A 72,089-nucleotide genomic window follows, 5' to 3' on the forward strand; every position below is an offset into this window, starting at 1 on the left:
ACCATCTCCTGAATCTAACAGAATTAGACACACGAAATAGGAGCAGGATCAGGCTACACGGCCCCTGGGCCCGCTCCGCTACCCACAGGGCCATGACCATTCCAAACCTAGACTCATGTCCAAATTCCTGCCCGCTCCCCGTAACCCTTAATTCCCTTTACTTCTAGGAAACTGTCTATTTCTGTTTTAAATTTATGTAATGATGTAGCTTCTACAGCTTTTTGGGGCAGCATATTCCATGGAGCTACCACCCTCTGAGTGAAGTAGTTCCTCCTCATCTCAGTTTTGAAAGAGCAGCCCCTTATTCTAAGACTATGCCCCCTAGTTCTAGTTTCACTCATCATCGGGAACATCTTCCCCGCATCCACCCGATCCAACCCCTTCACAATCTTATATGTTTCAATAAGATCGCCTCTCATTCTTCTGAACTCCAATGAGTAGAGTCCCAATCTACTCAACCTCTCCTCATATGTCCATCCCCTCATCCCCGGGATTAACCGAGTGAACCTTCTTTGTACTGACTCGAGAGCAAGTATGTCCTTTCTTAAGTATGGACACCAAAACTGTACGCAGTATTCCAGGTGCGGTCTCACCAATACCTTGTACAACTGAAGCAATACCTCCCTATTTTTATATTCTATCCCCCTAGCAATGAAAGCCTTGCTGTACTCCTTGTTGCTGTACTCAAACCCTCTCGCTACGAAGGCCAACATATCATTTGCCTTCTTAACCGCCTGCTGCACCTGCATGCTTACCTTCAGCGACTGGTGCACAAGGACACCCAGGTCTCGTTGCACTTCCCCTTCTCCCAATCTATTGCCATTCAGATAATAATCTGCCTTCCTGTTTTTGACACCAAAGTGGATAACCTCACATTTATCCACATTATATTGCATCTGCCATGCTTCTGCCTAATCACCCAACCTGTCCAAATCATACTGGAGTTTCTCGGCATCCTCCTCACAGCACACACGCCCACCCAGCTTTGTGTCGTCTGCAAATTTGGAGATATTACATCTAGTTCCCTTGTCTAGATCATTAATATATATTGTGAATAGCTGGTGTCCAAGGACCGATCCCTGCGGTGCCCCACTAGTCACTGCCTGCCACTCGGAAAAATACCCGTTTATTCCAACTCTTTGCTTTCTGTCTGCCAGCCAGTTCTCTATCCAAGTCAATACCTTGCCCCCAATCCCATGTGCCTTAACTTTACACGCTAATCTCTTATGCGGGACCTTATCGAAAGCCTTCTGAAAGTCCAAATACACCACATCCACTGGTTCTCCCTTATCTATTTTACCAGTTACAGCCTCAAAAAATTCCAGTAGATTAGTCAAGCACGATTTACCTTTTGTAAATCCATGTTGACTTTGTCCGATCCTGTCACTGTTTTCCAAGTGCTCTGCTATTACACCTTTTATAATGGACTCTAGCATTTTCCCCACTACCGATGTCAGGCTTACTGGTCTGTAATTCCCCGTTTTTGCTATACCACCTTTTTTGAATAGTGGGGTTACATTAGCTACTCTCCAATCCATGGGTACTGTTCCAGATTCCATCGAATGTTGGAAGATGATCAGCAATGCATCTGCTAATTCTAGGGCCACTTCCTTAAGTACCCTAGGATGTAGATTATCAGACACTGGGGATTTATCGGCCTTCAATCCCATCAATTTCCCGAACACCATTTCCTTACAAATACTGATTTCTTTCAGTTCCTCCCTTTCATCAGACCCTATGTTCTGGGAGGTTATTTGTGTCCTCCTTTGTGAAGACAGAACCAAAATATGTATTTAATTGGTCTGCCATTTCCTTGTTCCCCATTATAAATTTCCCTGATTCTGACTGCAAGGGACCTACGCTTGACTTCACCAATCTTTTTCTCTTCACATATCTATAAAAGCTTTTACAGTCAGTTTTTATGTTCCCTGCAAGCTTACTCTCATATTTAGAAGTGGTTGCAGTTTGTTGGATTTGATCTGGTCCCCCTGTAAGTTAAGGCCCCTGAAGGTCTGCGGCTTCTGCCGGTCTCCTGCTGAGTTATGGCAGGAGAACCGTCATGGAATTTCAAGGCCTAGGTGCTGTAAGGGGTTTTCTCCGACACCGGTCCCCCGTTACACACAGTTCTTGGACGTCAGATTTATAAGAACAAAATACACACGGCCCAGGGTTTTGGCTCAACCTTTGATTCGTTCGTTTATTGAACACACACACACAATTACTTCCCCAGTATAAATCACTACGATTTATATCAGGCTAACAACCCCAAAATACAAACCCCTACACAAGGGTCATTTGCATCGACAGAATATCGACACAGTTAATCCCGTCCGCAATTTGACTGTTACATATAAACTTACTCAGACTCAATCACAAAGCCCCCTGTATGATTTGACTGAAACATACAATCACCACTCCCAATCGGCCGTCTCCTGGAGTTGATTGTAGGCCTGAATCTTTCTGCTCGCTGTTCTTGCGTTAGCTCCCCACACCGACTCTCTTCGAAGTGACTCTTCCTTTAAACCAAACCAACTTGTGATCCCGAAACACATTTCCTGCTCATGATGGCCGTATGAAAATGTGTGAATGTCTCTAGCAGAGAACTCTTGATGGTTAATTGTCCCTCGTATTGTCCATTGATTACTTGGGCACCGACTGACTTGTAATTGAGGTCCTTTCTGACAATGCAACCTTCCCAAGGTGACTGCATATTCTAATTGTTAGTTTCTGTGAGCATTCGTATTCAAATGGTTCAGGGCCCGGCCCATTGTCTAGGCCTGCACTGATACTAGTTATTCTGGGGCCATGGTCTTCTTTAACCCCTTAAGGTAATGAATATGTGAATGTTCTTGTTCAGAAGCATTCGTATTTTCGATTGTCTGTGATCATTGATATCCAGTCTCTTGATGGTTCGTAGCTTCGGCTGCAATGTTTGAATTAACCCTTTATTGCCCATCTCTTTTTGGGGGCTGTCCAGTTCTGGGTTTTTATATTTCATAGTCCAATTTTTACCGTTGGGCGGGAGGAACAGATCCTACAGTGCTTTTCAATGGGATTAGAATGTATTACATAGGATTGCATAGGATATACAGCACAGAAACAGGCCATTCAGCCCATGCCGGTGTTTATGCTCCACACAAGCCTCCTCCCACTCTACTTCATCTCACCCTATCCGCATATCCTTCTATTCCTTTCTCCCTCATGTGCTTATCTAGCTTTCCCTTAAATGCCTCTATTGTTATTCGCCTCAACTACTCCATGTGGTAACAAGTTCTACCGTCTCACCAGTCTCTGGATAAAGAAATTTCTCCTGAATTCCCTATTGGATTCATCAGTGACTATTTTATATTTATGGCCCCTAGTTTGGGTTTTCCCCACAAGTGGAAACGTCTAACCTATCAAACCCCTTCATAAAATGTTTCCGCCCTTTCAGGTCAACCCTGTCAACCTTCTCTATACTCGAGAAACGAGCCCCGGCCTGTTCAGTCTTTCCCGATCAGTGTAACCTCAGTGTTCTGGTTATACCGATCAAAATACACAGTTCAAAGCAGACACTTACATTTTATCAACTACAGTGTTTTGTATTTCAGCCGTGATCAATATCAGCTCCTTGTGAACCATTGACAATACTAAATGAGTTTAGACATGGACTGTCGGGGGCAAGTCTTTGCGTGGATTTGATGACATATTGAAGAAAAAGTGAATGGTTTGTATTACTTTCTGTCACTGTGTTAACTCAGTACCAGTGGCTGATTGTGTTGCTTTTTGTTGTTGTTGCCTGCAGTGCATTAGGACATCACCACCTGCTAGGCCTTCGCTGAGTAACAAAAGGCTCAAATTGCTTTCACTGTTCTAGGTTTTCAGTCCTGGTTTCAATGTTTTCCCTCCTGTTTATTGCCTCGACCGCTGCTGCTGCTTCACTTCCCAGTCTCATGTCACTGTCCCAGCCCACCCCCTCATATTTCTGAGGTTTTCAGTGTTATTGCTTGGAATACAGGACTCATCTTCTACTGTATTTTGACGTTTTGCTGTCTCTGGGTTTCAGTTCCTCAAATGCTGCCGGCCCAATTGAAACCCGTCCAAAACAGCGACAGCTCTTTCAGCTTATGTTAGATTCTCAGTCCTCAGTCCTGCCAAAGCAGTTGTGCTGAAACTTTTGGCATATTGACATATCCTGCAAATCCATTGGCAGGATAGGCACACCAACGTCAGTGTTCTCACTCAGGCCAACATCCCCAGCATCGAAGCTCTGACCATGCTCGATCAGCGCCGATGGACAGGTCACATTGTCCGCATGCCCGATACGAGACTCCCAAAACAAGCGCTCTACTCGGAGCTCCAACACGGCAAGATAGCCCCAGGTGGGCAGAGGAAACGCTTCAAGGACACCCTCAAAGCCTCCTTGAAAAAGTGCAACATCCCCACCGACACCTGGGAATCCCTGGCCCAAGACTGCACAAAGTGGAGGAGAAGCATTCGGTAAGGTGCCGAACACCTCGAGTCTCTTCGCCGGGAGCAAGCGGAAGCCAAGCGCAAACAGCGGAAGGCGCGCACGTCAACCCAAGCACCCCACCCACCCGCCCCTTCAACCACCGTCTGCCCCACCTGTGACAGAGACTGTAGGTCCCACATTGGACTCATCAGTCACCTGAGAACTCATTTTTAATGTGGAAGCAAGTCATCCTCGGTTCCGAGGGACTGCCTAAGAAGAGAAGAGATTGACATAACTGGATTGTTTTTTTCTATCTGAGGAGGAACGCCACAATGACATGTGATGCCAATAATGTACAAGGTGAAGTAACATTTCACAGAAAAATAAAACAAAGCAAATGGTGGCTGGGTGGGCCTAGCTCACTCGTTCATCCCATGGCCTCTTGAATTGTAGAGGAGAGATTGAAAAGAAAGAAGAGCTTGCATTGATACAGCACTCTCCATAACTCGCAAAGTATTCTACCGTGATTTGAAAAGTCCCAAAATGCGTGAACAGTTTAGGGCACCGAGTGGGTGGTGCGGGCGAGGACTGAAATCCTGAGCTTGCGCCGAACGCGAGTGGCTGGAAACTATGCCCATGTGCCCGTTTGCCAGGTGGAAGAGGGAAATCTAAAACAAATTGGTGAATATCGAAAAAAAAACATGTGGATAATACTTCAAAATTAACACTTTCAGGTTAGTGAGTAAATTGCCAAATTTGGAGGAAGAATTTCTCTGGTCACTGTGAAATGCACCACGTGTACAGAATTTGGGTTCGCGAGTTTATACAGAATTACTCCTTGAAACAATTCTAAAAATATATAGTTTTATTTAAGAGCCGACATTCAGTTAACAGCTGTCGAATCAGTCGCAACATTAACAATTCAAAATACAATTAGCTTACATTTCTTATTTCTCAGAGATCCTTATTCTCAAATCTTTACTTTGTTACATTTCCTATTTCTTAATTCTTACTTATTTCTAAATCCAGAACATCCACCAAAATCAATTACTTTGACTTACCGAGACTCATAGTTAAAGACTTACAGAGATGCCTCCGAAGAGTTGAGAAACGCTTTGCCCGTTCAGCGAGTTCTGACTTTCTGTTGAAAAGGTCTATGTTTTATACTCTTTTGGCAATGGTTTCTTCTTTGAAGTTCTCTGCTGATGTCAGCTAATTGTCTTTATTGATAACTCTTTCGAATGCTTTCTATTCTTACTGTCAATTCAACTATTGCATGCATAATTATGTCTCTACCTTTAGGTATTCCAAAAACTATCATAAAAACAATGACAGCAATGGTTTCTGTTTGATACCATTCTTATCGAAGATTTTTCATTCAATTCTTAATATTGGCTTTACTGGTTTTAGCAGACGTTGTGACTCCATACTGCTCCAAGTTCAATACAAACGCAATGTAATTGCTTGGTGTCATCTATTGAAGTCATATCTTCAAAGTGTTCTTGTTGGTATCATATTTACTATGTCTATAAATTAAAGACACTTTGACCAGAGTGTTTCATGCATTTCTAGCTATCTCAATTGGTTGCATATTTAATCGTGTTTCCTGTCATCCAAGTTTAACATAAAAACTATTTGACCAGCAGGTGTTTCTTTACTTGATATCATCTTTTCAAAGGCACTTGCCTCTTTTTATGTTTGTGTTTCTGTTTTACGTGTTAGTTTGTAACACCTTAAACTGGGTCTTCTCATTGTGTTGGTTGCAAACCATAGACCTTTCAGAAGCACCAATGGTTTGCTTCAATCTTTCATTGTTTTAGTATTTTTAACTAATTCCCATTTCAAAGCTTGTTTACAACTTTATCAACTGATCTTTATCTCAGAAGCCTGTATTTCTGTTTACAGCCTGTGTCTCCAAGGTTTTACAGCTCGTGTCTCTGAGGCTTTAGATTTTTAAACCCAGTATCTCATGTATTAATATCAGTATTCTGTTCATATTATGGTGTATCTTTCTGAAACATGGCGTATTCCCTCACAGTCATAGAGTCATAATGGCACAGAAGGAGGCCATTCGGCCCATCGAGTCCGTGCTGGCTCTCTGCAGAGCAACCCAGTCAGTCCCATTGCCCCGCTCTATCCCCGTAGCCCTGCAAGTTTATTTCCCACAAGTGCCTATCCAGTCGCCCCTTGAAAACATTGAGTGTGTCCGCTTCCACCACTTCCGTCAGCAGCAAGTTCCAGGTCCTCGCCACTCACTGCGTAAAAAAGTTTTTCCTCACAACCCCCCCTGAATCTCTTGGCCAAAACTTTAAATCTGTGTCCCCTAGTCCTTGTACCATCAACTAGTGGGAACAGCCTTTCCCTGTCTAGCCTATCCAAACCTGTCATAATCTTGTACACCTCTATCAAATCACCCATCAACCTTCTTTGCTCTAATGAAAACAAATCCAGCTTCTCCAACCTGTCCTTGTAGCTAAGATCCCCCATTCCCGGAACCATTCTGGTAAATCTCCTCTGCACCCTCTCAAGGGCCTTCACATCCTTCCTAAAGTGTGGTGACCAGAACAGGATGCAATACTCCAGTTGTGGCCTAACCAGCGCTTTATAAAGGTTCAGCATAACTTCTCTACTTTTGTACTCAATACCTCTATTTATGAAACCCAAGATCCCATATGCTTTGCTAAGCACTCTCTCAATATGTCCTGCCACCTTCAGGGACCTATGCACATTAACTCCCAGGTCCCTCTGTCCCTGCACACTCTTTAAAACTGTGCCATTAAGTGTATATTGACTTTCCCTGTTCCTTCTGCCAAAATGCATCACCTCACACTTCTCTGTATTAAATTCCATCTGCCACTTGTCTGCCCATTCTGCTAGCCTTTCTATGTCCTGCTGCAGTCGATTCGTATCATCCTCACTGTTTGCCACACCCCCAAGTTTGGTGTCATCGGCAAATTCAGAAATTCTACTTTGTATTCCAATATCCAGGTCACTTATATATATATCAAAAAAAGGCAGGATATATCTAATTACACATTCCAGATGAACTGCTGGGTGTGTCTTGTCCTCCAAGGGGACCAATCAGAAATCTGGTGTTGGAAATAAACGTGACAATGGATTATCAGGGGTGACATTTGATGAGTGTGGGGGTTACGTGTTGGGCAGGAGATAAGGTCTCTGCAATGTGTGTCGGGCATTGTCACGCAGGCTCCAGTTCACTGTTAGTTCACAGTAACATTACTGATTTCAGAGAACATGATACAGGCCTAACCGAGGGGGGAAGAATGTGATCCGTCTTTCCATATGGATCACGTTCTTCCCTCCTCCTCCACCCCCCAATCTCTGTCTTCTATTACCCCCCCATCCCCCTGAGCTCCTGACCTTATCCCCCCCCGCCCCCGCAAGCTCCTCTCCCAGCTGGCAAACGGAAGAAACGTGGTTTAGGCCACAGGCCAGGGTTTGGCGCATTGGCAGCCGGAAAATGGCATGCTGGATCAGCTGGCTTGGCAGGACTGTGTCCAGGCTTGGGCCAGAGGGCTCGGCTCCACCATGATAGAGATGACAGAACGACTCAAACTTCGCCGTGCAAGTAATCACCCATCCGCGGTACCGATGGGAGGAGACTCTGAGGGGAGCACCAGGGATGCCACTGCCCTGCTAGTGATGGAAAGTGTATCATCCACAGCGGCCGCCATCCATTAACCCATTTCCTCCAGGTCGCCACTGCAATCGACCAAACCAAACCAAGCACCACACACAATGCAGTGAACGGATTGGTCGTTCCCGCTTAATCAGCCTACACATGGGTCCCAGCCCCAGGATTCAAGGCACAGGACTCCCTAGCACGGTCCAGGTTAGAGGGCAGCAGCAGATCAGGGCACCACCACCACCCCCACTCTGGAAGGCGGCGCTTCCCCAAACTGATAGGTCCGTGTCTCATTGCAATTTATTTTCCAGATACCTCGCCATGGGCTGCAAGGCCATCATCGCCTTGAAGTTCAACGTGACCAAGAACAGGCTGTGTGTCACCTCGCACCAGCTCGTGCATACCAACCACGTCCTGAGTCCAGAATATTTACCCCTCTATGCCAGGAGACGACAACTCAACCCGGCTGAGCTGCAGAGGCTGAAGGGATGTAACCTGTCACCCCTGATCCTCTCTAACTTTTACCGCTGCACAATAGAGAGCATCCTGACAAACTGTATCACAGTATGGTATAGCAGCTGTAGCTACTATGACCGGAAAGCCCTGCAGCGGGTAGTCAAAACTGCCCAACGCATTACTGGCACCCGGCTACCGACCATAGAGCACATATACCAGAAACGCTGTTTATGGAGGTCACGGTCCATCATCAAAGACCCTACCCACCCCAGCCACAGTCTGTTCGCCCTCCTGCCATCTGGGAGACGCTACAGATGCATTCGCACCCGTACGACCAGATTTAGGAACAGCTTCTTTCCCAGGGCTGTCATCCTACTGAACTCCACAAATAAACTCTAAAGCCTGCACATCTGCCAATGCACTTTATTATGGTTATGTTTATGTTAATGTATTACAAGCCAAATGTATGTTGAATGTTTAAATGTCTTAATACAAATGTACACTCTCGGGAGCCGCAAGCCTACATTTCGTTGTACTGCACTTGTGCACTAACAATGACAATAAAAGTTGAGTTGATTTGATTTGATTTGAAGGTGGAGGAGATGGTCAAGCTGTGACCCGGGAACAAGCAGCTGAAGGTTTACATTCAGCGGGAATTCAACAAGCTAGTAACCCTGCGTGACATTAGAAATATAAAGACACGACTCAAAGCATGTGATGGGAGCATGAATGCACTCTGCAAAACTCCTGGGGTTGTTGCCAAAGCCCCGCCACGGGCCCTCAAGAGCCGTGAGAAGCACCGCGTAGCTGCAGACATCGCACGTCGGCTGCAGCACATCTTGACCAACAGCGGAAACGAGGTTTTCCAGCGACGAGTTGACTGGCTTGAACGACTGATTCACAACTGGGAGCGAGGACTGGGAGATGAGACGGAATGCCTTGAAGAACCCGCTGGGCCAAGCACTTTGTATGAAGTGGTGGTGGATGAAGCAGGCCCCACTGTCCCAGCTGCCTTCGGTGATGCTGCACACTGCACCGAGGGTCGTGAGGACATCAGCATGTCGTCGGCATCCCTGCCTGACGACGATTCGACCCCGTGGTCTCCTGAGCACTTGGACCACACGTACGCCTGCCTGTACACCACTTTCCCTCCCACTAGCCCCCCGCAATATTATCTCTGTCTTCTATTCCCCCCAAGCCTGCTGAGCTCCTGACCTTATCCCCCCCCCGCCGTCCCCACAAGCTCCTCTCCTACGTACGCCTGCCTGCACACCACTCCACCGCCCTCACCCGAGCAGCCCCCTTCTCAACGGCCTGTCAGAGTGGGAGAACCAGACACCTCACGGGCCACACTGGAACGAAACAATGCCGCTTACACACAACCTCCAGCTTCCCCACGAACTCCGACACGCGAGGCAGCGGCACAGATCCTCCTGAAGCTGCATGGTTGTCGGCTGGTGTGCGCCAAACAACGAGGACGCCCGAAGGGATCAAAGGCCCGGGGAACATTTAGCAAGAACAAACAGTGAGGGAAAAGAAGAAAAATAATGACACACTCTGAATCTTCTGCCACATGAGCGACCCTCCCAGCCATCAAAGCACAGAGCCGATAATTTCCTGGGTGGAGTGTCACCGAGGATGCCCATTGCTGGTTCCACCGTTGTTGCCTCCCACCTGGAGTGGATCCCCCACACGTTTCCGTGTGAGTGCCACGTATCGTGACCGAGCTCCCTGCAGCTGCTGCTTCTGCATTCAGCACACGTTAGCCTGCAAACAGACCGATGTTGTGTCGAGGCATTTGGGTTTGTGTCTGGGGTGACTCGCCACCGACAGCCGTTGGTGATCATTTCGGCCACGCGTTGAGGCAGACATCGCTTCTGGAGTTGATGCCGAAGCCCAGCCACGGGCCCTCGAGAGCCGTGCGAAGCACCGTGGAGCCGCAGACATCGCACGTCGGCTGTAGCACATCTTGGAACAAGAGCGGAACCGAGGTTTCCCAGCGACAACTGGACTGGGTAGAACGACAGGTTTACAACTGGCAGCAAGGACTGGGAGGTGAGATGGGAATGGACCACGCTCCCTACAGCTGCTCCTTCTGGATACAGCATCATGAGCAATGGTGCAACTGTGCCTGGATCAATGCCTGGTGCGTCCCAACATGGAAAATGTACCTGAGCCCTTTTCATTCGCAGTCGAAACAAATGCTGAATTTAAATGCTGAAACGGACCCTTGACAGGAGGGCAGGATTGTGTGTTTCGGGGGGGTGGGGGGGCGCGGTGTAGGTCGCTTAAGTGCAGAACGGGTGGGCGGAGGACCCCGGTTGTTACCGCTGTCCAATGCCCAGGCCTGGGTCTCCTTGGGACACTGCCCGCACCAAACCAGCGCTCTGCCCGTTGGTGGTGGTTGAAAATCAGACGGTGCCAGCTGACGGTCAGAGGGGACTCGCACCTGTAGGCAAAGGGCGAGAGCTTTTAATGTTTTTAAAAAGTTGCCTTTGGATCTCTCTGCTTTTCTTGAGCAACCTCCAGTGGCCCTTTTAAAGGCCGCTGCTTAAGCCACTGAAAGAACAGCAACAACAATAACTTTTATTTATATAGCGCCTTTAACGCAGTAAAACATCCCAAGGCACGTCGTAGAAGTGTTATCAAACCAAATTTGACACCGAGCTACTAAGATTATTTTAGGGCAGACTTGGTCAAAGAGGCAGATTTTAAGGAGTGTCTTAAAGGAGGAAGGAGAGGCGGAGAGGTTTAGGGAGGGAATTCCAGAGCTTAGGGCATTGGAGGGCAATGTCCACGCACATGCTTAGGAGCGGGAACTGATAAAATGGTCCCATTATCCCTCCAGTTCTGCCACTACACGACCCAATTCGGGCCAGTATAGCTGAGGAAAATCAAGCCCATAATGTGAGCTCTGTACTGTGACTGCCTACTCTCAGCAACATTTAATGGTTTAACTGCATACAAGGAAAGGTTCAAAGCTAAGCTCTCCCCACCCACCCCCCCAGCAGCACCTAGTGTGAGACTGAGCTATGCTGACCGGGAGCGCCCCATATTCAATCCTTAGTCTCTGCTGATCTCAGTGACTTCCTGCTCCTAACTGGTATCCAGTGGGCTCTGCTGGAAGCTGGGTGTTTCTGGACGGTGTCAGTAATGCTCTTCAGGGTGAACAGCCTGCTGAGATTTGTTATCTAGTCTGTCACATGAGGAATGGCCAGTAAGGAACCAGAGGTCTGAAGCTGTGCCAGTATCCATTGATCTGTATCCAAAGTCAGCCTGTGGCTGTGGGAGAGGAGGAAAGAAAAGTGGGAAAAGTCAGGGTATTAAAAGCTAGGTTCAATTTACATTCTACATTCAATTTACATCTTGTCCATGAGACCCACCTCCTGCTCCCTCGACCCGATTCCCACCAAACTGCTGACCACCCAACTTCCTTTTCTGGCTCCCATGTTAGCTGATATTGTTAACGGTTCGCTCTCCTCAGGTACTGCCCCCCCTCTCCCTCAAATCTACTGTCATCTCCCCTCTTCAAAAAACCAACCCTTGAACCCTCCGTCCTTGCAAACTACCGCCCCATCTCCAACCTCCCTTTCCTCTCCAAAGTCCTTGAACGTGTTGTTGCCTCCCAAATCCGTACCCATCTTTCCCGCAATTCCATGTTTGAATCCCACAAATCAGGTTTCCGCCCCTGCCACAGTACCGATACGGCTCTCATCAAAGTCACAAATGACATCCTTTGTGACTGTGACAAAGGTAAACTATCCCTCCTCATCCTTCTTGACTTGTCTGCAGCCTTTGACACGGTTGACCACTCCATCCTTCTCCAACACCTCTCCACCATCGTCCAGCTGGGTGGGACTGCACTCGCCTGGTTCCATTCTTATCTAATCATAACCAGAGAATCACCTGCAACAGCTTCTCTTCCCGCTCCCGCATCGTTACCTCTGATGTCCCCTGAGGATCTCTCCTTGGTTCTCTCCTATTTCTCATCTACATGTTGCCCTTTGGTGACATCATCCGAAAACACAGCGTCAGTTTCCACATGTACGCTGACGACACCCAGCTCTACCTCACTACTTCTTCTCTCGACCCCTCCACGGTGTCTAAATTGTCAGACTGCTTGTCTGACATACAGTTCTGGATCAGCAAAAATTTTCTCCAATTAAATATTGGGAAGCCGTTGTTTTCGGTCCCCGCCACAAACTCCGTTCCCGAGCCACTGACTCCATCCCTCTCCCTAACATCTGTCTGAGGCTGAACCACACTGTTCGCAACCTTGGTGTCATATCTGACCCTGAAATGAGCTTCCGACCACATATCCGCAGCATAACAAAGACCGCCTACTTCCACCTCCGTAACATCGCCCGTCTCCGCCCTTGCCTCAGTTCATCCGCTGCTGAAACCCTCATCCATGCCTTGGTTACCTCTAGACTTGACTATTCCAAAGCACTCCTGGCTGGCCTCCCCATTCCACCCTACGTAAACTTGAGGTCATCCAAAACTCGGCTGCCTGTGTCCTAACTCGCACCAAGTCCCGTTCGCCCATCACCCCTGTGCTCGCTGACCTACATTGGCTCCCGGTTAAGCAATGCCTCGATTTCAAAATTCTCATCCTTATCAAATCCCTCCATGACCTCGCCCCTCCCTATCTCTGTAATCTCCTTCACCCCCACAACCCCCCGAGATATCTGCGCTCCCCTAATTCTGCCCTCTTGAGGATCCCTGATTATAATCGCTCAACCTTTGGTGGCCGTAAGCTCTGGAATTCCCTGCCTAAACATCTCCTCCTCTCTACCTCTCTTTCCTCCTTTAAGACGCTCCTTAAAACCTACCTCTTTGACCAAGCTTTTGGTCACCTGCCCTAATTTCTCCTTATGTGGATCGGTGTCAAATTCTTATTCTTTTAATACTCCTGTGCAGCGCCTTGGGACGTTTTACTACGTTAAAGGCGCTATATAAACACAAGTTGTTGTTGTACACAATCATTTATTTGCTTTCAACACACAAATTTGATTTTCAAGAGTCTGAAGCAATATAGGGTAAAGTTGCCAAAAGGGCTCACGAAATTTACCTCGTCAATTAATCACCCCTTCTGTTACCTCAAAGTATCGTCCAAACTCATTCTTTATGCAGCACGGTGGCATAGTGGTTAGCACTGTTGCCTCACAGCGCCAGGGACCCGGGTTCGAATCCGGCCTCGGGCGACTGTCTGTGTGGAGTTTGCACATTCTCCCCGTGTTTGCGTGGGTTTCCTCCGGGTGCTCCGGTTTCCTCCCACAGTCCAAAGATGTGCGGGTTAGGTTGATTGACTATGATAAATTGACCCTTAGTGTTAGGGGGATTAAATACGTGGGGTTACGGGGATAGGGTGGGATATGTGTTGGTGTAGGGGTTACGGGGATCGGGTGGGATATGTGTTGGTGTAGGGGTTACGGGGATCGGGTGGGATATGTGTCGGTGCAGGCTCGATGGGCTGAAATGGCCTCTATCTGCACTGTGGGGTTTCTGTGATTTATGATGAACTTCTTTGCTTTTCTCTTTTTTGGTGTTTGCTCATCCTTGCTCTTAACTGAACCCAGTGTGTGTGACACTCAGCAAGTGTCCTTGCCTCAGGAGACGGGGCCGGCCTGGAGTCTCCAGGAATTGAAGATTAAACACCAAGACACTGCTGTGAGCAACACCCGGGAGAAAGGTCATGACATTAAAAAAAGTGTTTTTTTTTTTTCATTTCTTTGAACAATTTTGTTTATTAGTTCTCAAAATATTGGAGATGAGAAAAAGGCTGGCGGTACTTCAGGTGAATAAGTCACCCAGTCCGGATGGGACGCATCCGAGCTTGCTGAGGGGAGTAAGGGTGGAAATTGCTGAGGTGCTGGCCACAATCTCCCAATCCTCCTGGGCTGTGCAGGGGACCGGACTCGGGGCCTGGGTTTGCGAGTGTAAATCCTTATTTAGCCACTTTTTATATTGCAAGATTAATATTTTGTGCGATTCCCTGGATTCCACTCTGCTTTAAATAAAAGAAATGGAGACTTTAATATTAGTTGATCTCCTGTGGTATTGCTTACAGAGAATAATACTGATTTGGGGTACTTTAGTGCATTTATTCTTTAATGCATTTATTCTTTAATTTTACTTGCAAGACATTCACCGACTCTCTTCATAAGGCTGTTGTTAAATAAAATATTGTTCTTTGCCAAAAAAAATCGGTTGAGGTCTTCCTCCGTGCACCTCTGAACAATGATCATTACCCAGTTACAGTGGGGGAATCAACCCAGGTTCCTGCTCCTGATCATTACCCAGTGACCCCGGGTTAGTGTGGGGGAATCAGCTCAGGTTCCTGCTCCTGATCATTACCCAGTGACCCCGGGTTAGTGTGGGGGAACCTGCCCAGGTTCCTGCTCCTGATCATTACCCAGTGACCCTGGGTTAGTGTGGGGGAATCTGCCCAGGTTCCTGCTCCTGATCATTACCCAGTGACCCTGGGTTAGTGTGGGGGAATCTGCCCAGGTTCCTGCTCCTGATCATTGCCCAGTGACCCTGGGTTAGTGTGGGGGAATCTGCCCAGGTTCCTGCTCCTGATCATTACCCAGTGACCCTGGGTTAGAGTGGGGGAATCAGCGCAGGTTCCTGCTCCTGATCATTACCCAGTGACCCTGGGTTACTGTGGGGGAATCAGCCCAGGTTCCTGCTCCTGATCATTACCCAGTGACCCTGGGTTAGTGTGGGGGAATCAGCCCAGGTTCCTGCTCCTGATCATTACCCAGTGACCCTGGGTTAGTGTGGGGGAATCAGCCCAGGTTCCTGCTCCTGATCATTACCCAGTGACCCTGGGTTAGTGTGGGGGAATCAGCCCAGGTTCCTGCTCCTGATCATTACCCAGTGACCCTGGGTTAGTGTGGGGGAATCTGCCCAGGTTCCTGCTCCTGATCATTACCCAGTGACCCTGGGTTAGTGTGGGGGAATCAGCCCAGGTTCCTGCTCCTGATCATTACCCAGTGACCCCAGGTTAGTGTGGGGGAATCAGCCCAGGTTCTTGCTCCTGATCATTACCCAGTGACCCCGGGTTAGTGTGGGGGAATCTGCCCAGGTTCCTGCTCCTGATCATTACCCAGTGACCCCGGGTTAGTGTGGGGGAATCAACCCAGGTTCCTGCTCCTGATCATTACCCAGTGACCCTGGGTTAGTGTGGGGGAATCAGCCCAGGTTCCTGCTCCTGATCATTACCCAGTGACCCTGGGTTAGTGTGGGGGAATCAGCCCAGGTTCCTGCTCCTGATCATTACCCAGTGACCCCGGGTTACTGTGGGGAATCAGCGCAGGTTCCTGCTCCTGATCATTACCCAGTGACCCTGGGTTAGTGTGGGGGAATCAGCGCAGGTTCCTGCTCCTGATCATTACCCAGTGACCCTGGGTTAGTGTGGGGGAATCAGCGCAGGTTCCTGCTCCTGATCATTACCCAGTGACCCTGGGTTAGTGTGGGGGAATCAGCCCAGGTTCCTGCTCCTGATCATTACCCAGTGACCCTGGGTTAGTGTGGGGGAATCAGCGCAGGTTCCTGCTCCTGATCATTACCCAGTGACCCTGGGTTAGTGTGGGGGAATCAGCCCAGGTTCCTGCTCCTGATCATTACCCAGTGACCCTGGGTTAGTGTGGGGGAATCAGCCCAGGTTCCTGCTCCTGATCATTACCCAGTGACCCTGGGTTAGTGTGGGGGAATCTGCCCAGGTTCCTGCTCCTGATCATTACCCAGTGACCCCGGGTTACTGTGGGGAATCAGCCCAGGTTCCTGCTCCTGATCATTACCCAGTGACCCTGGGTTAGTGTGGGGGAATCAGCGCAGGTTCCTGCTCCTGATCATTACCCAGTGACCCTGGGTTAGTGTGGGGGAATCAGCCCAGGTTCCTGCTCCTGATCATTACCCAGTGACCCTGGGTTAGTGTGGGGGAATCAGCCCAGGTTCCTGCTCCTGATCATTACCCAGTGACCCTGGGTTAGTGTGGGGGAATCAGCCCAGATTCCTGCTCCTGATCATTACCCAGTGACCCTGGGTTACTGTGGGGGAATCAGCGCAGGTTCCTGCTCCTGATCATTACCCAGTGACCCTGGGTTAGTGTGGGGGAATCAGCCCAGGTTCCTGCTCCTGATCATTACCCAGTGACCCTGGGTTAGTGTGGGGGAATCAGCCCAGGTTCCTGCTCCTGATCATTACCCAGTGACCCCGGGTTAGTGTGGGGGAATCAACCCAGGTTCCTGCTCCTGATCATTACCCAGTGACCCTGGGTTACTGTGGGGGAATCAGCGCAGGTTCCTGCTCCTGATCATTACCCAGTGACCCTGGGTTACTGTGGGGGAATCAGCGCAGGTTCCTGCTCCTGATCATTACCCAGTGACCCTGGGTTAGTGTGGGGAATCAGCGCAGGTTCCTGCTCCTGATCATTACCCAGTGACCCTGGGTTAGTGTGGGGGAATCAGCCCAGGTTCCTGCTCCTGATCATTACCCAGTGACCCTGGGTTAGTGTGGGGGAATCAGCCCAGGTTCCTGCTCCTGATCATTACCCAGTGACCCTGGGTTAGTGTGGGGGAATCAACCCAGGTTCCTGCTCCTGATCATTACCCAGTGACCCCAGGTTAGTGTGGGGGAATCAACCCAGGTTCCTGCTCCTGATCATTACCCAGTGACCCCGGGTTAGTGTGGGGGAATCAGCCCAGGTTCCTGCTCCTGATCATTACCCAGTGACCCCGGGTTAGTGTGGGGGAATCAGCCCAGGTTCCTGCTCCTGATCATTACCCAGTGACCCTGGGTTAGTGTGGGGAATCAGCCCAGGTTCCTGCTCCTGATCATTACCCAGTGACCCTGGGTTAGTGTGGGGGAATCAGCCCAGGTTCCTGCTCCTGATCATTACCCAGTGACCCTGGGTTAGTGTGGGGGAATCAGCCCAGGTTCCTGCTCCTGATCATTACCCAGTGACCCCGGGTTAGTGTGGGGGAATCAGCGCAGGCTCCTGCTCCTGATCATTACCCAGTGACCCCGGGTTAGTGTGGGGGAATCAGCCCAGGTTCCTGCTCCTGATCATTACCCAGTGACCCTGGGTTAGTGTGGGGGAATCAGCCCAGGTTCCTGCTCCTGATCATTACCCAGTGACCCCGGGTTAGTGTGGGGGAATCAGCCCAGGTTCCTGCTCCTGATCATTACCCAGTGACCCTGGGTTACTGTGGGGAATCAGCCCAGGTTCCTGCTCCTGATCATTACCCAGTGACCCTGGGTTAGTGTGGGGGAATCAGCCCAGGTTCCTGCTCCTGATCATTACCCAGTGACCCTGGGTTAGTGTGGGGGAATCTGCCCAGGTTCCTGCTCCTGATCATTACCCAGTGACCCTGGGTTACTGTGGGGGAATCAGCGCAGGCTCCTGCTCCTGATCATTACCCAGTGACCCCGGGTTAGTGTGGGGGAATCAGCGCAGGTTCCTGCTCCTGATCATTACCCAGTGACCCTGGGTTAGTGTGGGGGAATCAGCCCAGGTTCCTGCTCCTGATCATTACCCAGTGACCCTGGGTTACTGTGGGGAATCAGCCCAGGTTCCTGCTCCTGATCATTACCCAGTGACCCTGGGTTAGTGTGGGGGAATCAGCCCAGGTTCCTGCTCCTGATCATTACCCAGTGACCCTGGGTTAGTGTGGGGGAATCTGCCCAGGTTCCTGCTCCTGATCATTACCCAGTGACCCTGGGTTAGTGTGGGGGAATCAGCCCAGGTTCCTGCTCCTGATCATTACCCAGTGACCCCAGGTTAGTGTGGGGGAATCAGCCCAGGTTCTTGCTCCTGATCATTACCCAGTGACCCCGGGTTAGTGTGGGGGAATCTGCCCAGGTTCCTGCTCCTGATCATTACCCAGTGACCCCGGGTTAGTGTGGGGGAATCAACCCAGGTTCCTGCTCCTGATCATTACCCAGTGACCCTGGGTTAGTGTGGGGGAATCAGCCCAGGTTCCTGCTCCTGATCATTACCCAGTGACCCTGGGTTAGTGTGGGGGAATCAGCCCAGGTTCCTGCTCCTGATCATTACCCAGTGACCCCGGGTTACTGTGGGGAATCAGCGCAGGTTCCTGCTCCTGATCATTACCCAGTGACCCTGGGTTAGTGTGGGGGAATCAGCGCAGGTTCCTGCTCCTGATCATTACCCAGTGACCCTGGGTTAGTGTGGGGGAATCAGCGCAGGTTCCTGCTCCTGATCATTACCCAGTGACCCTGGGTTAGTGTGGGGGAATCAGCCCAGGTTCCTGCTCCTGATCATTACCCAGTGACCCTGGGTTAGTGTGGGGGAATCAGCGCAGGTTCCTGCTCCTGATCATTACCCAGTGACCCTGGGTTAGTGTGGGGGAATCAGCCCAGGTTCCTGCTCCTGATCATTACCCAGTGACCCTGGGTTAGTGTGGGGGAATCAGCCCAGGTTCCTGCTCCTGATCATTACCCAGTGACCCTGGGTTAGTGTGGGGGAATCTGCCCAGGTTCCTGCTCCTGATCATTACCCAGTGACCCCGGGTTACTGTGGGGAATCAGCCCAGGTTCCTGCTCCTGATCATTACCCAGTGACCCTGGGTTAGTGTGGGGGAATCAGCGCAGGTTCCTGCTCCTGATCATTACCCAGTGACCCTGGGTTAGTGTGGGGGAATCAGCCCAGGTTCCTGCTCCTGATCATTACCCAGTGACCCTGGGTTAGTGTGGGGGAATCAGCCCAGGTTCCTGCTCCTGATCATTACCCAGTGACCCTGGGTTAGTGTGGGGGAATCAGCCCAGGTTCCTGCTCCTGATCATTACCCAGTGACCCTGGGTTACTGTGGGGGAATCAGCGCAGGTTCCTGCTCCTGATCATTACCCAGTGACCCTGGGTTAGTGTGGGGGAATCAGCCCAGGTTCCTGCTCCTGATCATTACCCAGTGACCCTGGGTTAGTGTGGGGGAATCAGCCCAGGTTCCTGCTCCTGATCATTACCCAGTGACCCCGGGTTAGTGTGGGGGAATCAACCCAGGTTCCTGCTCCTGATCATTACCCAGTGACCCTGGGTTACTGTGGGGGAATCAGCGCAGGTTCCTGCTCCTGATCATTACCCAGTGACCCTGGGTTACTGTGGGGGAATCAGCGCAGGTTCCTGCTCCTGATCATTACCCAGTGACCCTGGGTTAGTGTGGGGAATCAGCGCAGGTTCCTGCTCCTGATCATTACCCAGTGACCCTGGGTTAGTGTGGGGGAATCAGCCCAGGTTCCTGCTCCTGATCATTACCCAGTGACCCTGGGTTAGTGTGGGGGAATCAGCCCAGGTTCCTGCTCCTGATCATTACCCAGTGACCCTGGGTTAGTGTGGGGGAATCAACCCAGGTTCCTGCTCCTGATCATTACCCAGTGACCCCAGGTTAGTGTGGGGGAATCAACCCAGGTTCCTGCTCCTGATCATTACCCAGTGACCCCGGGTTAGTGTGGGGGAATCAGCCCAGGTTCCTGCTCCTGATCATTACCCAGTGACCCCGGGTTAGTGTGGGGGAATCAGCCCAGGTTCCTGCTCCTGATCATTACCCAGTGACCCTGGGTTAGTGTGGGGAATCAGCCCAGGTTCCTGCTCCTGATCATTACCCAGTGACCCTGGGTTAGTGTGGGGGAATCAGCCCAGGTTCCTGCTCCTGATCATTACCCAGTGACCCTGGGTTAGTGTGGGGGAATCAGCCCAGGTTCCTGCTCCTGATCATTACCCAGTGACCCCGGGTTAGTGTGGGGGAATCAGCGCAGGCTCCTGCTCCTGATCATTACCCAGTGACCCCGGGTTAGTGTGGGGGAATCAGCCCAGGTTCCTGCTCCTGATCATTACCCAGTGACCCTGGGTTAGTGTGGGGGAATCAGCCCAGGTTCCTGCTCCTGATCATTACCCAGTGACCCTGGGTTACTGTGGGGAATCAGCCCAGGTTCCTGCTCCTGATCATTACCCAGTGACCCTGGGTTAGTGTGGGGGAATCAGCCCAGGTTCCTGCTCCTGATCATTACCCAGTGACCCTGGGTTAGTGTGGGGGAATCTGCCCAGGTTCCTGCTCCTGATCATTACCCAGTGACCCTGGGTTACTGCAGGGGAATCAGCGCAGGTTCCTGCTCCTGATCATTACCCAGTGACCCTGAGTTAGTGTGGGGGAATCAGCGCAGGTTCCTGCTCCTGATCATTACCCAGTGACCCCGGGTTAGTGTGGGGGAATCAGCGCAGGTTCCTGCTCCTGATCATTACCCAGTGACCCCGGGTTAGTGTGGGGGAATCTGCCCAGGTTCCTGCTCCTGATCATTACCCAGTGACCCCGGGTTAGTGTGGGGGAATCTGCCCAGGTTCCTGCTCCTGATCATTACCCAGTGACCCTGGGTTAGTGTGGGGGAATCAGCCCAGGTTCCTGCTCCTGATCATTACCCAGTGACCCTGGGTTACTGTGGGGAATCAGCCCAGGTTCCTGCTCCTGATCATTACCCAGTGACCCTGGGTTACTGTGGGGAATCAGCCCAGGTTCCTGCTCCTGATCATTACCCAGTGACCCTGGGTTAGTGTGGGGGAATCAGCCCAGGTTCCTGCTCCTGATCATTACCCAGTGACCCTGGGTTAGTGTGGGGGAATCAGCCCAGGTTCCTGCTCCTGATCATTACCCAGTGACCCTGGGTTAGTGTGGGGAATCAGCCCAGGTTCCTGCTCCTGATCATTACCCAGTGACCCTGGGTTAGTGTGGGGGAATCAGCGCAGGTTCCTGCTCCTGATCATTACCCAGTGACCCCGGGTTAGTGTGGGGGAATCAGCGCAGGTTCCTGCTCCTGATCATTACCCAGTGACCCCGGGTTAGTGTGGGGGAATCAGCCCAGGTTCCTGCTCCTGATCATTACCCAGTGACCCTGGGTTAGTGTGGGGGAATCAGCGCAGGTTCCTGCTCCTGATCATTACCCAGTGACTCTGGGTTAGTGTGGGGGAATCAGCTCAGGTTCCTGCTCCTGATCATTACCCAGTGACCCTGGGTTAGTGTGGGGGAATCAGCCCAGGTTCCTGCTCCTGATCATTACCCAGTGACCCTGGGTTAGTGTGGGGGAATCAGCGCAGGTTCCTGCTCCTGATCATTACCCAGTTACCCTGGGTTAGTGTGGGGGAATCTGCCCAGGTTCCTGCTCCTGATCATTACCCAGTGACCCCGGGTTAGTGTGGGGAATCAGCCCAGGTTCCTGCTCCTGATCATTACCCAGTGACCCTGGGTTACTGTGGGGAATCAGCCCAGGTTCCTGCTCCTGATCATTACCCAGTGACCCTGGGTTAGTGTGGGGGAATCAGCCCAGGTTCCTGCTCCTGATCATTACCCAGTGACCCTGGGTTACTGTGGGGGAATCAGCGCAGGTTCCTGCTCCTGCTCATTACCCAGTGACCCTGGGTTAGTGTGGGGGAATCAGCCCAGGTTCCTGCTCCTGATCATTACCCAGTGACCCTGGGTTACTGTGGGGAATCAGCCCAGGTTCCTGCTCCTGATCATATTGTGCTTGCCTTGATTGTTGTGGAATAAAAAATGTTGCTATGACACCATGCAATAAGGTAAACAGTTTGATGTACGACCGCCTACTCACTGTACATCTCCAAAACAATCGACCAGTCAGCCTATTTAAAGTGGTCCCAAATGAACACTTGATGTGAGGTAGCTAGACATGCTAATTTTAAAACAAAACCATTCTTCCCACTGCATGTACTTGTACATCCACTGACACAGTAAATCTATTAAACAATTTGGAGATTGCCCAACTCATTAGCTCAGTCTCTGTAACTGGAGCATTGTTTGAACCCCCATTACACATATGAACATAAGAAATAGGAGCAGGAATAGGCCACTTGGCCCCTCGAGCCTGCTCCGCCATTCAATTAGATCATGGCTGACCTTGGGCTCAAAGCCACTTCCCTACCCGCTCCCCATAACCCTTCACTCCCTTATCTTGCAAAAATCTGTCTATCTCCACCTTAAATGTATTTAATGACCCAGCCTCCACGGCTCTCTGGGCAGAGAATTCCACAGATTTACGACCCTGAGAGAAGAAATTCCTCCTTATCTCAGTTCTAAAAGGGCGACCCTTTATTCTGAAACTGTGCCCCCGAGTTCTAGATTTCCCCACGAGGGGAAACATCCTCTCTGCATCTACCTTGTCGAGCCCCCTCAGTATCTTACATGTTTCAATAAGATCCCCTCTCATTCTTCTAAATTCCAATGAGTATTGGCCCCGCCTTCTCTTTAAAAAATGTTTTTTTCAGTTTTAATGAAGTGTTGCAGCAAAAGAGAGAATCTGTCTTTTCTCTTTACTGATGCCGACTGGCCTGCTGGGTATTTTCACATGTTTACACCAAAGACTCAACACCAAAACGTTCAAGCATCTTTTCTCGTTAAATGCTGGAAATATACAACAGATAACATTTAAAAAAAATTCAGTTTCAGGCATGTGCAACTTTTTTTTTTAAAGAACTCAAATAAAGATGCGCTCTATTTGTGTTTGCAGCTGGTTTCACTGATCATAGTGCCACTTCTAATCCTCCTACATGTTTCATTGTGATTATTCTTGGCACCATGTTTGTAAATGTGATGGTATTGTGTGTGTTGTTGCCAGGGGAGACCTGTGATCAGTGCTGGGGCTGTTTAAAAAAGTTATTTTATATAATTTATAGTTTTTAAAAATGTGATTAAAAAAATTTTGAAGTTTGAGTTATGTTTTGGGGCTTATAGCATTTATAGGTTTGACAGCTTGACCCTGGTCAGAGGAGCCTTGGGCTGGCTCCCATCGCTTCTTCAGTTTCTTTTCTCTTCTCCCGAGCCGGGGTGGCTGGACGGTTTCTTCTCTTGGGACCTTTATTTTTTTGTCTCTTCTCCCAAGTTGGGTCGATGGCCTCTCGTTCCGGCAACGGCCCGGGGACGGTCGATGATCTCCCGATGTGTTTCCCCGGGGCGGAACGCTGGTTTTGAGACGGCCTTCTCGATGTTGGCTTTCTTCTTCCTCCTGCGATTGCCTGCTGCTTCTGGGTGTCCGGATTCAAGCTGCGTGTTTCCAGCTCTCCAACCCGGCGTGTCTGCCTGTGTGTCTCCCAGCTCAAACTCTCTCCAACTGCCGAAAAGTCTTCCAGATATACTTTCTTCCAGAAACCTCCGTCTCCTGCCCAAAATCAGGTTAGTCTTTGTTTAACTTTTGGCAGGCTGGGAGCACAGTGGGGTAGTCATTATATTTTTAAATGTCTTAAACGGCTGGTAAAAGGCCCATCTCTGGTCTGGAATTACCTTCATTGTTTTTAATGTCCTGCTGATCTCGTTATCTAGTCCTGGGTGCTGTTCTCATGAATATGAAATTGTCCCCTTTTGTCTGGGCCAACATTTTGATGGCCTCTGTCTCCAGGCCGATCTTGACTGGATCTGCATCTAATCCATATGCATACGTATGGGTCTGGTTTCGTTCTCTCAGAAACAGCTTCCAGAACTTACTGTGGGTTGAATCCACAAATCTGTCTGAGGTTGCGCAGGAACCATTTTAAAGTGTCCCAATAAGCTGGTCACATGGTATGGCGGCCATTTTGTATGCCCCTTTTTCTGGGCTTTTTAAAACAGTCTTTAAAATCATGGCCTCTTCTGCCATTTGACCCTTATTAATATAAAGTCCAATTTTGCGAATGCTACAGCTCATTTCAGGGTCAAATATGACACCAAGGTTGCGAACAGTGTGGTTCAGCCTCAAATTATGTCATTTGTGACTTTGAGAGCTGTTTCGGTACTGTGGCAGGGGCAGAAATCTGATTGGAGGGATTCAAACATGGAGTTCCGGGAAAGATGGGCACGGGTTTGAGAGGTGGCGATAATGGAGTTGTTGACTAATCATTGCAATCAATCTCCAGTAAAGCCCAGTGGTGGAGAGTTCTGGGAACCATAGGCCCACAGTCACCTTCCTCCCACACACGCTGCACTCACCACATCATATCTCAAATTCCTCATACTCTATTCCAAAATGGTATTTTCTGAAATAAATCATATCTAATTTGTGTTACGAGATAACAGCCAGGAGCAGCAAGCTGACTCCCAGGGACAGTGAGGCCGGTTGCCAAGGCCCGGTTGCTGTCACGCTGGTACCTCCATCACCAACCAGAGATTGAGCCAGGGGCGAAACGCATACAATGTTCGAAACACACAGCAGTCACCGACTGTGAAGCAAAAATACAAAATGAACAACTTTGATGTGCACCCTTCATCAGAACTAAAATGGGAAAGGGATAGCGATGATGAACGGGACGAGAGACCAACGTAAGTCATGACAGAGAGAGGAACATAACGTCACACATGGCATCGCTGGAAGAGAAGTAACAAATTCTACAGCACAAACAGTACTGGGAAAACAACACAGCTTGCTGGAAATCTGAAATAAAAACAAAAACTGCTGGAAATTCATTCGGGATCTGTGAAGAGAAAACACATTAATTGTGTTGGATGTGTCCCTTTCATTGAAGCTGGGACCTTCAGGTTTTTATGGAAATCACCCCACGAGTGTATGTTTCTCATTTTAAATGCTTTTCTGGGGGGGTGATGTCACTAATTAAACAGACCATGCAAGGCACATGCCCAAGATTAACCCATTGTATTAAGTGTGGGGCAATGAATGAAGAACAAGAAAGCGGCAAAGTTTAATCCCCGCCTGATTTTACTTTCCATCGAAGTCAGTCAGTGGGGTGTACAACAGGCGGCCAATCAGTTTCTCGACGGGTGGATTCGGTTAAAATGACCCCCACCAGCTCTCCCAGCCTAGCACTTTGAATGCCCCAATGTCCTTCCAAAGGTGAAGCACCTCAGGTTGTTCTCAGCTAGGCACCAAAGGGTGGAAGGTGTGGGCCCAGCCAGCTCCGGGTGAGCTAGTTGCACGGTGTTGGGGTCTTTGTTTTTGTTGCTCACGGTGAATGGAGCAAAGTGGAGGATTCGTGTCCCAAACGACAGGGAGACCAACAACCCTCCAGATTGGCTGCATCCAGAAATGTGCAGGTGGACAGCTAACCCTCCTCATCCTGAAGCAAATCGCCCCATGCCTCCGGTGTGGATTACTCGGGATACTCGATGCTTTGTGCTGTGTTGTATATTCAAGTCAATGGTGCAGGTTAGTGTAGTGGTTATGCTACTGGACAAGTAATCCGGAGAATGAGAGTTCAATCCCACCATGGCATTTTGAGAATTTGAATGGTGTTTAAAAAAAAAATCTGGTGTAAAACCCCAACTAGTTCACTCTGACATTTTAGGGAAGGAAACGTGCTGTGATTACCCAGGCTGGCCTTTGTGACTCCAGTCCCACACCAGTGTGGTTGACTGCTAATTACTTAGCAAGCCACTTAGTTGCAAACAACCGCCATCAGTGGTTCAAGGCGGCGGCGGCCCACCACTACCACCTTCTCAGGGCAGCTCGGGAGGGACACCGACCGTGCCAGCGACACCCACATCCAGAGAATGAATGAAACAGAAATGAGCTGAAATTTCAATCTCTCCCTGTTCTACTTCAGTCTGAGGTTCCCATCAAAGTACAGAAACATCTTATTACTTTGAGAGATCGTTGTCTCTCCCTGAAATTGAAGTTAGGGTGATTCAATTGCAGATATTTCACCAAGCAGTTTTTCAAAGCCATGTCGGACATGGACTGGGGCACGGGAGGCACACGGCGCACCGACTGGGGCATGGGAGGCAGGTGGGTCACCGGGGGCGCGGGCGGCCCACCGACTGGGGCACGGGAGGCGCGCGGCCCACCGACTGGAAAGGAATGGTTGAAATAGGGATGCAGCTGCAATTCTGCTGCTCCAGGTGAGGAGAGCTCACACATTCCATGACCTGCACTGCACAAAATCAAATGTTAGTTACATTTTTCTCTCTTTGAATTTGGGGTCCTAAAATTCTGAGGATTCACGAGGGAATCCCAGGGGTCCCGGAAGCCATCAGAAGAGACGTTGAACCAATGCCCTGTCTGTTGGATGCAGGAAAATCCCATGGCACTATTCAAAACCGAGCGGGGTGGAAGTTCAGCTGGGATGCAGGTCTGTGTGGAAGACTGGTGAAGAAAAGCATGCTGCCAGTAGGGAAAAAACCCAGAAACAGGGCACATCACGATCTGCTTTTACGATCAAAGAATTTTAATATTTCTATTTTTCAAAAACAGAAACAAACAAATGTGGAGATCAACAGGTACAGCTTTATTTCAGCCAACAACATCAGGTTAAACACTAAAACAATCGGCCGAACAGTTTACATACAGATTGAGGCATGTCAAAAGGCACTGAGCTGTTAACAATGAGGTTAAAAGGACTGGATTTTTTTTGGCTGCCAAATGGCACACATTGCAAGTCTGTGACCTGTTCAGAAAGGTGAATATTTTTGTCCTTTTTGAACAGTGTGGATGCCAATCAAAATACTACTGGAAAAGCACCTGCTGCTATTTTGCATAGACTGCTTCCCTCGAGTCTCCCAACAACCCGTTAAAGAAATACTGTCCTGCTGGGACGGTGAGTAGAATACTACGAATGCACAACCGTGCATCTAACCTACTGCCATGTTTTCTGTTACATTGACAGCACGCAGATATACAAAAGAAAATGGGCTATTAAAGTGATTTGTTAAGTAAACTAGCATCTGTTAAACAGACATACTGAGAGTGCTGTAAAACTTGACAATCTAAAAGTGGCCAAATGTACCGACAAGCTTGGAGAGCAAGAGGCTGCTTGGCTATAACATGATGTGCTGCTCGTTTTCCTTCAAAAGATAAGATCTTAAATTCTGTGAGAACCACGAGTCAACAACCTGCAAATGTGAAAACACCGACTCTCTCCAACCCTTGAATGTCTGGCCTTGGTTAATGAAGTGTCAAAACAGATGAGAGAGAGAGACACACACACACATTAATCTCACAGTTTGGGACACAAGTGCTGTGGCGAGTTGCCAAGTTTTGGGGTATAAGGGATGTTGTAGATTAGCATTCGGGTCTGTTGTCGAGGGTGACCTGGTCAGTTGCCAGTTAAGGTCATACGTCTAGTCATTGTGGAGTTGACCTCTCACCTGGCGTTGGTACATATGTGGTGTTGCTTAAAATCACCTGAGCTTAAAGTAAATGATTTTAGACGCTTGCTTGGAATAAGTACATGAATCGAGTACAGTTTGTATTCTGGTAATTGCTTGTAACTTCCTGTTGATTTTTTAAGTAAAAAGTTTCACAGATTGATTGGGTTGTGTGTTGTCTGTTCCACGGGTCTGAACTCTATAAACTGTCAATCAGAGCATCTTAGCGCACATTGTAAAGATGTGCTTGTCACTGCAAATTAGTAGTAATAAAAAAAAGCATTTCACATTTTTAAAATTTTGATATAAAGTTGCAGAAAGAACGGGTAGGTTTATTGCCCACTAAATCTCCCCTCAGTGCCGTTTTCTTCCTGTCCTCCAGTTTGTGCGTTTATTCTGCACACGCCAATTCCATTTTATGAGCTTTGCTCGTGAAATCCAATCGCGAAACATAATCTCCGCCTTTCACGAAAAAAATGGTATGGTTTGAATGGTAAAAGAACCACAGGGGCTCTGTGTTATTGTATCAGCACAGTGTGGAACCTGGGCTTGAATACAGCTAAATCCGTTTTTTTATTCATCGTGGGATGTGGGCATCGCTGGCGAGGCCAGCATTTATTGCCCATCCCTAGTTGCCCCTTGAGAAGGTGGTGGTGAGCCGCCTTCTTGAACCGCTGCAGTCCGTGTGGTGAAGGTGCTCCCACAGTGCTGTTAGGAAGGGAGTTCCAGGATTTTGACCCAGCAACAAATGAAGGAACGGTGATATTTTTTCAAGTCAGGATGGTGAGTGACTTGAAGGGGAACTTGGAGGTGGTGGTGTTCCCATGCGCCTGCTGCCCTTGTCCTTCTAGGTGGAAGAGGTCACGGGTTTGGGAGGTGCTGCTGAAGAAGCCTTGGCGAGTTGCTGCAGTGCATCTTTTAGATAGTACACACTGCAGCCACGGTACGCCGGGGGTGGAGGGAGTGAATGTTTAAGATGGTGGATGGGGTGCCAATCAATCAAGCAGGCTGCTTTGTCCTGGATGGTGTTGAGCTTCTTGTGTGTTGTCGGAGCTGCACTCACCCAGGCAAGTGGAGAGTATTCCATCACACTCCTGACTTGTGCCTTGTAGATGGAATGAAAGATTTCCCCCTTCCCCATAGGCTGAAAGGGACCAGCATCAAGTAAATCTGAGGCGGTCTTAACCCAGTGTCTAGTTGCGGTGAGGAACAGGATATTCTCTGTTCCTCCATGAATGAACCGTGCATCTGTTGTGTGTAAAACAGTTGCAGAATTTCCCCATTTGCTGGTGAGAACTGGTTACTGAATCATCAAAAATAGTCTCCCAAGCGAGAGAAAATTGTAAAAGAATAAGGAGCCAAAAATCCTCCTCTTTATAAAAGGGGAGGAAAAGTTAAACGTGTTACTGAGCTCTGCCCAGTGTTTTATAACCGAGAATTTTTCTACCGGTACTTAGACATTTAAAAATAATGATCCTAGTTCCTCAACAATATATATCTATTACTTAGTTATCTCTTTCCTTATGAAGAGACATAGTGGGTCGATATTGACTGCCTTTGTCTGGCATTAATAGCCTCAAAATGGAGTCGACAGCCATAGCGCCTTATCAACACGATGCGGCCAGCTCCATTTTGAAAGGGGCCTACTGTTGGGTGTCCAAAGCGCCACCTGTTTCAGGTGATAGGGCCCTTTATGTAAATCAGGGTCCTATAACTTGAGCAGTGCACACTCCGACCCGTTCTTCAGGCAACGGAACCAAAGAGGCCTGCTAAAGGCAAGTGGCAAATTAATTTTTTTTGGGTCCCGGAGGAACTAGGTTTGGAGCCCAGAAGCTCGCCTGCCAGATTTAACCGAGGCCGGGGCCTCTTCACTGCCAGAGCAGGCACTCTGCTGGTCAGCCCCCTAAAGTCAAAAGAGGCCCCCTCATAAAGAGAGAGAGTCTCTGTATCTATTACTTTAATTATTTTCTTTTATAACTTGTTCAAAGATCTTTAGGGTTTGTACACACCCAAGGTCAATACTGGGACAGAAAACTGGCTTCGCGCCAATTCTTTGTCACAAAATGTTGCCCCTTGGTAAATCACTCGCCCCATTTATTTATCATACATATTACATATTCTTAGTATACAAGACAATGTTCTGTTTTTAAATACACAATATCAACCATTTACATTTAAAATAATTTATCATAAACTTATCTATCCTTCTTCTACCTCCCGTGAGCAGTTTATCGTGATTACTTCACTTTATGTATGGGGCTGCTTTTTTCAGTTACCTGTTGAGATCGCACTCTGTCTCTATTCCTTCCTTTTCAACATCATGTCCCAACCTTCTGACAGCATTAACTCCATGATAATATATGCAGCTTATATAATGCAATTACACCATTTATTCAGGTATATTTTCCTCCACTCAGTAATGGGAAAATTGGTGCACGCAAATAAGAAATTGTGCTGCTTCATACTGCCACTCACGTCGGTGAAATAAAAACTTATAGTCTCAATGCAGTGGGCCATTTCTCAAGTAGTGGTGGAGGTCAGTGCTCAGTGGTCAAGAACTGGTGTGGCTCTTACCCATGTGGTACTAGCACTCAGTTTTCTATGTTAGCTTACATCACACATAGGTCCAGGTGTAGATTTGGATGGTTGCAGGGAACCCATAACGGTGGGAGTGGAAAACTGCAGGCAAGTCTTTTTTTTTTTAAAAGGGGTAGGAACAATTAAAGGGGAGTGATTGATAGAATAGGAGGACAAAAAAAAATCTGAAACCCTTTGCAAAGGCTGAAAATTGGGCGAGGGTTTCCATTTGACTATTCCAACGCACTCCTGGCTGGCCTCCCACATTCCACCCTACGTAAACTTGGTGATCCAAAACTCGGCTGCCCGTGTCCTCACTCGCACCAAGTGCCGTTCGCCCATCACCCCTGTGCTCGCTGATCTACAGTGGCTCCCAGGTAAGCAACACCTCGATTTTAAAATTCTCATCCTTGTTTTCAAATCCCTCCATGGCCTCGCCCCTCCCTATCTCTGTAATCTCCTCCAGCCCCACAACCCCCCCCCCCCCCCCGAGATATCTGCGCTCCTCTAATTCTGCCCTCTTGAGCATCGCTGATTATAAAATCGCTCAACCATTGGTGGCCGTGCCTTCTGTTGCCTAGGCCCAAAGCTCTGGAATTCCCTCCCTAAGCCTCTCCACCTCTCTTTCCTCCTTTAAGACGCTCCTTAAAACCTACCCTTTTGACCAAGCTTTTGGTCACCTGCCCTAATTTCTCCTTATGTGGCTCGGTGTCAATTTTTTTTCTTTTAATACTCCTGTGAAGCGCCTTGGGACATTTTACTACATTAAAGGCGCTATATAAATACAAGTTGTTGTTGTATTTTGAAAAATATTTAAAGTTGGAATTTGGGTAATTTATAACTTTCAAACTGCATATATAACTCAAAAATGTTGCCCAAGCTCAATTTACGCTTCTGCTTTTTTATTGCTTTAGCTTACACTAGGTAGCCGCTTTGAGTTTTGAGCTTCGGATCAGATTGTTGACCGGCTCCAAGAAGGTGCTTCTCCATCAGGCTACCAGGGATTGAATGCATGTCGGGCCCATGGGGGTTGGGGGTAACATATTAGCATGGATCGAGCATTGGTTAATGGACAGAAACCAGAGAGTAGGAATAAACAGGTCATTTTCAGGATGGCAGAGTGTAACTCGTGGAGTGTCGCAAGGATCAGTGCTTGGGCCTCAGCTATTCACAATCTACATCAATGACTTAGATGAAGGGAACGAGTGTAATGTATCCACGTTTGCTGACGATACAAAGCTAGGTAGGAAAGTAAGCTGTGAGGAGGACACAAAAAGTCTGCAAAGGGATATAGACCAGATTGGGCAAGAAGGTGGCAGATGTATAGTGGGGAAATGTGAAATTATCCACTTTGGTCGGTAGAATGGAAAAGTTGAATTTTTTTTTTTTTTTTTTAAAAAGGCGAGAGACTAGGAAATGTTGGGATTCAGAGGGATTTGGGTGTCCTTGTACATGAATTGCAGAACGCTAACATGCAGGTACAACAAGCAATTAGGAAGGCAAATGGTAGGTTAGCCTTTATTGCAAGGGGGTGGCAGTATCAGAGTAAGGAAGTCTTGCTGCAATAAAAAGGACTTCGAGACCACACCCGGAGCAGTGTACAGTTTTGCTCGCCTTACCTAAGGATGGATATACTTGCATTAGAGGGGGTGCAACAAAGGTTTAACAGATTGATTTCTGGGATGAGGGGGTTGTCCGATGAGGAGAGAGAGAGTAGATTGGGCCTATATTTTCTGGAATTTAGAAGAATGAGGTGTTGTCTCATTGAAATGTATAAAATTCTTAGAGAGCTTGACAGGGTAGATGCAGAGAGGCTGCTTCCCCTGGTTGGAGAGTCTAGAACCAGGGGTCATAATCTCAGAATAAGGGGTCGGCCATTTAGGACTGAGATGAGGAGAAATCTCTTCACTGTGAATCTGTGGAATTCTCTACCCCAGAGGGCTGTGGAGGCCCAGTCGTTGAGTATATTTAAGACAGAGATCGAGAGATTTTTGAGCACTAAGGGAATCGAGGGATGTGAGGAGAGAGCGGGAAAATGGTGTTGAAGTTTAGCCATGATTTTATTGAATGGAGCAGGCTCGAGGGGCTGTATGGCCTACTCCTACTCCTATTTCTTGCATTATGTATGGACAACTACCATGCAGCCACTTCACCCTCACTGGACCACCACATCGCAGGGGAATATTCCACACGAGGCTGGACTGCTCACCAAGCCACTGGCCTTCTTGAAATTCTGCTGATGTTACAGCGGAGCTATACAAGAATATAGAATATCTAATGTCGAATACAAAAATGTTGGGGTGCCAATCAAGGCATTGCAATTCTGTGGGACAGGCTGGATGGCCCACTGGGTCTTTTCCTATCTGTCATGTTCATATGTAATAGAGGAAAGGGCATTCAGCCCATGTCCCGCTGCTCTTTACTGAATCACGATTCAATTTGCATTCCCGTTTGAATGCTTCAACTGAGCCCGAGCTCACTGCACCGGATGTCAGCCTGTCTCACGCACCAATTAACTTACATATGAAGAGGATAACCTGAAGCCATTTTATTTATCTTCATGCCCCCTGGTCTTTATTTGGTTCTGCCTCTCCATGTTAATCTGATAAATTATTACTTTAAAGCTTAAGGCTAGATCATTTGTTGATTCGTTCATAATGCAGAATCACAGTATCTCGGGCACCACCTCGCACTACGTGTAGAAATTCATCTCGCTCACTGTGAGATGGCGAGCCATGTCCAGTCACTTGCTTTACTCATACTTTCCCTTAAATCACTTTTCCCCATAGGGAATTAATTTTGTTTCCTCAGCCTATATATCACACTTCTAATCATTCTGCAATCATATTTGTTATTCTTTACGTTGCCAACACACACTACTGTACATTTTTCATTATTAAATGCATCTGCCCAAGTGTCAGTCTTGGCTCAGTAGTCAAATGTTTTCCCGAGTCAGAAGGTTGTGGGTTCGAAGTCCCACTCCAGAAACTTGAGCACATAATCTAGACTGACAGTCCAGTGCAGTGCTGAGGGAGTGCTGCACTGTCGGAGGTTCCGTCTTTCGGATGAGACGTTAAACCGAGGCCCCGTCTGCCCCCCTTGGGTGGATGCAAAAAGATCCCACATTACTATTTGGAGACGAGAAGTTCTCCCGGTGTCCTGGCCAATATTTATCTCGTTATCCCAAGAAACCTGAGGCAAGATCTAATGTTGCCATTTTAGCTGTGATACTTGGGGGGGTTGGAACCGGAAAATGGGGCGGGAGCCTGTTCCGCCAGGCCCCGTCCACTTTTGTCAAATGTTACGTTGGGCACCAGGAGCACGCGCGCACTTCCCAGCACATGTAAAATGAAGCGGTAACAATACTGTGATGTCATGTCACATTTTGTCTTTGTTTGCACTGGTTGTAATTGAAGCCTGTATAAATCAGGCGTCCCCTATTGTTATAATACAATGGTACAGGAGGAAGTGAATTCAGAGGAGCAGAGCGGCAAAAACGGAGTTTCCTGGCTAATCTTTACATTGCAACGGTTGGGATTCTAGATGTGTAATACACAACGTTACTCATCAGAATTAGAATAGATATATGAGTGAGAGAAGTGGAAACCAGCCAGTCTGAATCTCGTCTCACTTGTGTGGGTCAAAAGATTACAGTGTAATACTGGCCATGGTTTGCGGGCACGAGGCTGCTTGGCTATAACATGATGTGCTGCTCGTTTTCCTTTGAAAGATAATAGCTTGAAAATTCTGTGAGAACCCCGAGTCAACCAGCTGCAAATGTGAAAACACCGACTCTCTCCAACCCTTGAATGTCTGGCCTTGGTTAACGAAGGGGTCGATTTTCCTGAAGCTGTCGGGAAGAAGGCGGGACTACAACTTTCGGGTTTTAGACCCGCCTACTTCGACGTCCGGCCAATCTGCGCGATTTTCCCTTGATTGACCTTGTTGAGCCCGCCCAGCAGGCTCAGCAGGCCAATTAAGGGCCATCCGGCAACAGGTGACGTCACAGACTGAAATTTCATCTGTCAAGAGTTCTTGACAGATGAAATATCAGTGTTTCACAGCTGTTTGAAGCTGTGAAACACTGACAGTCTGAGTTCTAACCCGAGTCCTTCTGTACAGACTCAGTTAGAACTCTCAGCAGCACTCAAAGCTGAAGGCTGTCACTTTTCACAGATCGCAGCCGTTCAGCTTTAAGTGCCGGCTGAGTGATGGGCTCCTGACGGCTACAGGAAGAAAGGCTGTTAAGGTAAGTACAGGTAAGTAAAAGTTCTTTACACACATTAGACACACCAAACACACTTACCTTTGCACTCATGCACCCATCACTCACCTGAGCACCGGCATCGCGACCCCGCCAACTTCTTCAACCCGACGGCCCGCCTGCTCGAACCTGGCGTGGTTTGGAGCCGTCGGGAATCCCACACGAAACCCCTCAAAATAGGGATTAGGCTAAAAACTGCCCGTTAACTACCTGTAACAGGCAGTTAATCGGCACTAATCCCTTCCCGCCTGGTTTCGGTGGGTCCCAGTGCGGGGCAGGTACCCGCCGCCCCGAAACTTGCGCGGGGCAGGGTTTTGGGCGTGATGGTGTTGGGACCCCCAAATTCGGGATTCCCCCCCCCCCCCCCACGCCTGAAACCCCGCCTGACGGCTCCAGGAAAATCAACGCCGAAGTGTCAAAACAGATAGGAGAGAGAGAGAGAGACACACACACACACATTAATCTCAGTTTGGGACACGAGTGCTGTGGGCGAGTTGTGATATTGTAGACTGGCATTCAGGGCTGTTGTCGAGGGTGACCGGGTCAGTTGCCAGTTAAAGTCATACGTCTAGTCATCATTGACCTCTCACCTGGTGTTGGTATGTATGTGGTGTTGCTTAAAATCACCTGAGCTTAAAGTAAATGATTTTAGATGCTTGCTTGTAATAAGTATATGAATGGAGTACAGTTTGTATGCTGATAATTACTTGTAACCTCTTGTTGATTTTTAAGTAAAAGAAGTTTCATAGATTCATTGGGTTTTGTGTTGTCTGTTCCACGGGTCTGAACTCTATAAACTGTCAGATAACCGGAACATCTTACAACAGTCCCTAAGCAGCGTCTGATGATCAGCTTTTTAAAATGCCTCAATCGAAGATTTTAACAACTTACATTTATATAGCGCCTTTAACATAGTAAAATAACCCAAGCCGCTTCACAGGAGCGTCATCAGACAAAAACTGACACCGACCCACAGAGAGAGAAATAAGGACAAGTGCCCAAACACTTGGTCAAAGAGATCGATTTTAAGCAGCGTCTTAAAGGAAGCGAGAGCGAGATGGAGAGGCAGAGCGGTTTGGGGGGAGGGAATTCCAGAGCCTTCGGCCTAGGCAGCTGCAGGCAGTCACCAATGGGTGGGTGAAGGAAGTGGATGATGCACAAGAGGCCAGACTGGAAGGAACACAGTTCAGGGATGGTTGCAGGGCTGGAGGAGATTACAGAGATCGGGAGGGGCGAGGCCATTGATGGATTTGAACATGAGGATAAGAATTTTGAAATCGAGGCCTGGGAGCCAATGTAGGCCGGCAAGGACGAACGGGACTTGGTGCGAGTGAGGACACGGACAGCAGAGTTTTGGATGAACTCAAGTTTACAGAAGGTGGAAGATCGAAGCCGGCCAGGAGAGCGTTGGAATAGTCGAGTCTGGAGGTAACAGCAGCACGGCTGAGGCGGGCGATATTACGGAGATGGAAGTAGACACTCTTTGTGATGGAGCAGATACGGGTCTGTAGCTCAGCTGTGGGTCAAATAGGAGGCTGAGGTTACGAACAGGCTGGTTTTGCTCGAGACAGTGGCAGTGGGGAGGCGTTTGGATTCGATGGTGAGGAAACCGAGTTTGTGGTGAGGGCCAATGACAACGGCTTATAAAAAATGTTTTAAAAATTACAAATTAGAAAGAAATGAATAATAATAGACAATGCAACAATGGCTGGTACATTGTGCTGAATACGGCATCACGTCAAAAAATGACTTAACTGTTGGGCTTCAGCGCCAGAGCTGCTGCTGCTGTTGGTTCTATTGTACGTCCTGTATAATCTCCCATATTCTACGGCATTTCTCTCTCTGTCCTATACTGTGGCTCGCACCTAGGAATACAGAATACAGAAAGTGTTCACCGTCGAGAACGGTACTTTTACTCTGCATTTGTACTTTAAAAAAAAATGTACAGTATAATATTTTTATCAACGTACCAAACTCTTTGACTGCGCTCTTCTGAAATTCTAAGAAATAAAAAAAATTAGTTTCAAACAAGTTGAATTTATGAAATCCAAGAACAGAATTTGCTGGAAGCACACAGCAGGTTGGGATGGCAGGTATGACGTATGAGGAGAGATTGGGTCGATTGGGCTTGTACTCGCTGGAGTTTAGAAGAATGAGAGGGGATCTCATTGAAACTTATAAAATTCTAACAGGATTAGACAGACTAGATGCAGGAAGGATGTTCTCGATGGTCGGGGAATCCAGAACCAGGGGTCACAGTCTAAGGATAAGGAGTAGGCCTTTTAGGACAGAAATGGAGGAGGAATTTCTTCACCCAGAGAGTGGTGAACCTGTGGAATTCTCTACCACAGAAGGCAGTGGAGGCCAATTCAGTAAATATATTCAAGAAGGAGTTGGATATATTTCTTAAGGCTAAAGGGATCAAGGGGTATGGGGAGAAAGCAGGGACCGGGTACTGAACTTGGATGATCAGCCACGATCGCATTGAATGTCGGAGCAGGCTCGAGGGGCCGAATGGCCGACTCCTGCTCCTATCTTCTATGTTTCGATGTTTAGTATCTGTAAAGACAAGTTAGCTTATCTGGTGTATACACATCAGAGTCATTTTTAAAACCCCGAAACGTGTAAGAGGTAGAGTGAGGGAGTGGCAGTATTGAGATCTTGGGATAGACGGAGTTAGAGTAGGAGACAGTGCGACGAGGTTTGATTTCAGCACAGGGAGGGGGAAAGCCGTGTGGAATACTGTACACAGCAGAAGGGGCACAAACCGCCCCTCCCCCTCTCCGTGATACATGTAGGAAAGCTCATTTGCTCCCCGTGATTTAGATACACACACACGATTTGTTCAAACCCCTGACTGAATAACTCCCCTAAAATAAGTGCGATTCCTTGTCCCAAATAGTTCAAAATATAAAATGGTGGCCTTTGCTAATGAGCTCTCTACAGTAAACAGAGTTTAAGGTCTGAAAATCAACCCAAATGGAATGAAGAAAACATTAAATAAGGAAGAAACAGGGGCACAACGGTCCGTTGTGTTGAGGAAGGGGAGTTTCACGCTCCGCCACTTTTCTCCTGCAAGATTGGCAGCCTACCTGCAGGCCTCTGGGGCAGGTGCACTCAGAACATGCGTTGCAAGATGTTCCTGCTCTGCATATTTACCAATGGGCATCTCAAAATCAACTGGGGGCATCGAGAGAGTTTTTTTTTTTAATACCCGTTGTTGTCCTGGCAAGGCTATAGTGAGCTGCTGCCTCGACAATTGTTTTCTAAACGAGTGGCTTGCTTGGCCACGGCAGAGGGCAGTAAGAGTCAATCGTAGTGTGGGCTGAAGTCACACGTAGGCCAAACCAGGTAGAGGGGGCAGCTTCCCTTCCGTGAATGCCATTAGTGAAGCAATCTGGTTTCTATGGTGTCTTTAAATCACTGGAGTTTTAAAATAAAATCTTAGTAACTTGTCAAGTGGAATTTGAATGTATAACCTCTGGTTCACTAATCCAGTAAATGATCATATCTGCCCACTACAGTAAAGGCATATGGGATACTTACATTCTATGTCTCAGCTAATGAAGGCAAGAGCAGGGAGGTTATGATGGAACTGTACAAAACGCTAGTTAGGCTACAGCTGGAATATTGTGTGCAGTTCTGGTCGCCACACTATAGGAGGGATGTGATTGCATTGGAGAGGGTGCAGAGGAGATTCACCAGGATGTTACCTGGGCTGGAGCGTTTCAGCTATGAAGAGAGACTGGACAGGCTGGGGTTGTTTTCCTTAGAGCAGAGAAGGCTGGCGGTGGACCTGATTGAGGTGTACAGAATTATGAGGGGCATAGATAGAGTAGATAGAAAGGAACTTTTCCCCTCAGTAGAGGGGTCAATAACCAGGAGGCATAGTTTCAGGGTAAGGGGCAGGAGGTTTAGAGGGGATTTGAGGAAAACTTTTTCACCCAGAGGGTGGTTGGAATCTGGAACTCACTGCCTGAAAGGGTGGTAGAGGCAGGAACCCTCAACATTCAAGCAGCATTTAGACGAGCACTTGAAACGCCATAGCATACAAGGCTACGGACCAAGTGCTGGAAAATGGGATTAGAATAGACAGGACTTGATGGCCGGCGCGGACACGATGGGCCGAAGGGCCTCTTTCTGTGCTGTATAACTCTATGACTCTATGACTATTTTTGTACCTTAACTGCTGCTGCTGGTTGATCTGCTCAACTTCCCCTCCAGGAAGGACAGTCCCACGTGGGCTGCAAAGGATAAAAGGCACAACCTTGTCACCATGGTCAGAAGCTGCATTTTAACAACACAAGAACGGAATAGGGAAAGACCAGTCGGACCCATCAGGCCCGTTCCCAAACCCAGCCCCGGGTACAATCCACCTCGTCGGGGATCGCACACAGTCTCCCGAGGGAGACACCGACCAGCTCAGGTAATGAGGTTCAATGTAATTTCTCCAAACCACCACGCCCCCCCCCGACCCAATAAGATAATTGAGCAGAACTCCAGGTTATTAATCAGGTCTTGCAGCTCTGACCAATTCAATACTGTCACAGTGTTAACAGCACAAAGATTGACATGTTTCACAGACCACGTGATCATCTGGTCTTTGCTTTCAGCTGCCGAACCCTCCGTTTTCCCGACCGATTGTTGTCCACTGTTGGGCTTACCTCCTTAAATGAGACATCCTCCTGTATGCATGGGGGAAATGATAGAAATGCAGGTCGTTGCCTATATTTAGAACCTCCTATTAGAACCTGGTATTTATTCAGGAGGTGCTTAACCCAGTATAGGCTCCTCGTACTGACAGTCTGTTCCACATACCCACCATTTGTCTGTAGAAAAAGAAATTTCTCCAATCTCTTGTCTCACTTGGGTCCGGTGTGTGTGTGCTCACTAACACCTTGCTTATTCTGCAGTGCTGTTGCTGCAGAGCAGACGAGGTGCCATTAGTGCCAGAGATGGTGCACATCGCCAGAAGAGCTGGTTTTAGCCCAAGTGCCCCCGACCACAATATAAATCCAAAGCAGCTTATTGCTGGTCATTTGAAATTTTCAAGGCTGGGATCAATAGATTTTTGTTGGGTAAGGGTATCAAAGGGATACTGAAAGTTAACATGCAGGTACAGCAAGCAATTGGTATGTTGGCCTTTATTACAAGAGGATTTGAGTAAAAGAGTAAAGACATCTTACTGCAATTATATAGGGCCCTGGTGAGGCGACACCTGGAGTATTGTGTACAGTTTTGGTCTCCTTAACCAAGGAAGGATATACTTGCCATGGAGGGAGTGCAACGAAGGTTCACCAGACTGGTTCCTGGGATGGGGGGATTGTCCTATGAGGAGAGATTGAGTAGACTAGGCCTATATGCTCTAGAGTTTAGAAGAATGAGAGATGATCTCATTGAAACATACAAAATTCTTACAGGGCTTGACAGGGTAGATGCAAGGAGAATGTTTCCCCTGGCTGGGGAGTCTAGAACCAGGGGTCACAGTCTCAGAATAAGGGGTCGGCCATTTAGGACTGAGATGAGGAGAAATTTCTTCACAGAGGGTGGTGAATCTTTGGAATTCTCTACCCCAGAGGGCTGTGGAGGCTCAGTCATTGAGTATATTCAAGACAGAGAGCGATAGATTTTTGAATGGTAAAGGGAATTAAGGGATATGGGGATAGTGCAGGAAAGTGGAGATGAGGTAGAAGATCAGCCAAGATCTTATTGAATGGCGGAGCAGGCTCGAAAGGACAAATGGCCGACTCCTGCTCCTATTTCTTATGTTCTTATATGGAGCAAAGGCAGGTAAATGGAGTTGGGGTACAGATCAGCCATGTTCTGACTGAATGGTGGGAAGGGGCTCAAGGGGCTCAATGGCCTCCTCCTGTTCATATGCTCCTGAAGTACTTGCACCCACTTCTAGAGGCCAGCAAAGTGGTTTTGTTGTCACTGTATGGAACTTTCCCAGCCACGTGGAAAGGTAAACTGGACCATGAATACCGCGACAAGGCGCTGGTGAAATTCCTCCCCCCGCCCCTCCAAAATCAGGTGGGTGCCCCACTTGCACCAGAAATGGTGCAGATGCTTGCCCTCGATATTTAAATTACCCCATCCTAGGATTTCTGATGGGGGTGGGTGTGGTTTAAGTTCTGGGTGGGTGGATGTTGTAGCTCCGCCTCAGATCTGCCTTCCAATGGCCACGAGTGGCTTTAAAACACCCAAGCATGTATAGTTTATACTTGTGTCAAAGGGAACTTAGAATCTTAGGCCTAGAAATTCATTAAGGTGCTGCCAGCTTTGCGGCCAGTTACCGCCTAAAGAGGGCTTCTGCGCCAAAAATGAGTTTGCGCTGATATTCAGCGCAGCGGTATTGGCGGCGGTAGCCGTTAGCGCTGCGCCGGCACCGATGACGTCATCGGTGTGCGCAGTGCCCCGGTTCCGCCCCGAAACCGGCCCGATCCCCATATTTAGTAGCGGCCGCCTCCTCCGAAGCGGCCGCAAACAGCGACCAGAAAACGGGGCCGTGCTGTAGCCTTAGTGGGGCGCTTTAAAGGGGAAGGTGCGGCCGGCCGCTTTTTCGGCGGCCGCCTGCCCGCACCTCCTTCCCCGGCCTCCTCCACCACCACCCCCCCCGCGGCATTGCCGGCTGCTTTCCGCGAACCTGGCACTTCTCCGTGGTGCCGGGCTCATTTGCCGGCACTCTCCAGCAGCGATCTCCCCGTTGCAGGCAGCTCCCCCTTAAGAGAAGGAGGAGGCCTGCAGTACCGCAGCCTGCCGCTCCGCAGCGGCGCCAAGAGCGCTGAAATTCAGTGTCAGTGCCCCAAGCGGAGGCGGGCACACCCTGGTATAGCGCCCGGTTCCGAATTGGGGCGCAAACACTGAATATCTGACGATCACTAATGGCTCCCCGCCCAGTGCTAACTTTTGGGCGCGAGCGAGCTGGCCGCCCCAAAGTGAATTTCTAGGCCTTACAGTACAGAAGGAGGCCATTCGGCCCATCGTGCCTGTGAAAGAAGCAATGAGATCACCTCTCATCCTCCTAAACTCCAGAAAGTATAGGCCCATCCTACTCGATCTCTCCTCCGAGGACAAACCTCTCATCCCAGGAATCAATCTGGTGAACCTTCGTTGCACCCCCTCCCAGGCAAGTACAGGAAACTTTCGATTAACCGGCCCCTAAATAACCGGAAATGTCGGTTAACCGGCAAAATTCAGGAGTCGGTTCAGGTAAACTTTTATTACTTGCACAGCAACAAATGGAGGAAGGCAAGGGTTTGGCTGCAGCTGTTGCTAAGCTACAGAGATGCTTGCAACTTGTGGACGTTGTTCTGAAGCTAAGCAACAGGGTTTGTTGCTGTATACGGAGCTCTAAAGGTCCGTATCTTTCACTATAGCGTTCGGTTATCCGGAATTGTTGATGAACCGGCACCACGTCGGTCCCGTCCATGCCGGATACCAGAAAGTTTCCTGTATGTCCTTCCTTAGGTACGGAGACCAGAACTGCACACAGTACCCCAGGTGTGGTCTCACCAAAGCCCTGTACAATTTTAGCAAGACTTCCTTGCTCGTCTACTCCAACCCTCTTTGAAAGAGCTCTCCAATTAGTCCCATAGCCTTGTAATTATTTTTTCCCTTTTTCCAGTATTTATCCAATTCACCGTTGAAAGTTACTATTGAATCTGCTTCCACCGCCCTTTCAGATAGCGCATTCTAGATCACAACAGCTCGCTGTGTGTGTAAAAAAAATTCTCCTCTTCACCCCTCTGCTTCTTGTGTTTCAGAAACTGGCCAACACTAGAACCAGAAGCAGAAACACTTCAGGAAACTCATACAATTCAGAAAAATTACTTTATGTTTCTTGCAGCAGAGCGGTATCAGATTCAGCCTGTGCAGTTGTTTAAGGCCACTCCTGCTCAAATCAGTGGCGCATCAATTCATTGTAGAAAGAAAGCAGACTCTTCTAGAAACACAAACACACAGACAAGCACAGTTAGAGCACAGACACAGGAACATGAACGCATACAGACAGCGAGACAGATGAGCAGAGTCATGCCATGAGAGGGTGCAGAGGAGATTTACTAGGATGGTGTCAGGGATGAGGGACTTCAGTTCTGTGGGGAGTCCAGAGAAACTGGGATTGTTCTTCTTAGAGCAGAGAAGGTTAAGGGAAGATTTAATTGAGGTGTTCAAAATTAAATGGGGTTTTTAATACAGTAAAGAAGGAGAAACTATTTCCACTGACTGGAAGGTCAGTAACCAGAGGACACGGAGTTAAGATAACTGGCAAAAGAGTCAAGGGGGAAATGAGATTTTTTTTAAACACAGCAAGTTGTTATGATGGGGAACGCACTGCCTGAAAGAGTGGTGGAAGCGATTGAGTAGTAACTTTCAAAAGGGAATTGGATAAATACTTGAAAAAGGAAAAAAAAATTGCAAGGCAATGGGGAAAGAACAGAAGAGTGGCACTGATTGGATAGCTGTTTCAGAGAGCTGGCACAGGCATGATGGGCCGAATGGCCTCCTTCTGTGCTGTATTATTCTGTGATTCTACAAACAGATTGACATGTACACACAGGCAAGCACAGTTAGACACACACACACACAGAAATGGAGAAACAGTAAGACAGCCGGAGAAAAGCAGGTCCATCTTAGCCAGCAACAGGAAAAGTCACCTACCGCCAGGATTGGTTGGAGTTTCGGCCACTATCTTGGCCGGGTTCCACCTCGGAGTCAGTTCCGTAGCAAAGACTGCCAAAAGATCCAACCAACGCTCATTATTACCCTCAACATTGCTTAAAAACAAAGGGATTCTTGAAAATAATTACCAAGGAAAATATAATAGCCACTATTTCCATAGTTTGGATTACAAGCATAAACCCAGGAGCAGACTGCCTGAATTTATGTTCTGGTTTTTTTCCCCCCACTGAATGGTCCTTCACAGTGGCCAATGAGGGAATGGTGCTAGAGAGGAACAACTGCCCACAGCATCAAGTGGAAGGCAAGTGACTATTTTCAACCACTTTTAAACCACAGAAAGAAAGAACTTGCATTTATATAGCGCCTTTCACAATCTCAGGACATCCCAAAGCGCTCCACAGCCAAAGAAGTGTAACGCAGGAAACGCGGCAGCCAATTAGTGCACAGCAAGGTTCCACAAACAGCAATGAGACAATGGTCAGATAGTCGGTTTTAGTGATGTTGGTTAATATTGGCCAGGAAACTGGTAGAATACCCGACTGTTCTTTGAATAGTGCCAAGGGACCTTTTACATCCATCCGAGGGGGCAGATGGAGCTCAGTTTAATGTCTCATCCGAAAGACCTCCAACAGTGGAACAGTCCCTCAGTACTGCACTGAGGTGCCAGCTTGGCTTGTGAAGTCAAATCAAAAAAGGAGCGGGACTCGAACCCATGACCTAGTGACTCGAGGGGAGTGCTACCACACTACCACTGGTCTCGGAGTGAGACTGCTAAGTTAAGCAGGGGTGGTTTTGTGCTGTGGGCTGGAATGGTGACTGCCCAAGTCAAATTCCCCTGATAGCCAGCAGACAGAGGAGACTCTCAACCCATCAGACTGGGTTGGATTTGAATTTTAGCCCCAAAAGGTCTCTAACCCACTACCCCACGTGTCACTTTGTGCAGGGCGGTCTCAGCTCGTACTTTACCAGGTCGATCAGTATGTGTTCCTACACTCCAGGATTATTCATCAGTTCTGTCAGTATGGTGATATTGTTACAGAATTTTATACCATAATTGTCTGCAGGTAATTGCCCAGGTTCCGACCATATTGCATAGCCGTCACTACCATGGCCCAACGGGTTTGGATTTTTCTCAGTGTGTGTGTATTGCACGTGTCTCACTATGTGTGTAGTGTACGGGGGGAATTTTGCCAGCCCTGGGGAGGCAGGTCTGCCAGGAAAATGGCAGAAACTGGGGGCGGGTACCCATCCCGCCTCTGTGCCACCTTCCCAGGAGGAGGGTAGCCGACCCGCGCTGGGAGCCGCCTCCCCGAGGCGGGAAGGGCATTAGTGCCTATTAACTGCCTGTTAACGGGTAGTTAACGGGCAGTTTTTTGGCTAATCCCTATTTTCAGCCCTGAAGTGTGGGCTTCCCGACGGCTCCGAACCTCGCCAGGATCAGCGAGGCGAACTGTGGATCTGCGGGGGTCGGAGGGACCAAGATGCCCGGTGAGTGATGGGTGCATGTGTACAGAAGGAAGTGTGCGAGGTGTGTTTAAAATGTTTTAATAAGTTTTACTTACCTTTACTTCTTCCTGCAGGCTCCCTCCCTTCAGGTCTCCGAGTCCCTGAGCTCACCGGCACAGAAAGCAGAATGGCCGCTGAACTGTCAAACGCTGCAGCCTTCTGCTTTCTGCTCAGGAGAGCTCTCTGACTCAGCCTGAATGACAGGACTGAACTTTGAGGACAGATTGTCTGTTTGACAGCTTCACAGAGCTCTCAAACGCTGACATTTCATGTCAAAAGCACGGGTTGGCCACAAGTCGATGGAGGCGGGACTAAAACCCGACAAGTGGGACTCCCGCCCCCAAAAGCTCCCCATTGAGAAAATCCAGCCTAGAATGTCCATAAATTCTCCCTTATACAGACAGGCACGCAGTTTCTGTACTCACCGGAGGGTGAACTTCAGCGCCGTAATGAACATTTTCAGCTTGTTCCTGCAATTATTAAAAGAGAGGGCAGGACATCAAGAGCCTGAACAGTACATGAAAACCATTTCCCTTAAATTACTTTGGTTTGTTAATATTAACATGCGAGTACGAAACACACAGCAAACTGATCCGGATTCTTTATTATCAGGAATTCCGATCCCGCAACAGCCACGAGGCTGATCCCTAGTGCTGGAGTTACCAGCAAAGGCTGGAGAAACATGGGCTTTTTCAGCTTTGAAAGGAGCCGACTTGAGAGGAAATCTCATACAGGTACATAACAGAATTAAAAAAAACGAATCTTCAAAGCTGCTTTGTAAACGGTCGCTGCATTTCACCGAGCCACTCTGCATGAAGCACATGGCGATATTGCGGAGGCACTGGATGAGGGTCGAGATAAATGTAAAACACAATAGCAGGAAAAGGGGGTACAAGTTCAGACTGCAGAAGGTGAATTTAGGAAGCTTCTCTTCACATGAAGGGATCTTTATGTGGAATGGACTGAATAGGGTAGTGGAGGCAAAATGCCTGACATTTTTGAAGTAACAGTTAGATACTATGGTGGCAGTGATGGGGGAAATTGTGGTTATGGGCTTTAGACCGAAGATAGATCAGAGTATTTTCTAAATGGTGAGAAGCTAGGAGCTGTGGAGAGATTGAGGCGTCGAACAAGTTCAGAAATCACTAAAAGCTAGTGGGTAGGTACAAAATAATAATTTAAAATGCTAATGGAATGTTGGCCTTAATCTCAAGAGGGCTGGAATACAAAGGGGAGGAAGTTATGCTTCAGTTGTCCAGAGCTCTGGTCAGGCCCCATCTGGACACTGCGTTCAGTTCTGGGCCCCGCACCTCGGAGGATATATTGGCCTTGGTGGGGGAGCAGCACAGATTCACCAGAATGATACCGGGGTTAAAAAGATTAAATTATGAGGACAGGTTGCAGAGACTAGGCTTGTATTCCCGTCAGTATAGAAGGTTAAGGGGTGATCTAACTGAGGTGTTTAAGACGAGTAAAGGAGTTGATTGGGTCGATAGAGAGAAACTATTTCCTCTGGTGGGGGGAGTCCAGAACAAGGGGGCAGAACCTTAAAATTAGAGCCCGGCTGTCCTAGGAAGCACTTCTTTACACAAAGGGTGGTGGAAATCTGGAAACACCCCCCTCGCCCCTCAAAAAAAAGCCATTGTGGCTGGGGGTCAATTAATAATTTTGGCCATGATCTAATTGAATGGTGGAGCAGGCTCGAGGGGCTGGATGGCCCACTCCTGTTCCTATATTCTAGAACACAAAAACATAAGAAATAGGAGGAGTCGGCCATACGGTCCTTTGAACCTGCTCCACCATTCAACAAGATCTTCGACCTCAACTCCATTTCCTGCTCTATCCCCAGATCCCATTAGTGCCTATAAATCTATCGATCTCAGTCTTCAACATCCTCAACGATTCAGCATCCACAGCCCGCTGGGGGAGAGAATTCCAAAGATTCCCAACCCTTGGCATAGAGGGAGTGCAACAAAGGTTCACCAGACTGGTTCCTGGGATGGGGGGATTGTCCTATGGGGAGAGATTGAGTAGACTAGGCCTATATTCTCTGGAGTTTAGAAGAATGAGAGGTGATCTCATTGAAACATACAAAATTCTTACAGGGCTTGACAGGGTAGATGCAGGGAGGATGTTTCCCCTGTCTGGGGAGTCTAGAACCAGGGGTCACAGTCTCAGAATAAGGGGACGGCCATTTAGGACTGAGATAAGGAGAAATGTCTTCACTCAGAGGGCGGTGAATCTTTGGAATTCTCTACCCGAGGGCTGTGGAGGCTCAGTCGTTGAGTATATTCAAGACAGAGATCGATATTTGAATATTAACGGAATCAAGGGATATGGGGATAGTGCAGGAAAGTGGAGTGGAGGTAGAAGGTCAGCCATGATCTTATTGAATGGCGGAGCAGGCTCGAGGAACCGAATGACCTACTCCTGCTCCTATTTCTTATGTTCTTTGAGAGACGAAATTTCTCCTCATCTCAATTCTAAATGGCCGACCCCTTATTCTGAAACTATGCCCCCTAGTTCTAGACTCTCTAGCCATGGGAAACAACCTCTCAGCATCTACCCTGTCATATGTTTCAATGAGATCACCTCTCATTCTCCTAAACGCCAGAGAAATTAGGCCCATCCTACTCGATCGCTCCTCCTAGGACAAACCTCTCATCCCGGGAATCAATCTAGTGAACCTTCGTTGCACCCCCTCCAAGGCAAGTATGTCCTTCCTCAGGTACGGAGACCAAAACTGCACACAGTACCCCAGGTGTGGTCTCACCAAAGCCCTGTACAATTTTAACAAGACTTCCTTGCTCGTCTACTCCAACCCTCTTGTAATAAAGGCCAACATGCCATTTGCCTTTTGCTGAACCTGCATGTTAACTTTCTGTGTTTCATGTACAAGGACACCCAAATCCCTCTGAACAACATTTAGAAACATAGAAGATAGGAGCAGGAGTAGGCCATTCGGCCCCTCGAGCCTGCTCTGCCATTCAATGAGATCATGGCTGATCATCCAAATTCAGCACCCTGTCCCTGCTTTCTCCCCATATCCCTTGATCCCCTTAGACTTAAGAAATATATCTAACTCCTTCTTGAATATATTTAATGAATTGGCCTTAACTGTCTTCTGTGGTAGAGAATTCCACAGGTTCACCACTCTCTGGGTGAAGAAATTCCTCCTCATCTCAGTCCTAAATGGCTTACCCCTTATCCTTAGACTGTGACCCCTGGTTCTGGACTCCCCCGCCATCAGGAACAGCCTTCCTGCATCTAGTCTGTCTAGTGCTGTTAGAATTTTATAAGTTTCAAAGAGATCCCCTCTCATTCTTCTAAACTCTAGTGAATATAAGCCTAATCGTCCCAATCTCTCTTCATACGTCATTCCTGCCATCCCAGGTATCAGCCTGGTGAATCTTCACTGCACTCCCTCCATGGCAAGAACATCCTTCCTCAGACAAAGCAACCAAAAAAACTGCACACAATACTCAAGGTGTGGTCTCACCAAGGCCCTGTACAACTGCAGCAAGACATCCTTGCTCCTGTACTCGAATCCTCTCGCTATGAAGGCAGCATACCATTTGCCTTCTTAACCGCCTGCTGCACCTGCATGCTTACCTTCAGCGACTGGTGCACAAGGACACCCAGGTCTCACTGCACTTCCCCTTTTCCCAATCTATTGCCATTCAGATAATAATCTGCCTTCCTGTTTTTGCCACCAAAGTGGATAACCTTGCATTTATCCACATTATACTGCATCTGCCATGCATCTGCCCAATCGCCCAACCTGTCTAAATCGTACTGGAGTTTCTGCATCCTCCTCACAGCACACACACCCACCCAGCTTTGTGTCGTCTGCAAACCTGGAGATATTACATCTAGTTCCCTTGTCTAGATCATTAATATATATTATGAATAACTGGGGTCCTAGCACCGATCCCTGCAGTACCCCACCAGTCACTGCCTTCCACTCGGAAAAAGACCCGTTTATTCCAACTCTTTGCTTCCTGTCCGTCAACCAGTTTTCTAAGCAAGACAGTACCTTACCCCGCAATCCCACGTGCTTGAACTTTGCACGCTAGTCACTTATGCGGGACCTTATCGAAAGCCTTCTCAAAGTCCAAATACACCACATCCACTGGTTCTCCCTTATCTATTCTACCAGTTACATCCTCAAAAAATTCCAGTAGATTAGTCAAGCATGATTTACCTTTTGTAAATCCATGTTGACTTTGTCCGATCCTCTCACTGTTTTCCAAGTGCTCTGCTATTACATCTTTTATAATGGACTCTAGCATTTTCCCCACTACCGATGTCAGGCTTACTGGTCTATAGTTCCCTGTTTTTTCTCTACCACCTTTTTTAAATAGTGGGGTTACATTAGCTACCCTCCAATCCATGGGAACTGTTCCAGAGTCTATAGAATTTTGGAAGATGACCAGCAATGCATCTACTATTTCTAGGGCCACTTCCTTAAGTACCCTAGGATGTAGATTATCAGGCCCTGGGGATTTATTGGCCTTCAATCCCATCAATTTCCCCAACACCATTTCCCTACAAATACTGATTTCAAAACCTTAAGTACATTAATTGGGACGTTATTGGTGCTTTAGTCATAAATCTACAGACTTTTGTATCAGTAACTGGTACAAATAGAAGGTGTGTGTGTATAGGCAATATATAAAATTAAGCAGATTTTAAATGCAATTGTAAAGGGGTGGATTTACAATCTTATGCAAGTTCAGCGGAAGAGATGCGGAATCCCTGACAGACAGTGTAAGTGGTGCTTACAATGTGTTTCTGGGATTTCTGCAACTCTTCCGTTGAAGTTAACAATGGACAAGTGAGAGAACCTCTGCAGAAATTCACCCTAAAGTCTCAGACTGAAAAATTAAATTAGTCATATTCAGGGACTGAAAACAAATTGAACCAGTGGAATGAGTGATGAGAATGAAATTGTTACGTTTGATGACTTGATTTAATGTGTAACTGGACAATCTCAGTTTCCTGTGCGAAAAACCTGAACAGAAGCAACTCAAAAACATATTTAAATGGTGTGTCATTTTTTTTATACCGCAGATCAATTCACTGTAATTACTGTTGAGTTGGAAGGAAACAGCCGAGAATGGCCGGTGAAAAATGTATTTCCCTCACCATCCAGGGTAGGAGGGGAGCCGTCGGCACTCGCATCCCTTCAGGAATTTTTGAATTAACATTTACCAGTAGCTTTTCAAGTAGAACGGAATCTCCATCAATCTGTTAGCTGATGTAATCAATCAATGTGTTTTTATTTTGGTTTATTTTCCATGCGGTCAGCTGGAGCAATGGCCACGGAACTCCCGCCTCAGGTATAAAGATGTGGTTCCCGAGCTGCGTGGATCCCGTGGCCATGCAGGAAAATTTTATAAAGTCAGTGAAAAAAGGCTCAACTACCTGATAATCATCTCAATTGGGTCCCCTGCCGCTGCAGGTCGGGTCAGCTCCACGATGACAGACACGCTCCCATGCATCTTTCCACGAGAAAGGCATGTGGGAGTGAGATGACAGCGGGCCGGGAACCCGCTGTGAAAAATAACAACGTTCCCACCCGACATGCCACCGATCGCGCCCGCTACCACCCTGGAAAATTCACCCCTTTATGTCCTCCTCGCAACTTACTTTCCCACCTAGCTTTGTATCATCAGGAACCTCGGATACATTACACTTAGTCCCTTTGTCCAAGTCATTAACATAGATTGTGAATAGCAGAGGCCCAAGCACTGATCCTTGTGGCACCCCACTAGAAACAGCCTGCAAATCGGAAAATGATCCATTTATTGCTACTCTCAGTTTTCTGTCCTTTAAGGAATCCTCAATCCATGCTAGTATATTACCCCCAACCCCATGAGCCCTTCTGATATTTAAATATAGCTTTTTATGGATGGATTAGCTCGGATGTCTGGAATGACCTGAACAGGGGTCCGACTGATTGCTCAGCAGTAAAGGCACCACACGGTGTTGTATGGAGTCACAAAGAGCAGGAAGCTCCACAGAGTGTGTTGTTAGCTGGGGTGGTAGTAGAAACACTACAGTTAATTTCAAACCCTGGGCCAGGGAGAGAAATAGAACATTTTCCCATGTTTTTGCATCTCGGATTGGTGTTGAGAATTCACAGGCCTGGTATAGAACCACCAGCTGGAGAGAAAAGCTCCCTCTACAGTGTTCCAGAAATCTTTCAACTTCACCATTGAAGATTTAGCAGTTTCCACACCAGCTAGCCTCGCACCAGCTATCCTCACACCAGCTAGCCTCGCACCAGCTATCCTCGCACCAGCTAGCCTTGCGGTCTCGAATGAGATTCCAATTTAAAGCTAATGGGGGTAATTTTGACTTTGTAAAACAGGCGATAGCGAATCAGTAGCCCGTCTTAATTCTCTCCTGATTTTTAAGATGTAAAACCGAGTGCTGATTCGCTATCGCCCGTTTCACCTCATCGTAAAATGTCAAAACTAGACCCAGTCCGTGCAACTGTGGCCAGTATTGTGCTGTAGATTCAAGCCCACTAGTAACTGGGTTGACACTGCCCCAGACATATTTCATGTTGGGCTTCTATCATCCAGAGAGCAGACTTTCATCAACAGTGTGGGTGCAATTCAAGAGCAGGAACAAAAGAATGCGAACGTACTGAATCAGCCAAGTGCAACTTTATAAACCCTCATCAGCTTTATCCAAGTTACATTTGTTAATGACTCAGCTCACACACATTGTTTAATGGTAGTTATACTATGAAGGTCAGCGAGACATGATTTTTTTATCCCACTCATACTATAACACATTCACAGCATCACCATTGGCAAGGCCCTTCCACTCGTGGGTTGGGTCAGAACTAAAACGAGATCACTGAATATTTGGCCCTGCAATCCCTTAAAAGGGCAAAATATTGGAATAGGTTGGCTTTTGTGCAGGAAGAAACGGCATTCACCTTGGCCAATGCTGGCAGTCGGAATAGTGAAGGCCACCGCACCCCAAAGAGGGACTGAATTTGGCAGCCGGCTCCCAAACATGTGTTGATGGGCATTTCCCACCAGTGGAATTACCCTGGATTGTAAGGGGATAAAGAGGCAAGTGGCACGAGTTCAATAATGACTCAGTAGCCACTGACGGGTCGTAACGGGCAGTTTCTTGTTCAATACAACTCCTGTAAAATAATGAAAATGCTTTTGTTGAGGGACGAGCGTCGTAATATACAGACCGAAGAATTGTGCGTCAGTCGTAGATTTGACGCAAGAGATAACTTAGATGTGCCTGGGATCTGCCGACATCAGTGTTAAGCTACGCCACAGAATCATCAGTTGACTTGCCTTCCAATTATCCTTGTTGTCCCTTGCACCCTGAAACCACTTCATTCCTCCCTTCACTTGACATCTTTACCAAAATTAGTGAAATCAGCACGAGCCTGCGACCTCCCACTCAGTTATAGTTCTCCAGGGTTGTGCTGTTCCCATTAGCATTTCCTTCAACCAGGCCCGAGTCGTACACAAGAGTGGTAAAGGAGTTCAGTGGCTGCTGTCCTCACGTTAGCACTCAGCAAGTGAAAAGCCAGAGCTGCTTTTCACAAGCTGTCACAACTGTCTTGCACAGCATAACCCGGGACAGCATAACCCGGGAGATCATATAAGATTTAGATGCAATCAGTCAGTCATCGAAACCAGGCTGGCCAGACACTATTAGACTTTGCCATTGCACTCTCTCCTCTGCTAGCACTTGCAGCCATCTGTCCAATGTCACTCCTCCATTCCGTCTTGTATAAATACCATCCGTCTCACTATCTCCTCTGGTCTCAAATGGAACTTGTACATCTCCATTGCTTGATTGTTCTCCTTCACGCCACAATTTTTCTCCTCAACAGCTGTGAGCTCTTTATAACTTGTCCAGCCAAGATTTGAATACTGCTCCCATATTGTGAGAGGCCCTTCTACCATCTCGGTCCTGGGCAGGATACAAGAACAAGCTGTTTGACTTCTCTTCAGCCTCCATTATCTATCCAATATCTCTCTCTCCCCATGGTGGATGCAAATGTAACACTTATTTTTTAAAAACAAAAGTGCATTAAGAAATTCCAGGCCTTTTTCTTTAGCATTATTATACAGACGGGTATCACGGTGGCAGGACATGCTGGTGCTCCAACACTCTTATGCACGCAGTGGGGAGCATGTGAAATCAAACATCGAAGTTTCTTGCAGGAGTTTTCAAAGGTAACCTTGCCAAACCAGTTTGCCTATCGTGCAAACAGATCAACGGAGGATGCAATCACAACTGCACTACACTCGGCACTGAATCACTTAGATGGTAAAGAGACCTACATCAGAATGCTGTTCATAGACTACAGCTCAGCATTCAACACTATCGTCCCCAACAAGCTGGCCACCAAACTCCAAACTCTTGGCCTGAACACTTCCCTCTGCAACTGGACCCTGGACTTCCTAACAAACAGACCCCAGTCTGTCAAATTAGGTAACCACACCTCCCCCCCGCTGACCCTGAACACGGGGGCCCCACAAGGATGTGTGCTGAGCCCCCTCCTCTACTCCCTCTTCACCCACGACTGTGTGGCTGTTCATGGTTCCAACACCATCATCAAGTTTGCGGATGATACCACGGTAGTAGGCCAGATCACCAACAACGATGAGTCAGCCTACAGGGAGGAGGTCCAGCATCTCGTGAAGTGGTGCGCCGATAACAACCTGGCCCTGAACATCAAGAAAACCAAAGAAATCATTGTGGACTTCAGGAAGTCTAAAGGCGGAAGTCACACCCCCATTCACATCAATGGGGCTGTGGTGGAAAGGGTGGACAGCTTTAAGTTCCTCGGAGTCCACATCACGGAAGACCTCTCCTGGTCCCTCAATACCTCCTCTCTGGTGAAGAAGGCCCAGCAGTGCCTATATTTCCTAAGGAGGCTGAAGGGATGTAACCTGTCACCCCTGATCCTCTCTAACTTTTACCGCTGCACAATAGAGAGCATCCTGACAAACTGTATCACAGTATGGTATGGCAGCTGTAGCTACTATGACCGGAAAGCCCTGCAGCGGGTAGTCAAAACTGCCCAACGCATTACCGGCACCCGGCTACCGACCATAGAGCACGTATACCAGAAACGCTGTTTACGGAGGTCACGGTCCATCATCAAAGACCTTACCCACCCCAGCCACAGTCTGTTCGCCCTCCTGCCATCTGGGAGACGCTACAGATGCATTCGCACCCGAACGACCAGATTTAGGAACAGCTCCTTTCCCAGGGCTGTCATCCTACTGAACTCCACAAATAAACTCTAAAGCCTGCACATCTGCCAATGCACTTTATTATGGTTATGTTTATTTTAATGTATTACAAGCCAAATGTATGTTGAATGTTTAAATGTCTTAATCTAAATGTACACTCTCGGGAGCCGCAAGCCTACATTTCGTTGTACTGCACTTGTGCACTAACAATGACAATAAAAGTTGATTTGATTTGATTTGATTTGATTTGAAGTAAGCACCAAATGGAGGCAAGCCACTTATGGATCCAGAGAAAGAGGAAAAAGAGAGAAAAAAATAGTCCAAATCGCTTCTACTTTCTCTTACCCATTCTGCTGGTGGCCCAATCCAGTGGGATATTGCATTGGCATCCTAGCGATCAAACGAAGGAGAGAAATTAATTTGCAAATAAGATATTGCCATAAATATACTGTCAATATATTGCCGCTATTATGCTGCCGACACGGTCGCAGATTTGGAGCACATCTCAGGAATGGATGGAGCTGCTCCCCCATTATAAAGACAGGCTCCTGATCTTCTGGCTTCCAAGACACTAACGTGTGTTTGATGGGCTTCCCTGGCCTCCACCGGGAGTCTGGCTGAGTAGAGGGGCAGAATTCAGCAATGGCCAGGTGTTGTCTGTGGCATCCAGCTGAGCCAAGGCGCAAATGAAGGGAAATACGTTAGAGGATGTAGTTTGCTCACAATACACCTGTCCATACATGGGTGGGCAGAGGATATTCAGCCTGGCACTGCCCGCGGTAAATGGGGGAACATAAATATGGGACATGGCAGAGCACGTTCCCAATTTCCACCCGGCCAAACGCAGTTGTACTGGGAAAGAAATATAAAATCAGCAGAGGGTTGGAAATCCTGTTAGCTGTATTCAATATCCAATTGTTATACCTTGACTGAGCCTCTTCTTCATCATCAGAGGAACTTTCCTGTGGAGTAAAATAAAAATATGACTTTGTAAGCCAGAAATTCCCAATGCAATTGACATAACAGTCTTGAGCCTCCTGCGATCTGCTCAATATATTTAACCATCCATGCTAGGGGAAGGTTAAAAGCAATCCTGTATTGAAAGCGTATCGCCACACACACACACACACACCATGCCACCAGCCCCCCCCCCCCCCACCCACTGAGAAACCCAGGAAAAGGCCCATTGTGCTGGGCACCATCAAGGTTGAAAAGATTAGGAGAGAAGGCACAATGGAGTAGATTTTGACTTTGTGCGATAGTATACAACAGGCGACAGCAAATTGGCAGCACATTTTACATCTCCCCCGATTTTGATTTCCATTCAGTCAAAATCTACCCCAATAGAGTCAAGAAGTAGTGATGAGGTGATCCAGAGCTTAGGTTTAAAGGTCTGTAAACTACAGGAGGGAGGAGCTAGAGGAGGAGACTATGCAGCGAGTCATAATTTCACCCCAGCAGGGAGGGTGAAGTAGCAGGAAGTATTGGTAGCTTGGAGGAAACAGAAGAAGAAAGTTAATCTAAATTTTGATTAAAGAAAATCAGAAAAATGATGAAACTTACTGAACTGGTCACCTGGAGGTTATCCTCATCTTCCTTCAGGGAACCCCACTTTATAGAAAAGAACAGGACGAGTAATGTAGGGTCATTTATGCCAAACCCTTGCCTTAATGTTTATACTGGATAGTGTGCAGTTAGGATGCCAGCTAGGGACCTACGTGTGCTTAAGTTGGCTCGGGTTGTGATATGAAGAGTGATCATGCCACAAAGTGCACATGCAAGCTTACAAACTAGAGGAATCCATTCATAATCATCTACTATAACAGCAGATAGTTTTGACACTGACCTTTTACATGTTCAGTAATCATGTAAGCCATGTAAATGTGACGTCCCAATTTGGTGACGATTTCCCTTTAATTTAAGAAGTCCATAACTTGCTGTATCCAGTGTTACACAAGGTACGTTTTAACCAATCAAACTGCTACACTTAATCAGTTGACATACACAGAATCATGGGAAATTGCCGCTGGTTTGAGCGCAGCACGCCAAGCATAATGTACACAACTGGCCACTTGACACTTAGACACCAATCAAAATATACCATGTCTCACCTGTCAAAAGTTCCACTGTGGAGAAAAAAAACACCAAGTGAAGCAAATTGGGGAATTACAACTTCAACATTTATGCTAAAAAAAAACCTCAGGAAAACTAGAAATAAAAAACCCCACACAGGACTGTCACCTTACCTGAACTATAATGGCTGCCATGCACAAGTAAGTGGAGTCAGTTAGTCAGACAATTAAATGTCGAGCCCCTCACAAGGAGCCGAGAGAGAGAGAAACGATTTCCTCTGGTGGGGGAGGCCAGAACAAGGGGGCAGAACCTTAAAATTGGAGCCAGGCCGTTCAGGGGTGATGTCAGGAAACACTTCTTCACACAAAGGGTACTGGAAATCCACAACTCTCTCTCCCAAAAATGCTGTTGAGGCTGGGGATCAATTGAAAATTTCAAAATGATGATTGAGAGATTTTTGTTAGGCAAGGTTATTAAGGGTGACGGAACCAAGGCGGGTAGATGGAGTTAAGATACAGATCAGCATGATCTCATTGAATGGCGGAACAGACGCGAAGGGCTGAATAGCCCACTCCTGTTCCCAACAGATTGGGTCTTACTGCCAGGAACACATATGGGCAGCGCCTGCTCTATATCAAAACTGGTAGATGTAGAAAAAAAACAGAAACTCTGCGGGGTTAGGGGCAGAGATGCTCTTTGATTGTCCCTCTGCCTGTAAGGAAGCATATGGCTGCTGGTTGCCTCCTCCCAGTAGCAGAGATTGAGAACTCTGGGTGGCGGAGCCTGGGCCCCAGGTCTGTATGGCAGTGCACTGAAGCTCCAACACCGCTGTGATGCCCAACTCTGAACATATTGAATTACACAGGAATCTTAGATTAAAAGCACTTTTTAAATTGTCTCTCCTCTCCAGTTTGTGAAAGTTGGCCAGTTTAACGGTTGGGGCTGGGGCCAGGCACCTGACCAATGAGTTTGGCCAATGCAAGCATGAAAACAGGGTTAATTTAAAGAGTCTTTAGATACATAAATATTTTCCTCCTCTGACAAGTACAAAAACAAGGACATTCTATTCAATCAGCGTGATCCATTTAAGTAAGTTTTCATTCTTACCCTTTCCCAATTTTAATCATATCCCGTTTAGCATTTCCTAAAATTCCACTGAAGTTTCCATTTGAGCTCCACTGAAGACTTGCCCCATGAGAAATCGGCTTCCACTTTCCAAGAACTACAGAGCATCGTTCACTGGGCCAATCATTTCCCCTTCCCATCCCTCAGAACGACCCTGACCATTTGACCTTTAGCTTCTTTCAATTAAGCACGGACTCCCATTCCTTGTTTTTCTTCTTCCAAAATGTATTACCTCACACTTATCCACCTTAAATTATCTAAAGACTCTTTAAATTAACCCAGTTTTCATACTTGCATCTGCCACCTGTCTGCCCATTCCACCAACCCATCTTCCTGAAATCTTTTACAGTCCTCTTCACTGTTTGCTAAGCCCCTCCCCATTTAGGTGATTAACTAATCTCAATTTGTTACTTATATGCAAGTCTGACTCATCTATATATAAAATCAAAAATAAAAGTAGGCCTACCACTGGCTCTGGGGTACACCACTTTCCAGCCCGTCTCCAGTCCAAGCAACGCCCATTTACCCCATCTCAGTTTCCCCTCTGCCAACCAGTGTTCTATCTACCCTGCTACCTCGCCTCTTGTACCATATGCCTTAATTTTTTTCTAACCAGTCTCGTGACACCTTATCAAATGCCTTCTCAAAATCCAAGTACGCTACATCTCAATGTTCCCTCTTATTTTCTCTTTGTACTGAGCGGGCCACAAACTCCTTTCAGCGCAACATTTTCGTCCGTGGGCAAATTTTACAACAACAGCTTGTACTTATATAGCGCCTTTAACGTAGCAAAACGTCCCAAGGCACTTCACAGGAGTATAAGACAAAAAATTTGACACCGAGCCACAAAGATAAATTAGGGCAGGTGACCAAAAGCTAAGTCAAAGAGGTAAGTTTTAAGGAACGTCTTAAAGGAGGAAAGAGAGGTAGAGAGGAGGAGAGGTTTAGGCAGAGAATTCCAGATCTTAGGGCCTAGGCAACAGAAGGCACAGACTCCCATTCCTTGTTTTGGTGTTCCGCAGGGGTCAGTGCTGGGACCCCAACTCTTTACAATCTATATTAACGATTTGGAGGAAGGGACCAAGTGCAACATATCCAAGTTTGCCGACGATACAAAGATGGGAGGGAAAGCAGTGAGTGAGGAGGACATAAAAAACCTGCAAAAGGACATAGACAGGCTAAGTGAGTGGGCAGAGATTTGGCAGATGGAATATAATGTTGGAAAGTGTGAGGTTGTGCACTTTGGCAGAAAAAATCAAAGAGCAAGTTATTATCTAAATGGAGAGAAACTGCAAAGTGCTACAGTACAAAGGGATCTGGGGGTCCTGGTACATGAAACACAGAAGGTTAGTATGCAGGTGCAGCAGGTGATCAGGAAGGCCAATGGAATCTTGGCTTTTATTGCAAGGGAGATGGAGTATAAAAGCAGGGAAGTCTTGCTTCAGTTGTACAGGGTACTGGTGAGGCCACACCTGGAATACTGCATACAGTTTTGGTTTCCATATTTAAGAAAAGATATACTTGCTCTCGAGGCAGTTCAGAGAAGGTTCACTCGGTTGATTCCGGAGATGAGGGGATTGACTGATGAGGAAAGGTTGAGTAGGTTGGGCCTCTACTCATTGGAAATCAGAAGAATGAGGCGATCTTATCGAAACATAAGATTGTGAGGGGGCTTGATCGGGTGGATGCGGTGAGGATGTTTCCACTGATGGGTGAGACTAGAACTAGGGGGCATAATCTTAGAATAAGGGTCTGCCCTTTCAAAACTGAGATGATGAGAAACTTCTTCACTCAGAGGGTAGTAAATCTGTGGAATTTGCTACCTCAGAGAGCTGTGGAAGCTGCGACATTAAATAAATTTAAAACGGAGATAGTTTCCTAGCTGATAAGGGAATTAGGGGTTACGGGGAGCGGGCAGGGAAGTGGACGTGAGTCTAGGTTCAGATCAGCCATGATCCTATTGAATGGCGGAGCAGGCCCGAGGGGCCGTATGGCCTACTCCTGCTCCTACTTCTTATGTTCTTAAGGCACGGCCACCAAAGGTTGAGCGATTATAATCAGGGATGCTCAAGAGGCCAGAATTAGAGGAGCGCAGATATCTCGGGGGGGTTGTGGGGCTTGAGGAGATTACAGAGATAGGGAGGGGCGAGGCCATGGAGGGATTTAAAAACAAGGATGAGAATTTTGAAATCGAGGCGTTGCTTAACCGGGAGCCAATGTAGGTCAGCGAGCACAGGGGTGGTGGACGAGCGGGACTTGGTGCGAGTTAGGACACGGGCAGCTGAGTTTTAGATGACCTCAGGTTTACGTAGGGTGGAATGTGGGAGGCCAGCCAGGAGTGCGTTGGAATAGTCAAGTCTAGAGGTAACAAAGGCATGGATGAGGGTTTCAGCAGTGGATGAGCTGAGGCAAGGGCGGAGACGGAGGTGGAAATAGGCGGTCTTAGTTATGTCACGGATGCGTGGTCGGAAGCTCAACAACAACAACAGCAACCACTTAAAAGCATATATGCAGTAATGCCATATTGCCACCCCACCGTCTCATATCATGAGACAATCAGACAAGGTTTAACATAACTTCTCTGCTTTTGAATTCTATTCCTCTAGAAATGAGCCCCAGTGCTTTATTTGCACTTCTGTGGCTTTTTTAACCTGCATTGCTAGTTTGAATGATTTGTGAATCGATACCCCAGATCCCTTTGCACCTCTATTCCATTTAGACTCTTATTTTCCAAGGAGTGGGTCGCCTCCTTATTCTGCCTACCAAAAATACACCACCTCACACTTATCGATATTGAAATTCATTTGTTATTTACATGCCCATTCTGCAAGTTTGTTTAGGGTAGAATTAATCAAAACCTTTTAGTTCGCCATGTACAAATTGTATGTAAAAAAAATACTTGTCAGAAATGACTGGGATATAAAAGAACTGCATAATAATGCATTAACACTTCAGAAACGTCACTCAGTTACACATCGACAAACAATCCAAAAGCCCAAGGTGAGCTGAAAGAGGCATATCCAATTGTGCAATTAGTATTCATTTTAAAGTTTTCAATGTATTAGCCCAACCCTCATATCACTATAGCAATGGCTGCACAAGCAGCTGGTGCTGTACGTCCACATAAGTAATTAGAATATTAATCACAATGCAACCAACCAACAAATGGCTTTAGTTCACAGCATTAAAAAGCACTGAACAAAAACGGGTAACCGTATTTCCAACTTCAATCAACGCCATTAATAAACGTTGTCTTCTTGAACCAGCGCCCCCCCATGTAACATGTCAGAAATGCAGCACTTATTCACAAGTGCAGAAACACACATGCACTATTTGAGTGACCAAATTTTTAAAAAGGCAGGAAAAGCTATGATTTAACAGAAATAAACAAACATTCATCTTTCTTCCTGGACAGGAGAACTAATCAGACGGACTTGGAAATGTTTACCGATATGGTGACGCAAATATGTTAATTTACGAATTTTGCTTCTAATGTTTTTCTCTCAAACATTCTCCACAATATTAATCCCTGCTCTTATGAAAAATATTGAATTGTTTTAGGTACTTTGTAATTAAATAGTTAGAAACAAACTTCATTGTACACTCAATTTTTAATCTGCTATTTCAAACATTTATACCAAATCAAAATTGTGCATCATCGGTTTAATCAAGTATTTTCTGTCTTTAGAAGGAACCACTTGTTTATTAAGAAAGTAGCTTCCTGCAATTTTTATACATCATTATATAACTCTCGTTTCTATTAATACTGCGCTAAACGTTTAAGAAGAAATCTATATTTACATTATTCCTGGGACTTGTTAGGACCATGAACAAGTCAAAATAAAATGGTTTGTGTTTTTCCCCTTTTTTGGTTCGCTTCCGGTTAATGATTTTAAAAAGTAATATGCAACTCCTACAAATCCTCCCCTCTCCTCAAAACCATGGTTGCATGTTTGTGTAAAGCTACTCACTTCACACGATCGCTTAAAATCAAATATTGAGAAATTTCAATGTTAAAATGTTTTGAGCATTTCAGAGCCTCTTCAAAAGCATTTGGACTTCAAGACCTGGTTGAAACTTGTTTAGACGAGGGGAAAATTAATTTTAACATTCAAAATTTAGGGGGAAAAAGTGTCAACACTCATTTTGTGTGAAAGTTCATTAAAATCTTTTAATTCTTTCAAGTCTCATTGCAGCTTTGACAGAGAAGTTGCTCCAAGTTTCTCTTTCCCTCTACAATGCTGTCAAACATACAACAAAAAAAACCTCTAATTCAAAACAGAGCTCAAATAAAGTGAATAAAGTGGTTAAACTCCCCAATCCTAAGGCAATGAGGTTATCTATCCCCAGATAACAACAGAAAATGCTGGAAAAACTCAGCAGGCCAGGCAACATCCGTGGAGAGAAATTAGAGTCAACGTTTCGGGTCAAAACCCTTTTTCAAAACTGGAAAGGAAATGAAATAGATCGAAGGCAGGGCTGGGAGAGAACAAAAGAAGTGAAGAGACATTAAGAGGTATTCAAAACCAGACGAGATGGTGATAGGACAAGTGGAGACAAAAGACGGCTCGGATTAGGTGTGAAGTGTACTGGCAGGATGAGAGACAGCTGCCATGTGGGAGAGAGAAAAAAAGGGGGGGGGGGGGGAGGGAAGGGAAAACCCAAAACAAAGGGGTGGAAAAAAGATTATAAGTAAAAATGTAATAGGGGTCTATTCAATATGAAAAATTCAACATTTTTCATATCTATCCCCAGCCTTGGCGATGAGTTGGGAACAGTTTTGGAGAAGTTGTTTCCTCTTTATCTGTTGCCGTTCCCTCCGTCTCTCACAGACTCTGAGGTACAAACAGGGGCACAAACTCATTCCCCTCTCTCACAACATGATATAAATAACCCTGATAGACTCTTTCAAAAAGGGGACAACACCTGGCAAAATTTAACTGGACATTCAACATCACTTTCCCGTATTTTTTTTCCAGCTTTAAACAATTTTCCAAATTTAAAATACAATTCTCTCTCATTTATGTTTCACCAGGGGCCTAAAAATGGTTTGCTTTAGCCTCCTTCTAGCGGCCATTGTACATGTGCTGGGCCTCCACCTGTGTTGTTCCAAAGTGTGGCCAATGCTCAGTCCCCGGGAACAGACCACACGTGGCGCCACAGAAAAAAGTACTGACAGAATCCCAAGACAACGCTCGCTGGGTTCCAGGGCTCTGTATCTTAGCAAATGCTGTTCCAACTCTGATCAGCTCCGAGGTCACAAACGACTCTCTCTGAGGATTCCCGGGCCGTTGTGTATTGGGCGCCTCCGCCCCGCTCCAGCTCACTGTCTGGTCTTTGTATTTAAGTGTGCGGGACCTTACAGATCGCTGCGTGGCCGCACACCTTTCAGGGAACAGTGCCTACAACCCTCCGAGATCTCTGCACTCCTTCAATTGGTGCGCCTCTTGCACATTCCCGATTTGAATCGCTCCACCATTGACGGCCGTGCCTCCAGCTAGCCACACTCGCTCTACCATCCAATACAAGAGGCAACCTTTGTTGCCCCGGGTAGTTTGAATTCTTCAGCAGACAGATGTGCTAATTGGGGTGCCTAAGGCGGCCTGTATAAAGTGAGGTGTCTCAACGTTTCTAGAAATATAAACCGGATGCCAGAATTCTCATTTTCAAAAATAAGATCCAATTTTCCCCACTTTTTAATGTTATTAAGGCTTTTATTAATTTAACAAGACTAAAACCATAAATCTACCCCTGGTGCAATATTGGATTTAGTGAAATGTAGCAAATAAAAGTTAAACTTGTGTTAATCACTCTTCTTCCTTCTGCTAAAATGCTTCCTTGCTTCACCTAATGATTGAAAGCCTGATCTTACAAACCCATCTGCAGTAGGATCATTTTATTTTAAAAAGCGGATTCACGAACAGCTCAACATTCGCACAAACTCGTTTCTCATTTCCTCCCCTAAAACACGTCACTGCCATCTGACAGCAACAAAGTCCCTTCTTACTCACCTGTTGCGGGGAAAACTCGGCGACTCACCCGCCTGTAACAGGCTTAATAGGAAGAAGAGGTGCGCGCGGTTAGCCACCAATCTCTCCCACCGATTTTTAAAAGCTTCGTCCAGCCCCCGATAGCGGTGGCCGGCTGCACCGAGCTGGTGAGCGCAGAGTTTGTGTAAAGACGCTGCCCTCATCACCATGGGAGCCGGCTCCTCTGCAGCTTCTGCCGGCAGCATGTGGAACACCTCAAGAGGGCGACACGACCGACACCTCACCCACTCCCTCCCTTATCATGCGGCCGCTGCCCCAACTCTCGATCATTTCCAATAGACTTCGCAAACGACTCTGTCTGGATTCCCGGGCCCCTCGCCCGCTCCAGCTGTCCCGCTCTCTGCACCGCCTTTGAATTGAAGTGCGCGGGAGCTCAGGGATCAATGCGCGGCCGCGCCCCTTACAGAAATCACAGAAATCCCACAGTGCAGATAGAGGCCATTTCGGCCCATCGAGCCTGCACCGACACATATCCCACCCGATCCCCGTAACCCCACATATTTAATCCCCCTAACACTAAGGGTCAATTTATCATAGCCAATCAACCTAACCCGCACATCTTTGGACTGTGGGAGGGAACCGGAGCACCCGGAGGAAACCCACGCAAACACGGGGAGAATGTGCAAACTCCACACAGACAGTCGCCCGAGGCCAGATTCGAACCCGGGTCCCTGGCGCTGTGAGGCAACAGTGCTAACCACTATGCCACCGTGCACAATTATTGAAAAAAAAGAGGGAACAGAGCTGCATTCCCTTTATCTATCCAATTGGTCACTTCTTGGGGCGGGGGGGGGGGGGGGGAGAAAGCTCTTATTAAATTTGTTTCCAACAAATTTGTTTGTGCCAACCTCGCCCAATATAATCTTCAAGTTTCAGGGTAATTCACAATATTTGCAGGATGGGCATACTTGGCTAACAAGGTGCAGTTGGCTTAATCCGACCCGTCATTCTTACCTCGACTGTTGGAGGCCGGGTCTCCTGCTGTTCCTCGCGTAGATCCATTGACAAGGTACTCGTCGCTGACAAAGCACAGCTTCTTCCCTGCCAACAATATGTACAAAAAAATCAGAAGCTCAAAAAGGCATCTTGAAATAATGCTGGCCAAAATCTGACCTTTCCAAAATCTTGACTACGACAAAACAAAATTGAAAATATGACAATGGAGAAACAAACTGGCCACAACAGGACGCTTCAAAAGGCAATTCTTTAAGCAACAGGGCAATTGAGTCATTCATGGATGTGGTGGGTTTGGCTGCCACTAAAAATGGCCAAGCAAATGTCAAAAAGACAGATACTCAGGAACAATTGCTGTGCGTTTGCACTGGAAGTTCGCGTAGAGATGGAAATACATGTGAAACCAATAAGTTTAAGGATCCATTAAGAAACCCATCAAGAAATGACGCCATGGTGATATATACTCAAAGAAACAACACGAGGGATGGGTTTCATTCTTGCAACATCAGAACCTCTTACTACAAATAGCACATTCATTGTAATACAAAGCAAAATACTGCGGATGCTGGAAATCTGAAATAAAGACAGAAAATGCTGGAAACACTCAGCAGGTCAGGCAGCATCTGTGGAGAGAGAAACAGAGTTAACGTTTCAGGTCGATGACCCTTCGTCAGAATTGGAAAAAGTTGGAGATGCAACAGCTTTTTAAGCAAGTGTAGGGGCAGGGAAAGGGGGGATTTAATGGTGGTCAACCCTTTTGGATCAATTTAAATATGCAGAGAATAGTTCTGCACCTGTTTCAGGAGCTTTCTACAAAGTGCATGAAAAACTAGCCTCCTAAACCCTCCTTCCCCCAAACCACCCCCCATCCCAGAGTCTGAATCTCCCCAACCCTCCTTCCCCCGAACCCCCCCATCCCATTTCTCCCTAACCTCTCCTCCCCGAAGTCCCAATCTCCCGCTCTCTCGCCACCTCCAGAGTCCCAATCTTAACCCCGAGTCCCTGTTCACCTTCCAGTCCAGTCTAGCCCAACCCCGCACCTCTCCCTTCCACAAGCTACTCCCATTTCTGGTTACCCGAATTTTCAGTCTGGGCTCTCGAGTGGTTAAAAGCAGTGCCCGGGAGATCAGGGTCCCAGACTCAGCCACCTTTAGTGCAGGAGCCACAGGCTGTGCGAGGGATAGCCCGGCTCTGGGGACTCCATAGGCAATGTTTGAAATACCCAGAGAGAAAACAGCTCCAGCATTCCAGAGAAACATTTTTATTCGTGAAACATCTCCTCAGGAAAGTTCTGCAAAATGTCTGTAATTTCCATCGGTGATTAGAGTGGAGTTTCACTCATCGAGCTGCACTTACAGCCCCATCAATCAAGGCTGCAACGACACATTTAATAAATGACATTTTCACAGTCTCAGCAGAACAAGTTAGTGTGCAATAATCCATATACTCTTCAAAACAAAGGGCTGGATAAATATATGGTTAGGAATGGATTGATGGAGTTAATTGTCACATCAGTTTTTAAGCATATATCTTTTACATGGTAACAAAAGCCAGGGTGGAGAAGAGAATGTATTTTGACGCAGCGAGTTGTTGTGATCTGGAATACGCGGCCTGAATGGGCGGTGGAAGCAGAGTCAATAGTGACTTTCAAAAGGGAATTAGAAAAATACTTCAAAAAGGAAACATTTGCAGGACCATGGGGAAAGAGCGGGGGAGCGGGACTAACTGGACCGGCCTTTAGTCAGCACAGGCACGATGGGCCGAATGGTTTGATTCTAGGATACAATTATGACGGGGGAAAAATCTTTTTATAGACTTGCTGGAGGCTCGTTAAGTTTGCACTTAACATATGCAAATCTGTTCCTATTTGAACAGGTGTGGGTTTATAATTGGAGTGATAATTGAAGGCTGGGCCATATTGTCAGATGAGGAAATGCAATAACTCACTGGCAGATTATAGACCAGTTACACTAATGCTTCCAGTCGACAGTGTTCAGTGCGCAGAATAATTCCAGTGCAGATCCATCCTAATTGAATGATGGCGAGTGGTGTGAACCCAGGTTTGGTTTCACCCAGGCTGGAGTAGAACAAACTGCGAGAACACCACCTGTAGAAAGCTCCCACCTCGTTCAAACAACTGGGAACTTTATATTTAAAGAAAGGTGAAAAATTAGACCAGCAAAGAGGCCACAGCCCCATTGGCTCTTGTGTTAAGAGTGAAATGTAAGCCAATGTTAGGATGTGAAAAGTTGTTAGAGCTGGGTGGAAAGTTTTCTAGAACTTTGCAAGAGTGATCTCGCCTCTTCAAATTCAAGTTTATTTTCACCCCTCCATTTTATGGATTTTTTAAACTGCAATCACTGTCCTGCATAACAGATCGCTCCGCGGAACAAAAGTTCATGCAAACCAGATTCAAATGCTAACCTTTCCATTGATGTTCATTTGCCTCCTGCTGAAATAACACTATTTATTCAAATTTAATTTAGAAAACCAGCAGCATTGAGGAATATTTTTTCCTTTAAAGTACCACTGTTGCTCCCCTAGAGTTGGGCTGAGGGTCTGACTCCACTGCACTGGTATTTGTAGGGTCCTCCCTGATAAAGGTAGTTTTCCTCCCACCGGTTCTCTGCATGCAGCCCAGGGTTTTTTAACCACTGTCACCAGGTGGCGATCCAGCCTTGTTCCTCACCGAGTTAAAATCCAGACCCATTGCACAGCCTCCTACTGCAGATCAATCGTTCCCAGGGCCTTGAAATTGTGGAGCTCCTGACCTGCCTTCCCCTCACCTTTCGCCTACAATCTTTGGGGCTTAAAAACTCGAGCTCGACATCTTCCAACGACCACCTCCTGGCTTCCTGGCCCTAACTTTTCAGAGAGTCGCTGAAACACTCGGGAGTTACAACCATCCCTCTGCAACACACATTTATCGCCCTCAGACTTTAGAACTGCGGAACCGTTAAACGACAGAAGAAACCGCAGAACAGGAAAAAAGTAAACTTTAGCCCATTAGTTCGCAACAAAGCAATAACCGGAAAACAAGGAATACAAAGGGACAGGAGACAACACTCAGCACCAGAGTGCAGACAGTCCACCCGATTGTGGATTGTGTCCCACCCATTCCATTCCTCACAAGAGCCTCCCTGCCCAGGGATAGCTCTCCCTGCCCGCCCAATGTCTCGCACTCTGCCTCGTGAGTGAATTTTACCGATAAAGTCCTCAGCAAAACACATTAAAGACCATCACCGGAAACAGGAAATGTGGTTCAGATAACCAGTTTTAACCAGATTTTATTGGACGCTACATGTGCGCCGGCAGAATGAGACATTCAATGAACCAATGAATTCTCATTGGTCTCAAATGTACCTGGAGCCATCTACCACAAATCCTCGTTGTGCCAGAGGACTGGAGGGTTGCCAATATACCTCTCTTCAAATCTCTAGAGGCCATAGAATTAATATTTACTTACTAAGACAAGAGTTAATTAAAGCTGGTTTGTAAAAAGCAAGTCGTGCCAAACAAATGTAATAGAATTCTTCAAAGAAATAGCAGAGTATATATATATATATATATATATATATATATAAAGAGGAGAGGAAGTGGATGTTGTGCACGTGAATTTTCAAACGGCCTTTGATAAGGTGCCACGTGGCAGGCTTGTTGATACAATTAAGGCACATGGGAAGGGGAAGTGTGATAGCATGGATATGACATTGATTGCAAGACAGAAAACAGTAGTGATTAATGGCTATTTTTTGGACTAAAATCCTATTGTTTGCAATTCTGCCAGCATATCCAAACTGTTTGTGTTAGATGAGGTGCTCTTTGTTCAGGGAACAGCACGGGGCACTGCCACATCAGGTCTCACCTGCGCCTCAGTGACACAACAGTGTTTCGAGGAAGCGGAGTAGTGAATCGGATTTCGTCCACTTACCTCTTGCAACACTCCTGCCTGCTTCCACTGCCCCCACCCTCCTCAAGCCCCCGCTAATAAAACTGTCAGTCCTTCAGTAACCACAAGTGATCCCCTGTGGTTTGCCACAGACTGCTGCAAAAACAATGACTTAACGGGTTACTGACTCCGTGTGTTAAACAAAGCAGAACGGCATAGACGGAAGCCTCTTTCCATTCATAACTCTGCAATAATCAGATGCAGAAGGCAGGATTTTCATTGGGCCGTGGAGACGGGATTGGAGGCGTGTGGGGGGTTAAAACCCGAAATCGGGGGGGCACGAACCCATCCCGCCCCATGCCAGTTTCAAAGGAGGCGGGTGTGGTAAACCACTGTCATACCTGTCTGTGTCTGTATGTGTATTCCACTAGGTACAGGTCTGGACATGCCTCGGCTGACTCCTCCCACTATTCCAGGTATATAAGTGACTACCTCCCAGTCCCTTAGTATTCTGGACGGGTCGACCACTCGAGACTAGACCTTCATTCTTTAGTTAATAAAAGCCTGGTTGTTACTCGCTCAACTTCAGTCTTTTGAGTAATTGATGGCGCATCAGCGGGTACCTGACCCGCGCTGGGACCCGCCTCCCCGAGGCGGGAAGGGGATTAGTGCCAATTAACTGCCTGTTAACAGGTAATTAACAGGCAGTTTTTAGCCTAATCCCTATTTTTATCCCTGAAGTGTGGGATTCCCAACAGCTCCAAACCACGCCAAGTTAGCGAGGCGGGCCGTCGGGCTTGGAGGGGTCGAGATGTCAGGTGTTCAGGGGAGTGATGGGTGCATGAGTGCAGAGGTAAGTGTGTTTGGTGTGTTTAAAGAAGTTTTACTTACCTTTACAGCCTTCCTTCCTTCAGGTCTCGGGAGTCCCTCATCTCACCGGCACAGAAAGCAGAATGGCTGCGAGCTGTCAAAAAATGCAGCATTCAGCTTTCTGTTCCGGAGAGATCTCTAAATCATCCCAAGAGGAAGGAATTAACTTGGAGTACAGATTGTCAGTGTTTGACAGCTGTCAAACGTTGATATTTCATCTGTCAAAAGGTCTTGACAGATGAAATGTCAGTCTGTGACATCACCTGTTGCCGAGTGGCCCTTAATTGGCCTGCTGAGCTCGCTGGGTGGGCTCCACAAGGTCAATCAAGTCAAAATCACGTGGGTTGGCTATAACTCGATGGAGGCGGGACTACAACCCTGAAAGTTGTAGTCCCGCCTCCTCAATGAAAATCCAGCCCAGAGTCGCCAGAAACAGACAGAGGGGCACTTTTCTTTTTGTGCATATTTTGCTGAGGGATATTGGTGCTCATTTTTGCACTGTCAGCATCAAGCACTCCCAAGTCAAATATAGCATGTTAGATATTGGGTAAAGCTCCCTTTATACTGCACCACGAAGCACTCCCTTAGCTCCACCTAGTTTGACCGTGTTAGTTACCATGTTTTAATAAAGTCATTTATCCGTTGATCTAAAGCAGCACAGGAATTTGGCTCACCCAGTGCGCCTTAAACCCAATTTCAATGGTGAACTCTACTCTACCAAGGTGCTATTTAATTTCCAATACTGTACCAGCTATCTTTATGCCCTCACAGGGTATCATTGCCAGTCTAGTGCTAATTAACACTTTTATGCTATGGAGCCATATTCACTGGGTGCTCAGTTAAAATTGCTCCAAATTAAATTTTCATACATTGGAAAATACTTTGCCGCATGGAATTAAAATGCACATCCAATTCCACACAGCTCCATTTTCTCCTCCATTCCACATAGCAGGTCAACATCGATTTAAGAACACACTTACACTACAGCTGAACACTCCAGAGCAAGTTTCACTCGACTTTGTTCGAGAGTCAGGTTGTGAATAACACCAACTATCTAATGTTGGTGAAGCTGCTTTCGTTGCGGTTATGTCCGTGTATCTTAATGTTGTGTCCTTCAATAATCGGACAACAGACTGCAGGGAACGATTCAACAGGTGTTTACTGAATGAGGGTTACTCTAAAACTAACTTTACAGATCACTACTCGGTTTATGTACAGGTGTGGTCACTGCCGGTACTACAGTATACAGGAGCTGTAAAAAGTAGTTCTCTCCCTTAAGGTATGTATACACATTACAATTCCTCCCCTTTTAGATTAACAGTACAGGTACCATAATACTCATTTAACAATTAACATTTTTAACATGCAACATTAGCTGAAAATAGTCTATTTATATATTCAGTCTTTGGGGAGGCTTCCGGATCCTTTCTGGATAGCGCCTTTCCCGAGTGTCTTGCTCTTGGTGCGGAGGCGATTCTGGCCTCCTGTCATCGGTTGGTTCATCAGCTTCCGATGCTACTGTTTCTGGGGTAGATGCTACTTGTACGTCAGGTTCCTTACCAGGTACGTATGGCCGAGACATGGGGTTGACTCGTTCCTGTGACTCTAGGATCTGGTCACCATGGCATCTCACAATGTTCTCTCCAACATCCACTGTGTACATTAGTGGCCCCTGCCGTGTGCATATCGTTCCTGGTTGCCATTTCTCTGTTCGGTAGTCGCGGGCCAAGACTGGTTGCCCTACATTGAAGCTCCTTGTCGGCTTCTCATGGATGTGCTGGAATTGCTTACTCTCAACATCTCTTCGTGCATTTGGTCTGAGCAAATCCAGGCGAGATCTTAACCTTCGGTTAAAGAACATCATGGCTGGGGCCTGGTTGGTGACTGCATGTGTCGCATTCCGGTAGGCGAACAGGAAATTGTCCACCTTGTGCTGCAGCGGAATGTTGTCATTGTACATAGCCTTTATTGCCTTCTTAAAGGTTTGTACGACCCTCTCAGCCAATCCATTTGTGGCTGGATGATACGGGGCGGATGTGTAATGCCTTACCCCATTCTTTTTCAAGAACCTCCGGAACTCTTCGGACACAAACTGTGGACCGTTGTCGGAGCAAATCTGTTCTGGCAAGCCATTCCTGGCAAAAATGGTCTGTAGGACTGCAATAGTTTTCTCCGTGGTGGTGGAGGACATTTTGATGACCTCAGGCCATTTCGAGTGCGCATCCACGGCTATTAAAAACATGGAGTCCATGAATGGACCAGCAAAATCAATATGCACCCGTTGCCATGGAGATGAGGGCCACTCCCATGGGTGTAGAGGGGCCTGTGGTGGTGCATTTTGGACTTTCTGGCATCCTGAGCAGCTCTTGGTCAGGTCCTCGATTTGTTTATCGATTCCCGGCCACCACACATAAGCCCTGGCTAGGCTTTTCATTTTTACCCCTCCCAGATGACCCTCATGAAGCTCATTGAGCACTCTATCCCTTAACTTGGGTGGAATTACCACTCGGGATCCACACATCAAGGTCCCCCGGCACACTGACAGCTGTTCTCTCCTTGTCGAGAATGCTGGCAACAGTGAGTCGCCATGTGCTGGCCATCCCGTCACCGTCAAATCATATACCCGAGACAGTGTCGGGTCATTTCGGGTGTCCTTTTCGATACAAGCGTTAGTTACCGGTAGGTATTCAACTATAGTCGAATGGAATATTTTGACAGGATCCACTGCTGGTGCTTCCTCCGCAGTAGGCAGTGGCAAGCGTGATAGCCCATCAGCATTTCCATGCTGTTTCGTGCCCTTATATTCAATCTCATAGTGGTGCGCCCCTAGAAAAAGTGACCATCTTTGTAGTCGTTGCGCAGTCATCACCGGAACGCCCTTCTTCGGATTAAAAATGGAGACAAGAGGCTGGTGATCAGTCAGCAAGGTGAATTTCTGCCCGTGCAGATAGTGATTGAACTTTCACTCCCCACACTAGGCTGAGGGCCTCCCTGTCAATCTGGGCGTAGTTACGCTCGGCTGAGGTTAGTGATCGTGACGCAAAGGCTATTGGCCTCTGAGCCGTCCGAGAATTTGTGCGACAGCACCGCTCCAATGCCGTAGGGTGATGCATCACATGCCAACCGAATTGGTAATGCCGCGTTGTAATGGGCCAATACCTCTTTCGATGTGATTAGTGTTTTGTTCTTCTGGAAAGCTCGTCTACAGTCGTCACTC

General features: G+C 47.3%; 2 long non-coding RNA genes across 2 annotated transcripts; both read right to left on the reverse strand.

Moving 5' to 3' along the window:
• Positions 1 to 30,696: 30,696 nt before the first annotated feature.
• On the reverse strand, positions 30,697 to 38,779 carry LOC147100421 (uncharacterized). The gene is made up of 3 exons (XR_015073732.1): positions 38,651 to 38,779; positions 36,440 to 36,469; positions 30,697 to 36,334 (listed from the first exon to the last, which is right to left on the reverse strand). It is a non-coding gene; the product is annotated as an uncharacterized LOC147100421 (long non-coding RNA).
• Positions 38,780 to 43,113: 4,334 nt separating this feature from the next.
• On the reverse strand, positions 43,114 to 58,430 carry LOC147100422 (uncharacterized). The gene is made up of 5 exons (XR_015073733.1): positions 55,475 to 58,430; positions 54,836 to 54,873; positions 54,257 to 54,301; positions 45,083 to 45,127; positions 43,114 to 43,202 (listed from the first exon to the last, which is right to left on the reverse strand). It is a non-coding gene; the product is annotated as an uncharacterized LOC147100422 (long non-coding RNA).
• Positions 58,431 to 72,089: the final 13,659 nt, after the last annotated feature.

The sequence above is a fragment of the Somniosus microcephalus genome, chromosome 26 (assembly GCF_052327205.1).
Source record: "Somniosus microcephalus isolate GS21.2 chromosome 26, FLI_Smic_1.0, whole genome shotgun sequence".
NCBI lineage: Eukaryota > Metazoa > Chordata > Chondrichthyes > Squaliformes > Somniosidae > Somniosus > Somniosus microcephalus.